The following is a 72,089-nucleotide window of genomic DNA, read 5'->3' as shown; positions in this document are numbered from 1 at the left end:
AAGTTGTGGAGATAGCCCCAACCTTGTTTGTAAAGGTCCGGTCGCCGCCTTCAAGGGCACCAATAGTGGAATCACAACATCTCGCATTGTGTGAGGGCGTGAGGAGAATACGGTGGCCCTAGTGGCTTCTTGGGGAGCATCGTGCCTCCATACCGCTCCAACGGAGACGTACTTCCCCTCAAAGGGAAGGAACTTCGGTAACACATCCTCGTCTTCACCGGATCCACTCTTGGTTATCTCTTACCTTTACTTGTGCAAGCTCTTTAGTGTTACTTCTCTTGCTTGCTTGTTTGCTTGTTGGTATTGCATCATATAGGTTGCTCACCTAGTTGCACATCTAGACAACCTACTTTGATGCAAAGTTTAATTTGATAAAGAAAAGTTAAAAATTGGTAGTTGCCTATTCACCCCCCCTCTAGTCAACCATATCGATCCTTTCAGCTGTAAAGGGTGCAGGAAAACCTAGATACTAAAAATAACAATGGGGACATTAATGCTGATAATGAGGATGATATCTTAGTAACCAATGGGTTAGGCAAATATGTTCCTGTTAACCTGACTTGGCTTGACCAAGATGAAATTGCATATGAACAAATATCCTCTGGTAAACAGAAGAAAAAGAGAGCCAAGAAGAAATCTGCTGTAAAGCTCCCTAGTCCTGTGACTAGGAGCCAGAAAAAGCAGTATCTCTAGAGGGTTTATGTTGTAGCCCTGCATTGCCTCCTAGCAGGGCTACTAGATCCCAGTTTCATAAGAAATGTTCCAAATGAGAGGCCTCATTTGGAACTGTAGAGGGGTAGGCAAGAAAGGAATGGCCACCTGCCTCTCAGACATGATTAGTGACCATTCCCTTGACTTCATTGGTCTGCAAGAAACTATGAAGAAAAACTTTACTCCTAAATGCATTAGCAGAATTGATCCCTTTGGCTTATTCCATTGGGAGTGGATACCATCTATAGGGAAATCTGGTGGCATATTCAGGGGTGTGAGACAGGATACGATGGATGTCATCTCCTGCACCAAAGGGAAATATGTTCTGCAGTTAACCTTGCATGACAAGAAGAAGAAAACCGACCAGGGCTTGCTGGTGGTATATGGAGCATCCCATGAAGAGTCTAAGGAGGAATTTTTGATAGAGCTCGCTGCTAGCTGTAGTAGCATGAATATTCCCTACATTTTAGGGGGTGACTTCAATATCTTGCGACATGGAGATGAGAAAAATAAGAAGATGCAAAATAATAGAGCAACTGATGTCTTTAATTCCATTATCAATGCTTTTGCCCTTAGAGAGATTTACACTAGTGGGGGGAAATACACCTGGACCAATAATCAAGCCCATCCTACCCTAGAAAAATTAGATCGCATCCTAATGTCTGAAGGGTGGGAGGACATTTTTCCTATGGTGTCTGTCAGAAAGTTGGTACATGAAATCTCAGACCACAACCCCTTGCTTCTCTCTGGAGGGGAAGAGGGGCGCGAAGCTCCTAAACCTCATGAGATTTGTTTCAATTTACCCTGGATTAAGGATCAATACTTTATTCCTATGATCAGTAGGAGCTGGTCGAGGAAGGTTCACTCCTCTGACCCTATTGACATCCTAAATATCAAACTAAAAAGATTCAAGAATTATTTCAAAGGGTGGGGGTGAATAAATATGGTCATGACAAGAGAAGGAAAGAAGAGCTCAGATTAGAGGTAGCTATGTTGGAGGAACTAGAAGAGAGTGGCCCCCTGTCCCCTAAGTTGTATAGTATCAAAATTGATGTAAGTGTGGAGCTGCATGAACTCCTGGTAAATGAGGAGATTTTTTGGTTACAACAATCCCATGAAAGATGGCTGCTGAAAGGTGATCTTAATACAGACTACTATCATAAGATTGCAAACGGGCGCAAGAGGAAGAGAACACAATTCGTTCCCTTAAGGTTGGTGATGTGGAGATTGAAGGTACTGATAACCTGATTACACATGCAACAGATTTCTACAAAAACTTGTTTGGCCCCGCGCCCAGCAAACCTGATACATGGTCTACTTCTGAAAAACTTGATGAAAATGACAATGCTGATCTGTGCCGGGCTTTTACGGAGGCAGAAGTCAAAGAAGCGCTGTTTGCTATGGAACATAATAGAGCCCCAGGTCCGGACAACATTCCTATAGATTTTTATCAGGTGTGTTGGGATATTGTGAAAGATGATATTATGTCACTCTTTGAACATTTTCATAAAGGGGATCTAGATGTTCAGCGGCTTAATTACGGTGTGATTACCCTTCTCTTTAAGACCGCGGGGGCAAACAAGATCCAACAATTCCGACCCATTTGCCTTTTGAGATGTCCTTACAAGCTAATCACAAAGGTGCTTGATAGGTGTAGCGACCTGACCCGAATGGATCAAGTATCTGTGCTTAAGTGTCATCCCTAGATCGGTATATTGACACACACAGTACTCGAGGATTTATAACAGAGGTAAATCACATGTATAAGTAATGTAAGATACTATTACCTCAATCCAAAATAGCGGAAGTAACAAGGTTGTGGATTCCCATCAACACCAACGGCAAAGTTGAGTGTAGAAATCGTAACCCTAACGTATCACTTACTCGTCGTAAGATAAACCTGCAACATGAGACGTTGCAGCCACAAAGGGTCAGTACATTGAATGTACTGGCAAATTCACACCATAGAGAATGATGAACAAAGGCTATCACTACATGCATATTTGGCTAGTGGGAAAGCTCTATGGTTATAGTTTTTGCGAAAAGCCAATTTTTCCCTACTGCAAAGAAATAAATTTTATTTAACTATCATGGTGGTTGTTGAACATTGAGAATGGTTGACAGCATTCTTAATCCCAATTAAGTAACATCATTAAAACCCAACAATATTAATTAAAGTAACATGATGAGATCAACAGGATAATCCAAGAACTAGATACTCAAGATGTCCATAACCCGGGACACAGCTAATCATGATTAGTTTATACACTCTGCAGAGGTTTGGGCACTTTTCCCCACAAGACTCGATCGCCTCCGTTTGGTTTCTCGCACTACATGGTGTTTGAGAAGATGGATGACCGAGACATAGTCTTTCAGAAGCGTTTGCACCTTACGATGGGTAGACCGTACCACCTACAACCCCTACATCTGCTAGTCTACCACTGTAAGAGTTCACACGACTTAATCAACTATGCTAGAGCCCATAATAGCTTGTGGCTGCACAAGGAAGTTTCTAGCATGAATAATCGTATGATCCCTTTGAGCCTGGGTGGCGGACCGTAGGATGATCTCACGGTATATCCCCGGGATCTCCTAGGACAACACTGGTATTTCCCCTGGTGTCCGGGCAAGTCCACTGGTATATCCCCAGGGTGCCCCTAGCAATCCACCCAGATGTGTATTAAAGTTGCCACCTTAAGTTGAACCATTAATTAACAATCTCACATCTGTCATGAAATACTCTCAAACCCAATCCACGTCTACGAGCATAGCATGGAAACGTAAGCATAACGTAATAGTAACTCCCAAGGTTTGAATGCAGGGCAATAGGTTCCTACCTCATCAACTACTTCCCAATACCCACATGTTATCAATCCTACTCATGCAATGTTTGGGGGTGAAGCTAATGCATAAAAACTGGGTATGAAAGGGGATATGATCAAAGTGCAAACTTGCTTGCAATGTTGATGAAGATGATTCGCACTCAAAACTCTTGATAGTTCTACTCATCACACTTCAGTCAATCTATCGTAAGCAAGCAGTAGTAACCACACATAAGCAATGACTCAAAAGATCAGAAAGAACAGAGAAGACAATTCGGAGAACACCAAAACCAAGCAAATAACTCTTGTAACATAAAATGATTTCTAATAGTACCAAAATTATATGAATTTGGCCTTATCAGAAGGTTTAGGTCAAGAGCTTCGATTTGCAACAAGAATCAACTGAAACGGAGCTACGAAACTCAAGTTATGATCAAACAAAGTTTGAATTCAAATCTGATCTAATTCAAATTTTAAAATTTTCAAAAACATGTTTAAGTTGTTTATCCGGATAGAGGGGATCATAACGAAGACGTGGGCATTGGTTTCGTTGGATTTGGACTAACAAGCAAAAAGATGTGGTCATTTGAAGTACAGGGACTAATCTGTAAATAAACTATTCACAAATGGGTCCCTAGCCGAAAAATAAAAAGAAAAAGAAAAAAAACTAAATAACAAACGTTTGCTACCGAACGCTAATGAACGGACCTGTTCACTGCAGAAGCTAACATAGCGAACGTTTACTAATTAAAGAAAACGTTTCGTGGAAAAAACAAAGCAATCTGGATCGTTGGATCCAGATCCGACGACGAGGGAGGCAGCGGTTACCGCGGCGATCGCCGGAGTTCGGGAAGACGGTGGCGGCGGCTTCGGATGGGGACGGGGCGGTGGCTTTGGGGCTCGGTGGCAACGGCGGAGTAGCGGGGAAGGGGCAGCGCACCGAGGCGAGTCCAACAACGGCGTCGACGTCGGTCGAGGGCGGCGGTGGAGCACGGGACGAGGCGACGGATCTCCGGCGAAACTCGCAACTCCGGCGGCGGAGTGCGGCCGCTAGGGAGAAGGAGAGAAAAGGGGGTTAGGGTCCCGGGGCTCCGGATTTATAGGGGGGGAGGGGCAGCGAGAAGCTTGGAGGAGGGGGCAGGAGGAGGCCGGGCGAAGCACGGCGGCGGCGATGCGTGCTCGCTCGGGACTGTGTCCCGAGCTGGAAGACAGGCGAGGCGCGGCGTCGGGCCGGCTGGGCCGGCCCGGTCCGGTCGGTCCAGAAGTCTTTTTTTTAAACATTTTTTTGACGCAAAAAAACAAAAATAAAGACAACATAAATATTAATATTATATAGGCATATAATATATCAAAATTTTCAGAAAAAGATTTTCTACAAGTTGAACATTTTTATAATGCCAAATAAAATCCACACAAATTTAGATAATTCAAAGAGTGCTACTGGTCTAATAAAATCCAATAAAAATCATTTTAAAAAAATCAAAATGATTTCAAATTTATTTCTCTCCAATTTTCTGTTGTAGGGAATCATGTTACCCTAATTTCCATATATTTTATTTTTGGAGAAAAATAATTTGAATAAAACTCAAATAACTCCAAATTGAAAATAAATTCAAAAGAACTTTGAATTTAATTCTTTGAAACTCCCAACTCATATTTCATATAATTTGAAGAAGTCATTTCATCTTCTCTCATGAAAATCATTGAGCTGCATGAAGTTTATGAATTGAAATATTTCCAAATGAAATTCAATTATTTTCAAATACCCTTTCATTTAATTTAAATGGAAGAAGTCATATCATCTTCGCTCAAGGGTTTTGTATTTGAAAAGAATTTGAATTCATGGAGATCAGAAAGCAAATATGAAAGTTTGGGAAAGTCCTTTTATTCCCTCTCATTTAACTTTCAAAAAGTTTCGAATTCACTCACTTTCAGTCAATCAATCAAACAATCAATCAAATCTATCTATTTAATATAACATTCCAAAATTTAGAATTTTGGGATGTTACAATAGGCGAGCTAAAAAATATGCTGATAAGCTTATCTGCAGAACCCATAATGCCTTTGTGAAGGGGAGGAACATCATGGACGGTGTGGTGTCTCTGCATGAGATTCTTAATTACACCCATGTGAAAAAGAGGGTGGGGGTAGTTCTGAAACTTGACTTTGAAAAGGCTTACAATAAAGTGAATTGGGACTTTCTTCTAGAATGCCACAAGTTACGAGGCTTTAATGATACCTGGTGTGGGTGGATTAAAAATATTCTGCATAATGGGACTGTGAGCATCAAGTTAAACAATCAGGTGGGCCCATACTTTCAAAGTGCGAAAGGGGTCCGCCAAGGCGATCCCCATTCTCCATTCCTTTTCAATTTAGTTGTGGATTGCCTGGCAAAAATGATCAATGATGCCCAAAAGTGTGGAATGATAGTAGGCTTGGCTACTGATCTGATACCTAATGGGGTAGCTTTGCTCTAGTATGCTGACGATACTATTATCTTCCTTGAACATGACTATGACAAAGCAGTTAACTTGAAAATGTTGTTGTACATCATTGAGCTTATGTCAAGGCTTAAGGTGAATTTCCAAAAGAGTGAGATTCTTATTGGGGGGATGAAAATGTGGCGAGCATGTATACGGACTTCTTTAACTATGATGTAGGCAGCTTCCCTATTAAATATCTAGGGATGCGTGTCAGCTACACCACCCTCAGGAACTCAGATTGGGAATTCATTGTGAGCAAGTATCTGAAAAGATTTGAAGCCTGGATTGGTAATGCAGCCTCAATGGGAGGGAGAGTGACTTTGTTGGATTCGGTGGTCACCCAAATTTCTTTATACCATATGTCCATCTGGCTTATGAATAAAACCTTCATTGAGCGCCTTGACAAACACAGAAGAAAGTTTTTTTGGCAAGGGTGCAATACGAAGAGGAGGTATCATCTTGTCAGATGGAATAGAATCTGCAGATCCAAAGACCGAGGTGGTTTGGGGGTTAAAGACCTTCGCAAACAGAACATCAGTTTAATGGTCAAGTGGTGGTGGAAACTCAAGACCCAAACTGGTATGTGGCAAGACATTGTTCGTGCGCGCTACCTGACAAACAAAACTGTGGTTGTGGTTAAACCCAGGTTCTCTGATTCCGCCTGTTGGAAGGCTTTGTTGAAAGTCAAAGATCTTTATATGGCTGGTGGGAAAATTCATCTGGAATCTGGAGATCTTGTCAGAATCTGGAAAGACTCCATCAATGGGCTGAGTCCTTTCCAGACTTAGTATCCCTTGCTGTTTGACATATGTAATGAGCAGGATTGCACTGTTGATAAATTCAAATACATTGACATCCACACCTTCTTCAGAAGGAGGCTCACTACTGTGCTATCTAGTTAGTGGGGGGAAATGAGCAAAACTATCAATAGCATTCACCTAAGCCAGGAGGGAGATCGGGTTTATTGGGGACGCAACAGTGGTGGGAAATTCTCTACTAAATCCGTGTATAAGTGGTTAGAGAGTCCTCTTAGTGGATGCCACTACAAGTGGGTTTGGAAAGCTAAAATCCCACTCAAAATAAAGATCTTGTGGCAGTTATCCCAGGATGCAGTGCTTACTAGACAGGTCGTGAGAACAAGGAAGTGGCCTGGGAATCCCACCTGCTCTTTCTGTAATGAGTTGGAAACCTCCCAACATCTGTTCTTCACCTGTCCTGTGGCCATGGTGATCTAGAGATGTGTTGGGGTGGTACTAGGTACGAAGATGTGTCCGAATAGCTACTGGCAGTATTTTGCATGGTGTCATGCGTTTTTTCCTGCTGGACAAAGTATTATACTGTTGGCTTGGCTGCTGCCTGCTGGGCCATTTGGCTTGCCAGGAATCGTGCTACTTTTGAAAAGAAGCATATCAAAACTCCCTTTGAGATAGTTTTCTCCATGTGTTCTATTTTGCTATATTGGGCAGGTCTACAGCAGGAGGAAGGCCCCAAGGAGCTGCGAAGCGGTGCTGAGATGATTAGGTCGTGCACGATGCGTTTGATGGGGATGTGCAATGCTGCGAGGGTGCCGATCGGAGGAGACTGAGGCTACCCAAGCATACTCTGATGGTGCTGGGGAGTTTCTACGATGGTGGCATGTTCCAGTGTGTGGGATGGGATTGTGTTGTCTTATTCTGTAATGCTTTTGGTGTACGTTGTGAATTAGGTGTTGTCAGGTTTTCGCCCCATCGCGTTCGTTTCGATTGCGGGCGCATGCAATGGGTTTCCTGGCAGTGCCCGGACTCGCTCTACCTCTTTCCCCTTCTCCTGACATGTTTCTAGAACTCTGTATTTTCGTTCATTTGCAATGGAAAGGGGTATAGCCCAGTTCAAAAAAAAGATATGCAAGAGGCAAAGAAATCTATGAAAGAAAAAAGGTATTAAAGTTGAAGATGTTAAGAATTTACCGCCTATTGAAGAAATACATGGTCTTGATAACCCGACACATGTAGTAGAGGTAAACTCTCTCCATAGATTTGATGAAGGTGATATTCCTCATAATAAGTCTGCTAGTTAGTGCTTGGATGAGTTTGATAATTTTATTGTTAAACAAGAAAACTTCAATGCTTATGTTAGTTGACAATTGAAACATAATGCTTACATGCTTGACCACTTGGGTGATTATATGAGTAGAACTGTTAATGATCTTAAGCTTATTAGTAAACATGCTTCCATGGTTACAAATCAAGTAGAACAAGTACTTAAGGCACATGATGATTTTCTTAATGAGTTGAATAGTAAGAACAATGATAATGCTGTTAGGGTTATGACTAGAGGTGGTAAGATGACCCATGAACCTCTGTATCCTGAGGGTCATCCTAAGAGAGTGGAGCAAGATTCTCAGAGAGTTAATACTGATGCACCTAGTCCTTCTAATAAAAAGAGAAGGAAAACTGATAGGACTTTGCATGCTTCTAGTGAACCTGTTATAGATACAACTGAGAATCCTAATGATATTTCTATTTCTAATGCTGAGACACAATCTGGTGGTGAACAAGAATCTAGTGATAATGTTAATAATGGTGTTCATGTTGATGCTCAACCTAGTAATGATAATCATGTAGAGATTGAACCTGCTGTTGATCTTGATAACCCACAATCAAAGAATCAACGTTATGATAGGATAGACTTTGTTGCTAGAAAACATGGTAAAGAAAGAGAACCATGGGTTTAGAAACCCATGCCCTTTCCTCCTAAGCCATCCAAGAAAAAGGATGATGAGGATTTTGAGTGCTTTGCTGAAATGATTAGACCTATCTTTTTGCGTATGCGTTTGACTGATATGCTTAAAATGCCTCCTTATGCTAAGTATATGAAATATATTGTTACTAATAAAAGAAAGATACCGAAGGCTGAAATTTCCACCATGGTTGCTAATTATACTTTTAAGGGTGGAATACCAAAGAAACTAGGAGATCCAGGAGTACCAACTATACCATGCTCCATTAAAAGAAACTATGTTAAAACTGCTTTATGTGATCTTGGAGCCGGTGTTAGTGTTATGCTTTTCTCTTTATATCATAGACTTGATTTGAATAAGTTGACACCTACTAAAATCTCTTTGCAAATGGCTGATAAATCAACTGTTATACCCATCGGTATTTGTGAGGATGTGCCTGTTGTGGTTGCAAACATTACTATCTTAACTAACTTCATTATTCTTGATATTCCAGAGGACGACGGTATGTTGATCATCCTTGGTAGACCCTTTTTGAATACTGTAGGGGCTGTTATTGATTGCAACAAAGGCAATGTCACTTTTCATGTTAATGGTAATGAGCATATGGTACACTTTCCGAACAAACAACCTCAAGTTCATAGTATCAATTCTATAAAAAAAATCAACTATTACTATTGGAGGTTTTAATTTCCTCTTCCTACTATCAAAAAGAAATATGATATTCTTATTATTGGGGACATGCATATCCCCATTGAGGTAACCTAGTGTTATTCGAAAGTTCTTCGGTTTCATGTCATTCGAAAGAAGTTTGTTAACAAGACTTGATCAACCTTGTTAATGGATTCCTTTTGATGAGCATGAGATGGATGAATTTAGAAGAAACAACTCTCTGTACCTACCTTTTTACTTTCTTTTATTTAGATTAAATAAAGCAAAAATAGTATTTTCTGTCTATTTTCTGAATTATCCGTGCAATAAAAAATTTCTCGAAAATAAAAGTTCTCCAAATGCTCTGAAAATTTAGTATGATTTTTTATAGAATATTTGAGAATTTCTGGCACTGAACATGCACCAGGGGGGTGCACTAGTGGTCCACAAGGGTGGAGGGCGCGCCCTACCCCCTGGGCGCACCCCCTATCTTGTGGGTCCCACGTGGGTCCCCTCCACTTATTCCAGCACCCATCCACTTCATCTTCCTCCAGAAAAAATCATCACGTAGCTCAAACCCGTGTTCTTGCTCATTTTGCTACCATTTTTTATCTCCTTGCTCAAAGCTCCATTTGCAAAACTACTTTGGGGGATTGTTCTTTGGTATGTGACTCTTCCAATGGTCCAATTAGTTTTTGTTATAATGCTTCATTTATTGCAATTTTTGCTGCTATGGTGACCCTGTTCTTGAGCTAGCATGTCAAATTTTTATGGTCCAAAGTAGTTTTGATGCATGATTTAGCCTCTAGACACTTGTAGGAGTAGTTGCTGTCAATATTGTTGAGTTTGGTTCACTTTTATTTTGAGTCACTAAAAATTTCAGAAATTTTCAGAGGAGGAAAATGTCGGATTTCGGGTTCCGGCAGACCCTTGAGGTTTGAACACTGGGGTGCGCGCGGAGATTTCGCCTCCTACCTACCTGCACTCCTCCGCCTTGTTAGGATCTAAACTAAGGAAAGAACAGCACAAGAGGCGCAAGGTTTATACTGGTTCGGGCCACCGTTGTGGTGTAATACCCTACTCCAGTGTGTGGTGTGGTGGATTGCCTCTTGGGCTGATGATGATGAACAATACAAGGAAGAACAGCCTCGCGAGGGTCTGTTCTTGGCTGGGGCGGTGAACTGCTGGGAGGAGTTCGGCCGCCTTTCTCTCTCTCTCTCTCTCTCTCTCTCTCTTTCTGATCGAAACCCCTCTCTTCCCCTCTCTTTCCTTCCAACCTCTCAGCACCCTTTGCTCTGTGGGTGGCTGGTCCTATTTATAGAGGCCCTGGTCCTCTTCCCAAATATCGAGCGGGAAGGGAGCCAACAATGGCGGGCTAATGTGAAGGGGGACAGCTAGTATCAGCTATCCTGACAAAAGTAGTCTTCGCCTGCGCAAAGCTCTGGTGATGACGTCGTCTTGGGCTCCACAGTGACCTCCATCTCGTAGTCCTCCTGGTCTTGGTCTCGTTGCACCGAAACGGCAACCTTTGCCTGATGCCTCGGTACTCCGCGGCTGCGCTTTCCCCCTTTGCACCAAAGAGGAAGGGAGGACACTGTGCGGGCTGGCACCCGCCTGGCGCCCCCGGTCGTCATGGCTTGCATCACGGGCACCTCGTGAGGTACCCCGCCTTGATCTCTCCGCCTCCTTGTGAGCCAGCCTAATGAGGCCGCGCCTGAGGAAGCTCCGCGTCATCCGCCCCGCGAGGCTTGGCCTCTCGCGAGGGTCTTGGGTTTGTGTTGGTGAATATGGGCCGCACTGGGCCCCCCTTTGAGCCACGCCGCAGGCCACAGGCCGCAGGCAGGCAGGTCTGGGGACCCCCGTTCCCAGAACGCCGACAGTAGCCCCCGGGCCCAAGGCGCGCCCGGACTTGGCCGTGCAGGGAGGCGGAAGGGCAAGAGCGAAGCACCGCGGGCCCTAACAGCCTGCGGCCTTGGGCGCCGCGTGGCGGTTGATTGGACGTGGGCGCCTCCACTTCCCCATGGTGCCTCCGCAACTGCATGGATTGGACAAGTCCCTGCATGCAAAGTGGGTCATGATTACCTGCAATCGTGGAGGTAGGCGGTTGGCCTTCGCCGGCCATAAGTACGGAACAGCGCGCGCCCTTCCAGTCCATCCCTCCTTGCTTCTCCTTCTTCCTGATCCTTGCTCTGTCTTGCCGCGATGGCTCCGATCCGCCGGTTCTCGACGGCAGAGAAGGGAAAGGCTCCCCAAGGGGAACCAGACCCACTCCCGCCGAAGAAACGGCTCGCCCCCCCGTGGCCCGGACGAGGGGGCCCTTCAGGTGGTATCGAGGCCTTGGTGCGAGCGGGTGCCGCCGGGATTCCCGCTTCCATTTTATGCCCACGTCGAGGGCCCCGAAGGAGCTGATGCTGACCGCCATGGGCGGCGCCGCCGTCGGCGCCGACGGGTCACGAAGGTGTGGGTCGTCCCCCCTGGGGTCCACACCGAGGGCTCCTCCCAAGAGTTCGTGCTCCATGTCGCCATTCCTATTCAGTCTTGGATCCGCCTTCCTCCCGTCTTCGCCTCCATCATCCCGCAGGGGGAGCCCCTGGAGCTCTGGCTGCAGCACCCTCGCGACCGAGGCAGAGGTCGCGGTCGTTTCCCCGGGCGAGGTCTTCATGACTCGGGGCTGGAGAGAGATCGCCCGGGTTTGCAGGGTAAGGGGCGTCTTCGCGGTCCACTTGGATTACGACGGTGCTTCGGTGATGCTCTTCAAGCTCTTCGATGCGAGCGGGCGCCGACTGGAGTGCTGCCCCGGGGAAGGTGGCCAGGACCATGCCGCGACGAGGACTGGGCCCGCCAACCGCTCCCTTGGCGGCTCCTCAGGCGGTGGAGGCGTCGGAGGCTCCAGAGACTCCGGCGAGCTCTTCGCGACTCCGGAGACGAGCGACGACAGCTACGAGCCCCCGAGCCGGCGCCGCTCTTGGAGCAGGGCGGGCTCGTCAGGCCGCCACCGACTCTGATCTGGATGGGGTTGGCGTCGGTGCTTGACGGCCCACTGTTGATGATGGCGTCTTTTGCAGGGTCGCGCGTAGTTTGTGTCCCTTTAGGATCTGTTCCCTGCGAGGAATCAAAAACGCGCCCCATGGGGGCTTGTAAGGTGCCTGTGATCCTGTTTGTTAATATAACCCTTGTCGTAGAATTGCGCGAGTTGTTCATTCCGTCTTAGCTCAGTCCTCCCTTTCGAGCCTCACGAGGGCTTGGTGCTCTGCGCCGACAGGTCCCAGTCCCAAGGCGGCTTCTGCTGTCGCTGGTATGCCAGGTCATGATGCCGTGGTCAAGGCCAGGAGGTGAGTGACCCGGAGTCCGGTAAGAGCCCCTGAGTCGCGATGCTCAGGAGGTCCCCTTTGGCGCCCAAGCATCCGTCGTTCGGTGAGAAAGGAGAGCGGCGTCGCTAACACGGGATAGCATTAGGTGCAGGGATGGTGCCACGGCAGCTGGTGCTTCCGGGTGATGACTTATCTCGAGGATCAGGGGCCGCTCTCTGGTGTGTCGCCGGGTCCTTGCATCAGCACGCGCGAGGTTGCTCGGCGAGGTCCTCGTGTGTCTCTCCCCTCTTGCCTTTGCTCCCCTTTCTGCTCTACGTCCTCGGGTCCCGGCCCTCGAGTGAGTCTCAACCGTCGCTGGTATGCCAGGTCGCGATGCCGTGGTCAAGGCCAGAGGGTGAGGGCTGGAGAGCCAGTAGGAGCCCTGAGTTGCGATGCTCAGGCACCCCCCCTTTAACGTGCAAGCGGTTCGCGCGGACGAGAGCGAAGGAGACACCGCAAGGGCCTCGCCTAACGCAGCTCCTTCAGGAGGTCCTGCAGGTCCATCATAGAAAAAACAAGGGGTTGCCATGACAATTGACAGTCAGTCGTTGGTTGCTTCCAAGGGGTAGTGAGGCACTGAAGGCTTGACGAGGTGATGCTATGTGGGGCTGCCGCGGCCAGAGCTCAACCATCCAGGTTTGTCGGCGTTGCAGGGACGGACCCATGCGCAAGTGTCGTGCCGTTTGGGAGCAGCTCCGTTAGTTGGCGTCAGCTGAGCAGGCAACTAGGTAAAACACATTAGCCGCGAGGGAGTGGATTCGTTCAAATAGATGCTGGGAATGCGGACATCACTGGGTCAGGCCCGAGCGACTTGGGGGGTCATGCAGCCCGAGGGGCGCCCCCAACAAGGTGAGCTAACAACATGGAATAAAAAGGGGATACACGCCGCAGGGATGGACCCACGCGGCCTGGGAATAATGCAGCCCTGGGGGGGCGCTCCCAGCTGGAAATAAAACTTGAAAGATGTCACCTGATGATGTTGAGGACGAAGGAGCGTTGATGTAGCAAGCTCGGTGGGCTGCGGGAGCCGATCCTCATGAGCCCCCAGGCCCAGGGGCCTCGGGAGGCTCCGGAGGCGCTGACGGCTCCTCACGGGCCATCTCCATCCCTGCCAGGGCTGCAGAACGCCTGGCCTCTCGTGCCTCCGTGATGCCCCTCATGAGGCGCCGGTACGTGTCAGCCGCGTTCGGCAAGCCGTAAGGCATGCAAACGTAGCTGTGGGGTGGGCCTCCGCAGCGCCCCACTCGCGAGGGCCAGAAGCGCTCCAGAGAGGCGACTCGGATGAGCCCTGGTATGTCGATGCAGACGCGCAGCCCACCATCCTCGCCTGGATGGGGAGCCACTGCTGGTAGGCAGCGGCCGCCTTTCATGACTCTTGACTCCTGTAGCTCCTGAATGGCCTTGCTGACGAACTCCTGAGGGTCTGGGTCTCCTTGCCTTGCTCCTTCTTGAGGGAAACGTGCTTCGAAACACGCCTCCATGTGGTGCCCAAGCGCCTCCCTCGTGACCCTGGCTAGGTCGGTGGCCCTCCAGGGGAGAGCCCCCGAGCCCTGCCTGAGGAGGGCGCTGGGCGCGCTTTCCTATGCGATGGAAGGAGGTTCCCCCTGGGCAAGCGTGGGCCCAGAGGGGCCTGCCTCCTGAGTGGTCGGGACGGACAATGTCTTCTTCTTCTTAGGGGCGGTCTCGGGAGGCCTCCTGCTTCCACGATCCGGGTCTTCCAGTGACCCGGCCTGAAAGGCTCGTTCCAGGGAACACACCACGTCCTTCTCTTCACATGGCACCGTGATGACTCCGCCGCTTCCTGGCATCTTGTGGACGTTGTAGCCGTGGTGAGTTGCGGCCATGAACTTGGCCAGCGCTGGGTACCCAAGGATGGCGTTGTACGGCAGGCGAATATGAGCGACGTCGAAGTCGATGAGCTTGGTGCGGTAGTTGTCGCGTGCCCCGAAGGTGACAGAGAGGCGGACCTGCCCAATCGGGACCGTGGAGCCGTCGGTGACACCGGAGAAAGGCTTGGTTGGCTGAAGCTGGCTGTAGGGCACTTGGAGGTCGTTGAATGTTTCCATGGATAGGACGTTGAGCCCTGCACCGCCATCGATGAGGGTTTTGGTGACCACCATGTTGCTGATGATTGGGGAACAAAGCATCGGGAGAACTCCGACTGTAGCCGTACACTTGAGCTGATCTGCTGAGCTGAACATGATGGCACACGCCGACCACCTGAGAGGGTGCGTGGCTTCGAGCCTGGGGAGGACTGCGTTCACTTCGCGGGCGAACTGCTTGAAGATGCGCTGAGAGGCTGGGGCTTGTGCCCCGCCCAGGATGCAGGCGATCGCACGCGGCTCCTGGAAGCCCCCAGCCCCCTTGTCCTGGTGGCGGTCCTCGTTTCTCCTTGGTTGCGGCGGCAGCGGTGGGAGGCCTGCGTTGCCTTGCGGGCGATCCTCGCGAGGCTGATCCCTCCAGTCTCCCTCGCGAGGCTGATCCCTCCAGCCTCCCTCGCGAGGTGGGTCTTGCCAGCGATCCTCGCGAGGTTGATTTCGCCACCCTTGGCGCGGGCCACGGTCTTCCCAGCGTCCTGCGTTCCTTCCTCCAACTCGGCCGTAGCCCCGGTCACTACGGTCAGGGCGACGGACGATCCTTCCTTCTCGCACGGCTCGGAGCTCTTGACATTCGTTGGTGTTGTGGGTGTGGAGGTCGTGGTACACACAGTACCGGCTGCCCTTGGAAGGTTCGGGCTGATCTCTGCCCCGCTTGGTGTCTAGTTCTGCCACGAGCACGGCAGCCCCCTTGCGCTTCACATCCTTGGCCTTGGGCTTCTTCTCTTCTGGGTCTGCGGCACGCAGCTCGAGGAGGGAGAGACGCCCTTCCTCGGCCCTGGCGCACTTGGTTGCCAGGTTGAACAGTTCCAAGGAAGTGCATAGGTCTTCATGCATCGCCAGCTCCTCCTTCATCTTGACGTCGTGCACGCCGTCGGAGAAGGCCGAGATGATGGCCTCCTCAGTCACCTTGGGAATCTTGAGGCGCGCGTTGTTGAAGCGCTGGATGTACTTCTGCAAGGTCTCCCCGGGCTGTTGCTTGATGCGGCGCATGTCGCTCACGGCGGGTGGCCGGTCGCGAGTGCCTTGGAAGTTGGCGATGAAGCGGGTGCGCATCTCGTCCCAGGAGGAGATTGTGCCTGTAGCCAGGTTCAGGAGCCAGGTGCGGGCCCCGTCCTTGAGTGTCATGGGGAACCAGTTCGCCATGACCTTCTCGTCTCCGTTGGCAGCTTCGATGCCCAGCTCGTAGAGCTAGAGGAAATCCGCAGGGTCAGCTGTGCCGTCGTAGCAAGGAGGCAAGTCTGGCTTGAACTTGCCGGGCCACGTGACGTTGCGCAGCTCGGCGGTGAAGGCGTGGCAGCCTGCTGTGGCCACGGGAGGCCTTGGATGACGGGGAACTTGGTCTTGCATGTCCCCACGTGCTGCAGCTGGGAGCAGCGCGGGGTCTTGACGCGCGGGAGCAGGAGCATGGTCGCGACGTGCTGGAGCAGGGAGCGCCCGGGCAGCTTCCAGCGGGCGAGGGACTTCTTGACAGCTCTGCTCTTGTTGCGCTGGCGCCTGACGGAGCGGGTTCCGCCCAGGGGCCACGCGCCTTGGAGCCATGGCGCCTTCCTAAGGAGGAGGCGGCCGGGGCGCCGCCGGAGCTTCATTGCCCGCGCGGGGCGAGGTGCGGTGCAGCGGAACGGATGGCGCAGGAGAGCCCCCTGTGGCACGGACGAGCTCGGCGACGCGGTCGAGCCATTCTTCGTAGACGTCGTCGACGGGACAGTAGCGCAGGAGCTCGTTCGCCGCGATGAGTGCAGCCCGAGCCTCCATGGGCGCACGGAGCGCGCGGGACGAAGAACCAGCTGGGGTGGGCGAGGGAGTTGCGGTGAGGCCGTCTTGCCGCATGGACGGATGCTGGGACGATGCTTGCTGCTCGTCCCCCGCCGGGCCGGTGGCGGCGTTGACGGCAGGTGACGGGGAACGGTGAGGACGCACGCCGATAGGGGCCGTCTGGGCGACGCGAGAAGCGAGCGCGGCCCGGCGCTCAGCGAGGGCCCGACGAGCGTCAGACATGGGCGTGATGGTCGGAGGAGAACGGGGTGGTGGAAGACGAATCCCGGCGCACCCCTACCCGGCGCGCCAAATGTCGGATTTCGGGTTCCGGCATACCCTTGAGGTTCGAACACTGGGGTGCATGCAGAGATTTCGCCTCCTACCTACCTGCACTCCTCCGCCTTGTTAGGATCTAAACTAAGGAAAGAACAGCACAAGAGGCGCAAGGTTTATACTGGTTCGGGCCACCGTTGTGGTGTAATACCCTACTCCAGTGTGTGGTGTGGTGGATTGCCTCTTGGGCTGATGATGATGAACAATACAAGGAAGAACAGCCTCGCGAGGGTCTGTTCTTGGCTGGGGCGGTGAACTGCTGGGAGGAGTTCGTCCGCCTTTCTCTCTCTCTTTCTGATCGAAACCCCTCTCTTCCCCTCTCTTTCCTTCCAACCTCTCAGCCCCCTTTGCTCTGTGGGTGGCTGGTCCTATTTGTAGAGGCCCTGATCCTCTTCCCAAATATCGAGCGGGAAGGGAGCCAACAATGGCGGGCTAATTTGAAGGGGGACAGCTAGTATCAGCTATCCTGACAAAAGTAGTCTTCGCCTGCGCAAAGCTCTGGTGATGACGCCGTCTTGGGCTCCACGGTGACCTCCGTCTCGTAGTCCTCCTGGTCTTGGTCTCGTTGCACTGAAACGGCAACCTTTGCCTGATGCCTCGGTACTCCGCGGCTCCGCTTGCCCCCTTTGCACCACAGAGGAAGGGAGGACACTGCGCGGGCTGGCACCCGCCTGGCGCCCCCGGTCGTCATGGCTTGCGTCACGGGCACCTCATGAGGTACCCCACCTTGATCTCTCCGCCTCCTCGTGAGCCAGCCTGACGAGGCCGCGCCTGAGGAAGCTCCACGTTGTCCGCCCCGCGAGGCTTGGCCCCTCGCGAGGGTCTTGGGTTTGTGTTGGTGAAGATGGGCCGCGCTGGGCCCCCCTTTGAGCCATGCCGCAGGCCGCAGGCAGGCAAGTCTGGGGACCCCCGTTCCCAGAACACCGACAGAAAATGATAAGGATATTGTTGGGAGGCTCTTCGAGCCAGGGTTCAAAGGAAAAAGAAAATGAGGAGAAGGAGAAGCCCAACTACAATCTTCCTCGCACCGCGGAGGTTCGGCCGTGTGAATGGCCATGTGATGCATTCTTGGAGGCGGCCGGAATTTATGAGGATTTCTATTATTTGGCAGGGAATGCGGGCATCACCGACTTTCTCCATGATAAGTGTGATCAGTACCTCCTACTCACTAATACTTTCATGCAAAATTTTCACTTTGATGTTAGGAGATCACCACCCACGATGGAGTTTCACTTATATGATGAGCATAAAGAGATGACGCTTTATGACTTTTGTGAGGTTCGTAGATTACCTTTTGAGGGTAGTGTCGAGGAACCACGTCCTAGAGATGTGGAAGATTTTATTGACGAAGTTACCGTAGGGGAAGGGAGAGAGGTGTCGAAAGCGAGAGTGTCTTGTTTACATTTTCCTATTCTACACTACTACTCATTATTTGCTGGGAGATGTTGAATTGGTCGTGGGGACAGTGGAGGCCTTAGTGCTCCCGGCCTTGCCATTTTGTGCCATGCTTTATTTCGTGATAGAACTTTTAGTTTAGGCGTTATGGTTGCTAGACAGTTCAGTTTAAAACATACAAAGGGTTCTATTTTCGGAGGTATCTTTGCCTCTCGTCTTGCTAGACGCTTTGAGATAACCATTAGGCATGATGAAAAGGAGGAGAAGCTGCTACCCACTATATACTTAGATTATGAAAGCATGGTAGCACATAATTTTATTCGCTGTGCTAAGGAAAAGAGACTCATTTATAACTTGGTATTTAGCGAGGATACTTTTCAGATTATTACCTTGCCTTCACCTACTTTGTTCGATATTCATTCAGGAAGGTACTTCATTTTGCCTGCGGACATTCATGCATACTGGGAAGGGACGCGATCCCCAGTTCCTGAGCCAGAACCATCACCTGATCCATATCAACAGTCTATTTATCAGTGGGAGCCACAGGAGCTCACGAACCAGTGGAACCCCCAGGATCCTCCTCAGTACACCGGAGAGGGCTACTTTGATCCATGGGCGTAGACCAACTTAGTTCAAAAGCCTAAGCTTGGGGGAGTATATATTTCTCACCGATATTACATTCATGTTCACACACTCATTCCAGTTGTCGGTGTTCATACTTTTTCACTGTATTATCCATGCTAGTTTATTTCTTTTTCCCGCTTTCTTCTTGCGTGTTTGAAAAACCCTTAGAGCATCTCCAACAGCCGTGCTAAAAGACACGTGCGTGCAGTAAAACACCCATTTAGCGTGCGGGGGAAGTTTTCGCGCGCTCCAGCGGAGGCGGGAAACAAGCGCACGTGGTAAACATTTGCGTGCAGGGGGGGAGAGAAAGTTGTCGGTCGCGCGGTAGATTTGGCGCCCCGCTTTCGGCGCGCCTATAAATTGCGGTGCTTGCCACATGGCGCTCCACACTGCCACACACGCATTTCCCATGCCTCCTCGCCGCTTCCATTGCTTTCTCGCCGCTTCTGCTGCTTCCTCACCGCTTCAGCGCCCCGCCACCACGATGCCGCCGCGCCGCCGAGCAACTTCGGGCTACTGCGGCATCTGCGAGCGCCCCTCCGGCGCGTACCATGCCGAGATCCGGCCTGGCAATGTTCGGCTCGGCCTCGGCACATTCGAGACCGCGCACGAGGCCGCCCACGCGTATGGCGCAGCGGCGTGGCGCCTAGAGAGGCCTCCCTCACAGATGAACTTACACGACGTCTACATGCGCGAGCAGGCACAGGCCGTCGCTGTCGGAGTCAAAACCGGCCGATCTCGGGTAGCGGGTCCTGAACAGTGCGTCTGAGGATCGAGGATAACAAGAGACGAAGGGGACATGATGTTTACCCAGGTTCGGGCCCTCTTAATGGAGGTAAAACCCTACTTCTTGCTTGATTGACTTTGATGAGTATAGGGGTTACAAGAGTTGATCTACCTCGAGATCGTAATAGCTAAACCTAGCTGTCTAGCCTATATGAATTCTGATTGCCTCTATGGACTAAACCCTCCGGTTTATATAGACACCGGAGGGGACTAAGGTTGTACAAAGTTGGCTTACAGAGAAAGGAAGCTATACATCCGGATACCAAACTTTCCATCCACGCAAAGGAGAGTCCCATCCGGACACGGGGGAAGGCCTTCTGCCTTATATCTTCACGACCCATTATCCGACCCATATCACACAACCCGGACACCCGAGGACACCATAATCTAGGACTCCCTCAGTAGCCCCTGAACTGGCCTTCAATGACGACGTAGTATCCGGATTATGTCTTCAGCTTTGCAAGGTGGGTTCTTCCTTATACCTCGGACTAATGATAGTGCGGCCGTGACCTTGATGTTTTTCCTCTTACGCTCCCTCCCTGTTGCCGCTTCAATTTCCACGCGCCAAGTGAATACGAACGGTCCATGCTTTTTTTTGCAAATAAGCCCTTCACCACGCTCGGATGGCATATATATATATATATAAGGAGATGTAGATCTCCAAATGCCATCTCACATCGCGAAGAAGGAAAACTGCCAAGTTTAGCCACGAGCAAAGCCTTCCATCGTGGCCAGTGCCCCAGGCTCCTCTTCGCGCCCTCATCGCCCTCAAGAAGGCGATTGGCAGAGTTGCTCCGAGCCTCATCTCCAGCTGAGCCGACTCCAGATGCAGGGTTATCTTCCCCTCGCGGATCTAGTCTCCGTTCGAGCGGGTTTGGCCTCAATCGACAGTGATGTGATGGCTAAGAACTTCCCTAGTCCCAATAAGGATGAGAGGGTGTGCTTTGTCCCATTCCTGTTGCGGGGTCTAGGATTTCCAATCCATCCCTTTCTCAGGGGGTTATTGGAATTTTACAGCAACCAACTACACAACCTCACCCCAGGTTCGATTCTGCACATCTCGGTTTAGTTGCCCTCTGTGAGCTATTCTTAGGCATCGAGGCCCATTCTGAATCATGGAGGAAGTTCTTTTGCCTCGTTCCCCGCCACCGAGGAGGTTCCATATTTGAAGTGGGCGGTGTCGAAGTATGGCGTATAGCTGGATCCGGATACCTCGTAGGAACACCTAAAGAGGTATACCCACAGTGGTCTTCAGAATGGTTCTATATGGATGATGTTCCGCTGCCGGATCCAGTTCGGAGTGGCCTCCCTGAATTTTCCAGTGCTCCTTTAAAGAAGCGCCTCAACTGGCGTCCCCCGAAGCCCCAAGGAAGAGGACAGTGCGGAGATAAAGAGGTTGATTAGCAAGGTCAGGTTGCTAGCCCATACCGAACTCTCTCTAGTTGAGGTCATGGCGATTGCAATAAAGAGGTGCGTTCAGCCTCTCCAATCCAGAGCTACTCCCCTATGGTGTTACAATGGAGAAGACGACGCTCCCCGTTACAGACGGAAGGGCCCAGATACCCCTGCCGAACTGGCCACAATGTTGGCCGAGCTGTACAAGGGCGAGAAAGAAGATTCTCTCTGGTTAAACTGTCGGGAGGGTTATTCCATGTACACTCCTATCGAATGGGTAATATTTAAATCGCCCGTGTTTATTTTATTTCCATTACAGACACTAACCAAACTTGCCCTTTGTTGCCACAAACAGTCATGGAGGAAGATGACCAAGGACGTCCACTGTCCTGCTCCCCAACCAGAGGATTATAACCGTGAAAAAGACCCCGGCTTTTGCGAGGACCTAGACATATATATATATATATAGAGAGAGAGAGTTCGACGACGGGGTATTTTATCAAGCGAGCCTTGATGGCTCAGAAGTGGCTACCACCGCCGACTACACCCGCCTCTATCCCTTCTGTATCGTGAGTATTTGGAGGGTCTTAAAAGGAAATCCTTATATGCATTTTTATCTGTTTATACTGATCCTGATTTAATAGGATCGGCGCTCTAGGGACCGTACCTCCTCAAGGGCAGCCCCTACGCAAGGTCGTCGTTCAAAATGGAAAGGGTCCGGGAGTGCCGCAGAGGCCTCACAGACTTCCAGGAGGTAAGCTCGTTTAAGACATGCCTAGGCGTAAGTCTGGATTGTTAAAAGTATCCTTCCATCCTTGATGTCAGGAGGAGTACGCGGCAGATGGTGGGAAAATGCCCAGTTAGCCGAATGTCCACTAATCCGGTGCCAGACTCGCCAACTAGGACGAGAGCCGATGCAACGCCAGTTCCGCCTCCTCAAGAGGATTCGAACGATGTATCAGTCATGAATTCCAAAGTGGAGAGCGTGATGAATCACCGTCGATTAAAGGAGGCTATGCGCACTCCGGCCTTTTCCGAGCAAGAGTTTACCGCACTTAGCTCGGTGGATGCACATATCCGAGCCGCTCGAGGCGGACTCGCCGGAGTCATTCATCTGTTCTCGAAGGATATACAGGTAAAGTTACGCAATTTTTAATAGCCACGTGCCAGTAGCCCCCGAGACTTGAAGTGGTAAGCCAAACCGATTTAAGGATCGATATGACCCACAGGTTCTTAAAGAGAAGAATACCGCGCTATCTCAGGAGCTAGAAGAGAATCAAGCACAACTTAATGATGTCACCGCCGAATTGGCGGAAACGAAAAAGGCCGCAACAAGTGCATCCGGGAAGAATGAACATGAGGGGGAAAAGACAAACAATCCGAAGAGATAGAGAGCTTAAGGGCTCAGTTATCGGCCGCTCAGAAGGAAAATGAGAAGCTGAAAGGCGGCATGTTCAGTATGTCTTCCTCTCTTATTGAAAACCACCCTACGTACCCATATGTAGTCCATAGTTCGGAATGTCATGACTTTGTTGCTGCAGGTCTGTTAACTGGCCGGCCGGAATAGGAAGTATCTGGATTTCAAGGTGATGTGCTGAAGGAACTGTCCGTGGTACATGCTCGGGCCCGGAAAGCCATGAAGAGTATGGTGAAGGCATTATGGCCCTCTGATACCCCTCCAGAAAGTATGGAGGGCTTGGCAAACTTATTCAAGGGTGCCCAGTACCGGTTTGAGCTATGGAAGACATCTGTCGTGGATTTGTCACGGCAGATGTTCTTAGTGTCAGGACTTAGTCGCGAGGCCAACGCATCTATGTGGTAGCTTGAGAGGGGTTGAGTGGGATGAGAGACGCATGGCGGATCAACACGCAAGACAAGGATTTAGACAGCTTCGGGCCCCGGGAAACATCATCCGGTAATAGCCCTACATGCTGTTTGAGGCTAGGTCTCATTATCATCACGAGGGAGTCGCCGTAAACCGGCTCTCCTCTCTGTGTCTAGTCCTAAGATTGTTTCTTCTTTTTTCCTCCCTCTTTGGGGAGCCCTGCCCCTCCTTATATATGTTGAAGGGGCGGTTTACATGTGGAGTCCTATTAGGATTAGGACTAGTCTATCTCTAATACAAACCGGATACAAGTCCTGGTCTTAACTCCTTGTAAGGTAAATATTCCTCATGCCTTTCCTCTTAAACCGGCCCACCATAGTATGAACCGGCCTTCTGGGCCATGGGCCTCGTCATCCATCTGACCTGCCCGCCGGGTTACTAATGAACCGCCAAGACCGAGCGGGTAGCCGGTGAACCGCCAAGACCGGGCGGGTAGCCGGTGAACCGCCAAGCTCCGGGCGGGTTACCAGTGAGTCATCCAGTCCGGCCGGTTTATACTTCCAGCCGGTTTACGCCACGGGGTATATCCCCGACATTAGCCCCCAGTTTAATTTGGATTTATCTATGTTAAACTGATCCTGTAAAACAAATACAAGAACAAATTTGATAGATTATGCTCCGGGTTAAGAATTCTTGTAAACCGGCATCTGATTATCCTTAATTCCTTGCCATTTCCTTCTTCTAGAAAATCCAGGTCAATAAGCCAACTTCATAATCAATTTTGCCGACATTGGTTTGTCACCGATAAATATTGTGAAGAATAACTCCTTTGACTCAGCTCCCAAAGCGCCGATTTAAGAAATATGGGTCTGAAAATACTTATCTGATATTCAGCCGGTTTGAAGATGTAAAACTTGCCGGTTTAATATTACCAAAAATGGCCGGTTTATAAATATTGATGGTGCCGGGTCATAATTGTTGTCGACACCGGGTCATGTAATTGATCTTCCTGATTTGCTCAAAACTAATAAAATGAAGATATTCCTCCTTTATACGCATAATACCTGTAGCCCCCAAGTCTTAAGAGGAGAACATAGTGATAACTTAAGACTTGCTCCAATAAGTGTTTCAACCTTGAAGAAATCCGGTTTGTTCATCTCAATCATATAAACTGAATACTCCATATATGTAGCCCCCAAGTGTCGGGTTGTCATGCTTGCAGCAACCTGGGACTTGTAATTGCTTATAAAAACTTCCATCAGTGTAGCCCCCAAGGGTCGGGTCATTATGCAATAATGAGCAGGGACTTTGTAAATATAATCTTGTAAACTTTGAACAGCAACGTGTAGCCCCCAAGGGTCGGCTTAGTAAGATACTACTGAACCGGGACTTGATATATACTTCAATGAAAATAACATATTATAATGTAGCTTCCATCGCAGGGCTTGAACCCACGTCCACAAGGTTAAGAGCTTTGTGCTTTACCAACTGAGCAATGGATCCTTCAATATTATGGACGAAAACTTGTGTACCTTGAATTGTTGACAGGAGCAATTGGTAGCCCCCAAGGGCCGGCTCATTATAATATGATGAGTCGGGTCTTCAATAAGACTAAAAATGACTTGGCATTAGCCCCCAAATGTCATGATGCATGCTTGCAGCAACATGAGACTTGCATGTAATCTCGATTTGAATAATGTAGCCCCCAAGTTCCGAGTCGTAAGCCTGCAGCGACTCGGGACTATTCCTTCCATTGTAGAATAAATCATATCCTTTGATAAAATAATAGCCATTGCGCTAAAGCGACTTTGAAGACCTCAATAATACCGGTTATTAATAACCATAATAATATCCAGCCATGTTGGCTATTCAAGATAATATAATCCGGTGAAAACCTTATTCATTCAATATCATAATGAAAATTCAGCCAAGTTTGGCTATTTGAATAATATAACCCAATGATTTATAAGCGCATGATTCCAATGGCGCAATCCAAATATATATACTGGCGACTTATAGTCCAAAAAACCAGGCCGGTTTAACAAACCTGTTTCTGCATACAACAAGTTTAAAGTGTCCTGGCGGTTTACCGCCGGACGGGTCATAATGCTCAACATATAACCCGGGTTTATAACCAAGGCTGCCCTTAAGAATAATCAAATATGAAATATATCATACCTGTGACATTGAATCACATTGTTGGTTTTACCAACTTTTTGTAGTAAGGGTGATAACCCAAATCTTGAGTACTGATAACTCCTTCCATATTGTGCCGGTTTATGATAAAACCGTGCCGGGTTGTGAAATACACCGGATTAACATATATAATACTGGCGACTTGTAGTCAAACCAGACCGGGCTGATAGTCTCCTGATTATAACTTGATCATGTACTGACAACTTGTAGTTGAAAGCCGAGCCGGGTTGATAAACACCGGTTTACTCCATAATAGGATGGTAACAGAAAATCAAACCGGGCAGATAGTCTCCGGATTAAGATTTGACCGTGTCCCGTCCATTTGTAATTGACAGTCGAACCGGTTTAAGAAATGTCAGTTTAAAAACACAACAAAAAGAAAGAAATATCTATCAAAGAAAATTGTGAAGCAAAGGCAATGATAAAACCGTTTGCCAAAAAGTAGCTTATTTGAGCTGATCAGATGGCGTTACCATGGTCGGACACGACCAAGCTCCCGATAGGTGTAGCTATGGTTCAAGTCAGCTAGGTCCCCAAATGAAACCGTGGCATTTATGCCGATCAAGTGGCATGGCGATGGTTCGGGTTCGACCAAGCCCCCAAGTGATTTTGTGGCCTTAGGCCGATCAAGAGGCATGACTGGTTCAGACGTGACCAAGTCCCCAAGTGATCTGGTGGCTCTCGCCGATCAAGAGGCGTGGCAATGGTTCGGGTTCGACCAATCCCCCAAGTGATTTTGTGGCCTTAGGCCGATCAAGAGGCATGACTGGTTCAGACGTGACCAAGTCCCCAAGTGATCTGCTGGCTCTCGCCGATCAAGAGGCGTGGCAATGGTTCGGGTTCGACCAATCCCCCTAGTGATTCTATGGCCTTAGGCCGATCAAGAGGCGTGACTATGGTTCAGACGTGACCACAAGTCCCCAAGTGATGCATTGGCATTACGCCGATCAAGAGGTGTAGCGATGGTTCGGGTTCGACCAAAGCCCCCAAGTGATGCTGTGGCACTAGGCCGATCAAGAGGCGTGACTATGGTTCAGACATGACCACAAGTCCCCAAGTGATGTTGTGGCTTTCCGCCTACCAAGTGGCGTTGCTATGGTTCGGACGCGACCAAGCCCCCAAGTGATATTGTGGCATTGCGCCGATCAAGAGGTGTGACTATGGTTCGAAAACGACCAAAGCCCCCAAGTGATCAAGAATATGATAAGCCAATAAGGCATGATACCCATGTTTGAACCGCGCATCATGGCAGCAGGTCCTCTTTCGCACCCTTTAACTTTTTGCAAGAGATAAATCCTTCTTGAACCGGATGTTAAACCGGATATTGAGAGCTTCAAAGCTTCGTGGAAGACATCTTTCCCTTGAACCGGATTGTAAACCAGAATACTTTCTGATGACCCGGAAATTTTCTGACGGCTTCTTAAACTCGAACTTGCGAGAAGTTAATTCCTTTTTGAACCAGAAATTCTTAAACCGGATTTGAGAGCTTCAGAGCTTTGTGATTTAATTTGTCCTACATTGAAGAACTTTGCAAGACAAAGTAATGGCTCCTCTTTTTTAAAAGCAAGCAATATATAATATAAAAATATACCGGATGGATTTCACCTGATGCGTCAGGTTAGAGATTATCACCACGGAGTTGATGATCACCGTGGTGAAACTGAAAACAATCGCGTCCGAGTCGGCCGCGGGTGCTGACAGATTTTTCGGCCACGACGTTTTTTAAACCGGTGTGGACGGGAGAGTCGACCGCGACGTTGTAAACTGACGTGGATGGTTGAGTCGGCCACAGTGCTGTAAACCGGCGTGGACGGTTGAGTCGGCCACGGGTGTTATAAACCGGCGCAGACGGTTGAGTTAATCGCGGGCGCGGTCCCGGCAAGCTGATGTAAACCGGACCACAGGGACGGTGACTTGCTCACGCTCATTCATCAGGTGGCATGACACGGACGAAACCCGTGGTATAAACACAGTTATCCTGTCATACAAAACATACAACAGGGCAAAGTAGTTGTTTGACCAAAAAAATCAACATGTACTTAGCAATAAATATATAGGACAAATATCACCTGATTTATTTAGACGAAAGCTTCGTACGCAGACCCTCTTTCCAAGTTCCCTTGGCCAGTTAAAATATTCGGCCCTTGTTTTTAAAACACTGGCAAAGCGCAGCAGCAGTAGAAGCGCTCGTGGCAAAGGTGGAGGCCACAGCAGCGGCTCTGCCACGGCTGAGACGGAGCAAGGCCACGGCTGTGGAGGTGAAGGCGAAGGCAGCGATGAGGCGGGGCCCGGGCGGCGGTCCACAGGCTGCCCTCGGCCGGGGCGGCGGTCCACAGGCTGCCCTCGGCCGGGGTGGCTCGCAGCAGCAAGGAGGAGGCGAACTCGGAGGCGACTCGGGAACGGGCGGTTTTAGCGCGAGGTCAAGCACCCGTCGATCGAAACGGCGCGAAGCGAGCCATGGCGCAGGGGCGCGGTGATTCCAGCGAGGCCCGAGTTCGCGCACATATCTCCCTTTGGGTCGTTGTTTGTTTGACTATCCCCGATCCGTGTCCGCCAGGTCGTGGCCCTCCGCCGACTGATTTGCTGGCTTCACGTGCATGTACGCGGTAGTACTACTTAAACTCCAGAGCAAGTAGACCTCAATCCTTGTGCAAACATTAGTGGCCCTCTGGGATTTCACGTGGAGTAGTCTTCAAATAGCATTATGGAGTGCTAGTGAATCGTACCAAAAAGCAACCAGACTGGATAAGTTGCGTTGCAGTTTGTCGTACAACTCCGATTTGATGTCTGACGTCAATAGTTCCAGCGGCCCTGCCTCAGGATTTGCTTGATATATACGGCGGTTTGCACGATCCGTGCGTACGGCGGCTGCAGCACAACTCTTGTCAGTCTCAGCGACACGCGATTGCAGCCAAAAATCTTGATCTTTGATTCGGTTTAGACGGATCGTTGTTGCCTCCGCGATACATAGAAGAACGCAAAAGCCCTAAATTCCCTTGAACTCAATATCCATCGCCACTGAATACTTTTTCAATCTCCCTTGATGAACTCATACTTGATCAACTGCGAGCTTCTCGATCCCTGAGAGATATCCCTTCAAGAACCCAACACCACTGTGCGCGAGCCCCACGGTGGGCGCCAACTGTCGTGGATTTGTCACGGCAGATGTCCTTAGTGCCAGGACTTAGTCGCGAGGCCAACGCATCTATGTGGTAGCTTGAGAGGGGTTGAGTGGGATGAGAGACGCAGGGCGGATCAACAAGCAAGACAAGGATTTAGACAGCTTCGGACCCCGGGAAACATCATCCGGTAATAGCCCTACATGCTGTTTGAGGCTAGGTCTCATTATCATCACGAGGGAGTCGCCGTAAACCGGCTCTCCTCTTTGTGTCTAGTCCTAAGATTGTTTCTTATTTTTTCCTCCCTCTTTGGGGAGCCCTGCCCCTCCTTATATATGTTGAAGGGGCGGTTTACATGTGGAGTCCTATTAGGATTAGGACTAGTCTATCTCTAATACAAACCGGATACAAGTCCTGGTCTTAACTCCTTGTAAGGTAAATATTCCTAATGCCTTTCCTCTTAAACCGGCCCACCATAGTATGAACCGGCCTTCTGGGCCATGGGCCTCGTCATCCATCTGACCCGCCCGCCGGGTTACTAATCAACCGCCAAGACCGCGCGGGTAGCCGGTGAACCGCCAAGACCGGGCGGGTAGCCGGTGAACCGCCAAGCTCCGGGCGGGTTACCAGTGAGTCATCCAGTCCGGCCGGTTTATACTTCCGGCCGGTTTACGCCACGGGGTATATCCCCGACAACATCCGTCTGTCAGGAAGGCGCACGAGAAGCTTGGGCCATGGTAAAAAACACGCTTCACCAAGCAAGATCCGAATCACATGGCCCGAGTGGGACCACGGGCACCAGACGGGGAAGAAATTCCAGTGAAGTTGGTTTATGACCAAGTAATGGTAGCTGCGAAGTACTCGCAGGAGGGCTGTAAGTTAGACAGTCTTATAGATGGAGTAGATAAGGAATAGGTGTTTGTATTAGTCAACATGTACCTTTATCTGAACATGTGAAAATTTTGTCTTCAAATGCCTTTGGATTTTAACCTCCAAACAAAAAATTGGTGGAGTGTTTCCGAATATTTTTCAAAATGAAAGAAGTATGTATTATGTCCGAAACCAAGCAACCCGGTCATTGTGCTCGAACAGACAAAAAATTTAGTTCATAATGTATGTTATATTACATATGTAAGAAACATCTTCCAAGGAAAATAGGTTTGTTAAGGGTCCCTTTCCTTAGGTTGGCATGCTAGAATTATGCATGGCGCGGCATTGGTCCGTAGTACGGGAGAGAAGTGTCCCACCATGTTAGAGGGGTCACCATAATGTAACAATATGTCGCTTGATTGCCGACCACTTATTTTCTTAAGAACGCTAGCTTTCGGCTTCACCCGTCTGACGTACATATCCGGAGGACCCGGTTGTAACAATCGTAGAGGTGATCCCTTTACGCCCTAGCCGAACAATCGGGAACGTAGGGCATAAACACAGGAGCAAGGCAACCCAGCTTGGCAAAAACTTAAGTCATAGAGGTGCATATGATGGCAAAAAAGGATGTATATCAGCAAACGACACTTATATTGTGAGCTCCAGGCTCGAAATAATAGTAAGCTTTGGTTAAGAAGCCCCCAGTCATGGTGGGATATATACATTTAAGGATGTGTACCCCTCAACTGTTCGGCTTATCCGAACACATCATGGAAATCGTGCCGAAACGAGAAAACGAAGAATAGATGAAGAGGAGAAAAATGAACAAAAAAGAAGTATAGCCGAACTTCTGCGTAGAATCTTCGGAGCCGAGCAGCGTTCCATGGATTTCGCTGGAGGCGATTATCCGATGCATTACGAAGGCGGTAGGCTCCTCCTGTGAGAATGATAACCCACAAGTATGGGGGATCGCAACAGTTTTCGAGGGTAGAGTATTCAACCCAAATTTATTGATTCGACACAAGGGGAGTCAAAGAATATTCTCAAGTATTAGCAGCTGAGTTGTCAATTCAACCACACCTAGGAAACTTAATATTTGCAGCAAAGTATTTAGTAACAAAGTAATATGATAGTAGCGGTAACGGTAGCAAAAGTAATAGTTTTGGTTTTGTAGTGATTGTAACAGTAGCAACAGAAAAGTAAATAAGCGAAGATAAATATATGAAAGCTCGTAGGCAATGGATCAGTGATGGATAATTATGTCGGATGCGATTCCTCATGCAATAGTTATAACATAGGGTGACACAGAACTAGCTCCATTTCATCAATGTAATGTAGGCATGTATTCCGAATATAGTCACACGTGCTTATGGAAAAGAACTCGCATGCCATCTTTTGTCCTACCCTCCCGTGGCAGCGGGGTCCTATTGGAAACTAAGGGATATTGAGGCCTCCTTTTAATAGAGTACTGGACCAAAGCATTAACATATAGTGAATACATGAACTCCTCAAACTACGGTCAGCACCGGTAAGTATCCCGATTATTGTCACTTCGAGGTTAACGGATCATAACACATAATAGGTGACTATAGACTTGTAAGATAGGATCAAGAACTCACATATATTCATAAAAACATAATAGGTTTAGATCTGAAATCATGGCACTCGGGCCCTAGTGACAAGCATTAAGCATAACAAAGTCATAGCAACATCAATCTCAGAACATAGTGGATACTAGGGATCAAACCCTAACAAAACTAACTCGATTACATGATAAATCTCATCCAATCCATCACCGTCCAGCAAGCCTACGATGGAATTACTCACGCACGGTGGTGAGCATCATGAAATTGGTGATGGAGGAAGATTGATGATGACGATGGCGACGGATTCCCCTCTCCGGAGCCCCGAACGGACTCCAGATCAGCCCTCCCAACAAAGATTAGGGCTCGGCAGTGGCTCCGTATCGTAAAATGGGATGAATCCTTCTCTCTGATTTTTTTTCTCCCCGAACGTGAATATATAGAGTTGGAGTTGAGGTCGGTGGAGCACCAGGGGGCCCATGAGGCAGGGGGCGCTCCAAGGGGGTAGGCGCGCCCCCACCCTCGTGGACATGGTGTCGCCCCCTGGCCTTGATTCTTTTGCTAGTATTTTTTATATATTCCAAAAATATTCTCCGTTGATTTTCAGGTCATTCCGAGAACTTTTATTTCTGCACAAAAATAACACCATGGCAATTCTGCTGAAAACTGCGTCAGTCCAGGTTAGTTCCATTCAAATCATGCAAGTTAGAGTCCAAAACAAGGGGAAAAGTGTTTGGAAAAGTAGATATGATGGAGACATATCAGAGAACTTTATCGATAATGAAGGGACCCTCCATTTTGGTTTGAGTTTGTCCTTTTTCTTCTCCGGAGACGTAAAACGAGTTCAGCGACATTATAAGTCTTGGCCTGCACTTCTCTGCTTTGGTATCTCCGAGCCTGTTGTTGATAGAATGCGGAATGGGCTTTTGCAACATCGCGCTCCTCCTCCAGGCCATCTAGGTCGTCCTGCCAATCAAGCTCAGCTTCTCTCTCTTCATACATGCGCACTCGAGGTGAGTCATGAATAATGTCACAGGGCAAGACAACCTCTGCGCCGTACACCATGAAGAAGGGTGTGTATCCGGTCGTGCGATTGGGCATTGTCCGCAGTCCCCAGAGTATAGAATCAAGTTCCTCGACCCAGTGTTTATCTGACTCCCGTAGGGATCGCACTAGTCTAGGTTTAATGCCGCTCATTATCAGACCATTAGCCCGTTTAACCTGACCATTTGTTTGAGGGTGATATACGGAGGCGTAATCAAGCTTAATGCCCAGGTTAGCACACCAGTTTTTCACCTCATCGGCTGTGAAGTTGGAGCCATTATCAGTAATAATGTTGTGCAGGACACCGTAACAGTGTACAACACCAGATATAAAGTCGATCATCAGCCCATCTTCAGCTATTTTGACTGGTTTGGCCTCTATCCACTTAGTGAATTTATCCACCATAACCAGCAAATATTTCTTCTTGTGGCTTCCCCCTTTAAGGGGTCCGACCATATCGAGCCCCCAGGCCGTGAAAGGCCAAGTAATGGGGATTTTTTTAGGGCAGTGGGTGGCATATGACTTTGATTGGCGAACAACTGGTACCCGACATAGCGTTGTATAAGGGCATGTGCATCTGCTCGGGCCGTGGGCCAAAAGAAACATGTACGGAAGGCCTTACTTACGAGGGCCCAAGCTGCAGCGTGGTGTCCACCGAGACCAGCATGTATTTCGGCCAAGAGCTACCGCCCCTCCTCTTCAGAGATACATCTTTGAAGAATTCCAATAGTACTTTTCTTGTAGAGTTCTCCTTCATGAACTTTGTAGGCTTTCGGGCGTGGGACTATGCGACGGACCTCATTCTGGTCATCAGGGAGCTCCCGCCTATTAAGGTAGGCTAGGAAGGGTTCGGTCCATGGAGAAATGACAGCCATGATTTCATGGGTGGAAGGTGTCATTTCAGTGTCCGACCCCCCAATGATATCAGGATTGTGTTCGGCATCTGAGGGTATGATCGGCTCCGGACTGGTATTACCGCTCCCGTCCTGCCATACCACTGATGGCTTGAAGAGCCTTTCCACGAAGGTGTTAGGTGGGACGGGGTCGCGTTTAGCACACATTCGAGCAAGGATGTCCACTGCCTGATTATTGTCTCGAGTAACATGATGAAACTCGAGTCCCTCGAACCGAGCTGATATTTTGAGTACGACGTAGCAGTATGCTGCCATCTTTGGATCTTTTGCATCGAAATCTCCATCTATTTGGGATATTGCGAGGTTTGAGTCCCCACGCACCTCGAGGCGTTTTATACCCATAGAAACAACCATTCAGAGACCATGCAATAGTGCCTCATATCCGGCTACATTGTTGGAGTCCGTATACATGATTTGTAACACATAACAGATTGTGTCCCCTGTAGGGAATGTTAGGATGATACCCAATCCAGCGAACATTTTAGAGCCATCGAAGTACATCATTGATGACCCACAAGTATAGGGGATCAATTGTAGCTCTTTTCGATAAGTAAGAGTGTCGAACCCAACGAGGAGCAGAAGGAAATGACAAGTAGTTTTCGGTAAGGTATTGTCTGCAAGTGCTGAAATTGTAAGCAGCGAGTAGTTTGATAGCAAGAAAACATGTAACGAGCAAGTAACGATAATAGTAACAAGTATGCAGCAAGGTATCCCAATCCTTTTGAGGCAAAGGACAGGCCAAAATGGTCTCTTATAATAAGCAAAGCGCTCTTGAGGGTACATGGGAATTTCATCTAGTCACTTTCATCATGTTGGTTTGATTTGTGTTCGCTACTTTGATAATTTGATATGTGGGTGGACCGGTGCTTAGGTTCTGCTCTTACTTGAACAAACCCCCTACTTATGATTAACCGTCCCGCAAGCATCCACAACTACGAGAGAAGTATTAAGAATAAATTCTAACCATAGCATTAAACTATTGGATCCAATCGGTCCCTTACGGAATAGCGCATAAACTGGGGTTTAAGCTTCTGTCACTCTCACAACCCACCATCTAATTGCTACTCCACAATGCATTCCCTTAGGCACAAATATGGTGAAGTGTCATGTAGTCGACGTTCACATGACACCACTAAGGGAATAAAAACATACATACTATCAAAATATCAAACACATATCAAGTTCACATGATTACTTGCAACACGTTTTCTCCCGTGACCTCAAGAACAAAAGTAACTACTCACAAATGATAAACATGTTCATGATCAGAGGAGTATTAAATATCATAATGGATCTCAACATATAATCTTCCACCAAATAAACCATATAGTAATCAACTACAAGATGTAATCGACACTACTAGTCACCCACAAGTACCAATCTATAGTTCCGGTAACAAGATTGAACACAGGAGATGAACTAGGGTTTGAGAGGAGATGGTGCTGTTGAAGATGTTGATGGAGATTGCCCTCCCCAAGATGGGAGAGTTGTTGGTGATGATGATGACGATGATTTCCCCCTCCGAGAGGGAAGTTCCCCTGGCGGAATCACTCCACCGAAGGGCTCCTGCCCAAGTTCCGCCTCGAGGTGGCGACGCTTCGTCCCGAAAGTCCTGTCCTGATTTTTTTGTAGGTAAAAATGACTTATATACCAGAAGATGGGTGTCGGTGTCAAAACCGGCGGATCTTGGGTAGGGGGTCCCGAACTGTGCGTCTAAGGCGGATGGTAACAAGAGGCAGGGGACATGATGTTTACCCAGGTTCGGGCCCTCTTGATGGAGGTAATACCCTACGTCCTGCTTGATTGTTCTTGATGATATGAGTATTACAAGAGTTGATCTACCACGAGATCAGAGAGGCTAAACCCTAAAAGCTAGCCTATGGTATGATTGTTTGTTGTCCTACAGACTAAAACCCTCCGGTTTATATAGACACCGGAGGGGGCTAGGGTTACACAAGGTCGGTTACAAAGGAGGAGATATACATATCCGTATTGCCTAGCTTGCCTTCCACACCAAGTAGAGTCCCATCCGGACACGGGACAAAGTCTTCAATCTCGTATCTTCATAGTCCAACAATCCGGCTAAAGGATATAGTCCGGCTGTCCGGAGACCCCCTAATCCAGGACTCCCTCAGTAGACCCTGAACCAGGCTTCAATGACGATGAGTCCGGCGCGCAGTATTGTCTTCAGCATTGCAAGGCGGGTTCCTCCTCCAAATACACCATGGAAGAGTTTGAATATGAGGATAGTGTACGACCCTGCAAAATAAGTTCCACATACCACCGTGGAGAGAATAATATTTCCACAAATCTAACCTGCTGACACGTTTTGACAGCATGACATCACACCATGGCCTAGTTATTATTCGAACCACTTTTCTCAACCAGCTCTGCACATATCGCGAGGCGGTTTTCTTGATACGTCTTGTCAAAGCAGAGATCGTGTTCCCCTTATCATGGGATTCTCATCAATACGGGCATGGGTAACCCAACCGCGCCATCAATTACGGCGCCTGGGGAATAAGCGGTTTTTGCCACGCAAGTGGGGAGACTCATCGCCTCCTCCGCCCTTATAAAGGGACAAATATTTACTTTTTTCACCCACGCCTTCTTCCTTCTCGCTTACCCATTCCCGCACACTCGAGCTCTAGCGCCCAAGCTCGCGTTCTTCTTCTCGAACCACTCCAATATGTCCAGAGTAGGAGGCAAGTGGATGGTCTCCCCCGTCATGGAGGAGAACATCAAAAAGTTACGGGAAGCTGGATATTTGGTCGCGGATATCGCGCACCGGCTGCCAAATGCGGGGCAGATCGTCCCCACGCCCGAACCCCATGAGAGGGTAGTTTTTCTTACCCATTTCGTCCATGGACTGGGATTTCCTCTCCACCCATTTGTCCGCGGGCTCATGTTCTACTACGGGCTGGATCTTCATGATCTAGCCCCCAATTTCATCCTCAACATCTCGGTGTTTATCGTCGTGTGCAAGGCCTTTCTCCGCATCAGGCCCCACTTCGGCCTATGGCTGAAAACCTTCAATGTCAAACCGAAGGTGGTGGGTGGCCAGCAAGCAGAGTGCAGAGGCGCTATGGTGGGCAAGATGCCTAATGTCACCTGGCTCGAGGGCACCTACGTGGATACCATAAAGGGGTGGAAATCGGGGTGGTCCTACATCACCGAGCCGCGCGACTCCAATTGGGTGGCGGCCCCCAAATTTCGATCCGGAATCCCCACGCGGCTCACCTCCTGGAAAAAGAAGGGCCTGTCCTGGGGTTCTACGGTAGAGCTGACCAGACTCCATACCTGCATCCAGAACATGACGAACAAGAAAATCAAGCTCGTCAACAAGGTCCAGGTTATGCTCTTCCGCCGGATCCTTCCGTGCCAACGACGGGCATTTGTTTTGTGGGAGTTCGACTCGGCCAAGCACCAGATGCTGCGAGAGCTCTACGAGATGCACGAGGACGTCTAGAGGGTCCTGTTCAAGGGCGCCGAGATGCCTCCCTCCCTTACCGAGGACCGAGGACTCAGCACAAAGCGCCGTGCCCATCCGGTAGGCTTTTATATCTCTCAGGGTATTTATTCCCCCTGGTTTAGTTACATGCTGGATCTAAGCTTTCATGTCATTAATAGGACTGGATAGAGACATCGGAGCAGCTTGATTGCCCAGCCCCCTTGCCCGAAGATCCTGCAGACGCTCTTCTAACGAAGATGCTGACTCTGGCACCTTACGAGGTGCCGGAAAAGAAGGCCACGGGGACCCAAAAGGGTCTCCGGCGCAAGGTTACATCGGGCTCATCGTCCGATGACTCCGATGCGCACTCCTCCCACGGAAACGAGGAGGAGGAGAAAAGCCCCCCCCCCCCCGCCGGGGGAGACAAGAAAAGGAAGGCCGACCCATCCGGGGAGGCCGAAGGGTCCAAGAAGGGAAAGACCCTCCCTCTGGACTGTGCCACGACGGCCGCCGACAGCGGTGACGAGTGGCTACCAAGGGACAAGCCCCTGGCGAAGTCGTAAGTGTCCGGACACCATAGTGCTTCATGGTATGTTTTATTGTACTGCCTTTCCTCATGTCGAACATGATTATGCAGTCCGTCCCGAGCTCATCTCGACGTACCCTCATCAAGCGGCTCTTTGGACTCGTCTGATATGAACAACGATTCTCCTCCGACGGCTTCCACCCCTCGCCCTACGGACAAAGCCGAGGTGTTGTCTCAAAAGGCACCGAGCCAAGGGGAGGTGATCCTGGGGGTGCCTCACGGCGACCTCCTGGACCCTGGGTACCAAGGGAGCGAGGCTCCTACGGGCTTCGAGTTCGGGCCCCAGCCGGACACTGCGCCGGAACCTTCGGTGGTTCCGGACTCCGGCAGGTGGTCCCCCATTAAGGAGGTACAACCATCCGTGCCGGTGTCCTCTGTCCAACCAGAGGCACCGGACACCCTGCTGGAAGCGCATCGCAGCGCTTCCATCGCAGAAGAGCACCGCACTATCATGAGTGCGGTGGTTGAGAAGGTTCAGTCCGCCAAAAACAGACTAACCGAAGCTTGCGCCAGCCTCCTAATAGGCTTTGAGGTAAGCATTCAAAATATAAGAAAATGTTACCGCATAGATAGTAGCCCCTGATGCTCTGTTCGGAGTTCGTGAAGAAAAAGCCGAATAGAGGATCAAATGATAACTCAGGAGTCTAATTAGAGTATGTCTATGTGTATGTGCAGGCTTCACTGCTGGCCGCTGCCGCACATACTGCGGAGGTCTCTGCACTGAAGCAGGCCCTGAAGTGGTCCGAGGACGAGCTCAGCCTCACCAAGGGGCAGCTCGAAGAGAGCAAAGGTAAGATATACCCCCGTCTATATAGTTAAAAAGAAGTTCGGGTATAAAGTAATAGGATCATCATGAATTTTTCAGGGGCCACGACCGAGGTGGAGACCCTGAGGAAGGCGGTGTCCGAGGCCGAAGACAAAGCGGCCAAAGAACGCCTGGAACGGGAGAAACAAGAAGCCCGAGTAGGCGAGGTGCAGCAAGAGCTTGAGGCTCTCGCCAAAAAGCACGAGTCCTTGGAGCTTGACTCCAAGACGCGAGAGTCCGAGCTCGCGCAGGAGCTTGAAAGCGTCCGGAGTGCCAAGGCCGAAGCCCACAAGGCCCTCCAGGAGATTGACACGGTGAAGAAGATAGCAGCGGGTAAGGCATTCAATATGCAAAGCAAGCATGTGAAGGAGACTTTCCTTTTTCTTACCCGAGTTCGGAGATCTCCAGGAGCATTTGCAGATCTTCCCCGCAGTGTACTGGATGCCGCGGAGTTTTACCGGGCTGAGGAAGGGAGCTCAATGGAGAAGTTGTTCTGGTCTCAGTATACTGGGACCGAACACCCCGTGTCCTTGAGCGACCAGCTGAAGCAGTTGGTCGAACTTCACAAGGAGGCCGAACAGGCCATGAGGGGCCTTATAGTCCGGATGTGGCCTGGCGAGCCCCTGTCCGGCAGCTACTTCGGTCTGGTGAGGCGGCTTGTGGAAGCCTGCCCACAGCTTGAAGTCATCAAGCGGTCCATCTGCATCGAAGGTGCACGCAGGGCTTTTGCCTGGGCGAAGGTGCACTGGGCGAAGCTAAACACCGTGAAGCTGGTGAAGGAGGGGCCACCGGAGGGCAAGGAGCATCGCTGCCTCGAGAATTACTATGAGAGCGTCTTGAAGGGTTCCCGCTTAGTGGCATATGAGTGTGCCAAGGATGTAATTTTTGAATGAACATGCCCATGTGATCCTGTAATATGAAACGAGTTCTTTTGCGCCATGCGACACTTTCTTAATTTAAAATATTACCTTCTGGGTGGCCGTTTTTATAAAATCTGAGAGTTGGCTAGTCGTCGGCTTCTACCCCCATGTAACTAGTACTGGGGTGTTTGGCGTAAATCTGAACACTCTTTACCCCAATTTTGGGTCCTTCAAGGGAGGTGTTCAGCGCAACGAACTAGGCAATCGGACTATAATGCTTTATCACTCTCACTTAGCCATAGAAATCTATGATTTTAAATTTTTGGCGAAGCCCCTGGTATTCGGAGGGCCGAATTTGGGGCGCTATACACGCCTAAGCCGGACAAGGCCGACTCCTCGCCCGAAGCGGAAAAAGTCTTTAAGGACTTGAGACCTCTCGAACAGCGACCAGTCTCTCGCCTTATCATGACAGTCAGTTTTTGGCTTTCTGTACCGAGGTGCTCGTCCAGAAGAACCGAGACACAATCGCAGTAGTTATCCCACCGCTACCTTAGCCGATATAGCGGAACGTAAGGTACCAAAGCATGGGAGCCGGGCAACCCAACATTTGACCAAAGACATGATTCGGAGCTGATGCATATAATGTTATAAGTTCGGGGTGCCGCACTGTCGAAAGTGTTCGGACTTCCTACGCCGTATTTTGGGGTAAACGAGAGCCCCTGGCGTACTGACCGTACCCGAACGTGCGGGTGCGGATTGTCGTAAATGGACGTATAGGAGAAAAGAGAAAAACTTAAATAATGCAATGACAGATTAATGATATGCATTGTTATTTGAATAATATGTTGAAGCGTACTGGTACAAGTAGTGCAATAAGCATAAAGTAGGACAATTCGAAATGTCCTATCCCAGGGCAAGCTATGCATAAATAGCGAAAAACGGGTATATCAAGTATTACTAGAGACCACCTGGCGGTTCCCGTTTTCATCTTAGCTTCTTGCCGCCTTGGTTGTTGCTTTCGGAATGTGTCCGGCAATCGTACTGCCGGAAAGGGCTTCCGAAGAGTTAGGCCCTGAAAGAGAAAAGGAATATCACAAGTGTACAGCCCCTAGTGTGGTTAAGCCACAATGCGGGGCGTGTCCTGATTGTGCCCCCGCCTATGTCCATGGTATTTTCAATGCGTAGTTATGTACGCGCGGCGCGGATTTCGTCGCTTCATTGGGACTGGGACGGGGGCCGGATTGCTAGGCGAGCTCTGATCGTGCCAGGCGATCCTGTTGCAGCTTGTTCCGGACTCGCTTGAAGGTGTCCGGGGGCTGTGACACTGAATGAGTGGTCTTCCTGAATAGGCTGCTTTGTGCCTCTGCTGCAAGGGCCGCACTGTGCTCTTCCGTACGGAGCGAGCGTTCTATGTTTCCATTTACTGTTATAACCCCGCGAGGTCCTGGCATCTTGAGCTTGAGGTATGCGTAATGCGGCACTGCATTGAATTTTGCAAATGTTGTCCGTCCGAGCAGTGCATGATAGCCACTGCGATACGGGACGATGTCGAAGATTAACTCTTCGCTTCGGAAGTTATCCGGTGATCTGAAGACCACTTCCAGTGTGATCGAGCATGTGCAATGGGCCTCTACAACTGGGATGACGCCTTTAAAGGTGGTTTTGCTGGGTTTGATTCTCGAGGGATCGATACCCATTTTTTGCACTGTATCCTGATAAAGCAGGTTTAGGCTGCTGCCGCCATCCATAAGGACTCGAGTGAGGTGAAATCCGTCAATGATGGGGTCTAGGACCAGTGCGGCGGATCTGCCATGACGGATGGTAGTGGGGTGGTCCCTGCGATCGAAGGTGATCAGACAGGCAGACCATGGGTTGAACTTTGGGGCGACGGGCTCCATCATGTAGACGTCCCTTAGTGCACGCTTCCGCTCCCTCTTGGGAATGTGGGTTGCGTATATCATGTTCACCGTCTTCACTTGTGGGGGAAACCCCTTATGTCCTCCTGTGTTCGGCGGCTGGGGCTCCTCCTCGTCATCGCTGTGCGGCCCCTTGTCCTTATTCTCGCCATTTAACTTGCCGACCTGCTTGAACACCCAACATTCTCTGTTGGTGTGATTGGCTGGCTTGTCGAGGGTGCCGTGGATTTGACACGAGGGATCCAGTATGCGATCCAGACTGGACGAAGCCGGAGTATTTCTTTTAAATGGCTTTTTCCACTGACCGGATCTAGAGCCTCTGAATCCGGCATTAACTGCCGTATCTTCGATGTTATCGCCGTTATTGCGATGCTTTGGTCTATTACGATGCTGCCTACCGTTAGCATCTTTGGTATCCGAGGTATCCGGATTCCTCGATGTGTTGTTTCTGCGAGCCAGCCAGCTGTCCTCGCTCGCGCAAAAGCGGGTCATGAGTGTCGTGAGGGCTGCCATAGATTTCAGTTTCTCCTGGCCGAGGTGGCGGGCGAGCCACTCGTCGTGGATGTTATGCTTGAAGCCGCTAGGTCCTCTGCATCCGAACAGTCTACAATTTGATTTTTCTTAGTTAGGAACCGTGTCCAGAATTGTCTGGCCGATTCCCCTGGCTGCTGGGTTATGTGGCTCAAGTCATCAGCATCCGGCGGCCGCACATAAGTGCCTTGGAAGTTGTCAAGAAATGCATCTTCCAGATCATCCCAACTTCCAACGGAATCTGCTGGCAAGCTATTCAGCCAATGCTGAGCTGGTCCTTTGAGTTTTAGTGGGAGGTACTTGATGGCATGTAGATCATCACCGCGAGCCATGTGGATGTGAAGGAGGAAATCTTCAATCCATACAGCGGGATCTTTTGTGCCATCGTATGATTCGATATTTACGGGTTTGAAACCCTCCGGGAATTCATGATTCATAACTTCATCAGTGAAGCATAGGGGGTGTGCAGCACCTCTGTGCCGGGCTATATCCCGACGTAGTTCGTATGAGTCTTGTCTGATGTATTCGGCCCGGCCGGATTTACTCTTGGTGTATCCGACGCGACGATCATCGTCCCGTGTGGGTGCACGTGCCCGTGTCCCTTATATTGACCTTGTGATTTTTGCCTTACTGTCCAAGATGTCTCGCAGGTCCTCTGTGTTGCCCCGGGCCTTAGTATTTTTGATTGAGTGGCGACGGGGTGCGGTCTGATGTTTAGGCTGAAACGCCTCCCTGGCTCGGCTGCGTAGTGTCCGGTCAGCGGCATCGTACACTGGTGAATGAGGTTTCAATGCTTCCTCCTCGAGGTGAGGTAGTAACATGCGTTTTGGGTAACTCTTGGACGGGCGCTCGAGTTCATGCTCCTTGGCCGCAAGGACTTCGGTCCACCTGTCTGCTAGCAAGTCTTGATCAGCTTGAAGCTGTTGTTGTTTCTTCTTTAGGCTATTTGCCGTGGCCATAAGCCGGCGTTTGAAGCGCTCTTGCTCGACGGGGTCATCAGGCATGATAAACTCGTCATCACCGAGGCTCGCCTCATCTTCGGAGAGAGGCATGTAATTGTCCTCCTCCGGTTCTCCATCTTCTGCCTGCTCTGGAGGGATAGTTTGTTCGTCCTCTAGCTCTGCACCGTGCTGGAGGGGATTGTTGTTGTTGTCTTCGGCGCTATCCGGAGTGTTATTATATCCTATGTCGGTATCACTGCTCTTGCTGTGGCGGGACTTAGAGCGGCGCCGTTGACGTCAGCGCTTGGGTTGCTTCTTGGAGGGGTCATCCTCCGTTGTATCGTCGCCATTGGCTTCTTTGGGGGTGTCCACCATGTATATATCATATGATGAGGTGGCGGTCCAGTGCCATGAGGGCGGTGGATCCTGTTCGTCTCCGGCTTCATCGTCCATACCGTCGAAGTCTTCGGAGCCGAAGTCGAGCATGTCGGTTAAGTCGTCGACAGTGGCTACTAAGTGGGTGGTGGGTGGGCAGTGAATTTCTTCGTCGTCCGCATCCCATTCTAGCCGGACATAGTTCGGCCAAGGTTCTCCTGACAGGGAGAGAGACCTTAATGAATTTAGCACATCTCCGAAAGGTGAGTGCTGAAAGATATCCGCGGAGGTGAACTCCATGATCGGCGCCCACTCGGATTCGACGGGCACGGATATGAGCGGCTCGGAATCCGTGGCCGGAGATGAATCCAGTGGTTCGGCGACACGGCTCTCGTAAGGAGTGAAGTCAGTATCCGGCTCTAACGCCACTGAGAGTGCGGCCTCCATGGCGGGGTCCATCCCTCCGCTCTCGGATGGAGCGACTTGCTCCGGATTGATGGATGGAGTAGTTGCGGATGCGATCTCCCGAACATTGTCCGACGGCAGAGTTATGTCATGCTCGTCACGACTGTACGGCACGTCCGACATGGGCCCGAATCCGTCGAAGATCAAGTCTCCGCGGATGCCGGCCGTGTAGTTCAAGTTTCCGAATCTGACCTGATGGTCAGGGGCGTAGCTCTCAATCTGCTCCAGAAGGCCAAGAGAATTGGCCCGCAGTGCAAAGCCGCCGAATATGAAGATCTGTCCGGGGAGGAAAGCCTCGCCCTGGACCGCATCGCTAGCGATGATCGAAGGAGCCATCAAGCCTTATGGTGACGACAAAGTGGAACTCTCAATGAAAGCACCAATGTCGACGTCAAAACCGGCGGATCTCGGGTAGGGGGTCCTGAACTGTGCGTCTAAGGCGGATGGTAACAGGAGGCAGGGGACATGATGTTTACCCAGGTTCGGGCCCTCTTGATGGAGGTAATACCCTACGTCCTGCTTGATTGTTCTTGATGATATGAGTATTACAAGAGTTGATCTACCATGAGATTAGAGAGGCTAAACCCTAAAAGCTAGCCTATGGTATGATTGTCTATTGTCCTATGGACTAAAACCCTCCGGTTTATATAGACACTGGAGTGGGCTAGGGTTACACAAGGTCGGTTACAAAGGAGGAGATATACATATCCGTATTGCCTAGCTTGCCTTCCACGCCAAGTAGAGTCCCCTCCGGACACGGGACGAAGTCTTCAATCTCGTATCTTCATAGTCCAACAGTCCGGCCAAAGGATATAGTCCGGCTATCCGGAGACCCCCTAATCCAGGACTCCCTCAATGGGCACCGGAGGTGGGCTGAGGAGGCCACAACCAACCAGGGCGCGCCAGGCGGGCCTGGCGTGCCCAGGTGGGTTGTGCCCACCTGGTGGCCCCCTCTGGTGTTTATTGGCTCTAGTATTTCTTAAATAATCCATAAAAATTCTCCGTAAAGTTTTAGCTCATTTGGAGTTGTGCAGAATAGGTGGCTTGATGTAGCTTTTCCAGGTCCAGATTTCCAGCTGTCGGAATTCTCCCTCTTGGTGTGTTCCTTCCAAATTATGAGAGAAAAGGCATTATTACTCCAAAAAGCATTATTATGGATAAAAACATTATAAATAACAGTAAGAAAACATGATGCAAAATGGACGTATGAACTCCCCCAAGCTTAGACCTCGCTTGTCCTCAAGCGAAAACCGAAATCGAAAAACATGTCCACATGCTTTTAGAGAGAAGTGTCGATAAAAACAAAATACAGACATAGAAGCATCATGTTGACTATTATAACAACAACAAAATTAAACATAGGACTTTTATCATAGAACTTTTATCATATACTTCTCATGAATAAGTAATAGTTCATCACACAATCGAAGTATAAAGCAAAAACTCTATTAGAAACCGAAAAACTATGTTCTCAGTCAACTTTGCAACTACAATTCATCATCTTTTCAGGAAGGGTCACATGTCGGAGCCTTTAGGCAAGTCCACATACTCAACCATCATATAGTCTTCTATGATTGCTAACACTCACCTCGTACCCATGAACAAAATGTCTCAATCGAACACATAGAAAGATAGGGGCTTATTGTTTCACCTCCCAACATACTCACCTCAAGGGTGATGTCAACAATAATAACTCATGCTATCTATATTCAACTGGACATATGTGCCTAGATCTTTCCTCACCACATGATGCTTGCCAAAAGAGAAAAATAAAAGGAATAGAGAGAGAAAAATCGACTCTTTGCATAAAAGTAAAACATAGGCCCTTCGCAGAGGGAAGCAGAGGTTGCCATGCGCTTATTTGTTTGTATGCTCAATCCCTTAGTGCAAGAGAACGTCACATTGTATTGCCCCTTAAGATGACAGCCTTTATTATCCAGTCTGTCGCTTTTATTATTTGTCATCCAAGTTCGTACAACGCTCAATCTTCTCTTACACTAAATGATCTCACACTTTTAGAAGAAATTTTTATTGCCTTTTTGCATCGATGACAACTTACTTGAGGGATCTTGCTCAATCCCTAGGTAGGTATGGTGGACACTTGAAAAACATTTGGGTTTATGGGTTTTTGGATGCACAAGTAGTATCTCTACTTAGTACGGAATTTTTGGCTAGCAAAGATAGGGGCAAATACCACATGTTAAAGGATCTATGACAATATGACTTCTATGTAAATATACACAAACATAAATCATTAAGTTGTCTTTCTTGTCTAGCGTCAACAATTTTGGCATATAATATTTTGATGAGGGCTCACAAGCACAAAATATTTCTAGGATAGTATATCTATATGTGAATCTTCTCTTCCCTTATTAATTCTTTCATGAGTTGCATCATTTACTAATGCTATGTTTGTCAATCTCTAATAAAATTTTCTACTTATACTTTTCCTTATGTGGTGTCATCACCTACCATAGGATTAGTATATAATCTTTTCATTATTTATGTCCTTTCTCTATTTCTTTATTTCTTTTCTTTATTTGCAACATGAAAGTAGAGAAAGCAAAAACTCAAACTAACATTATTATATAACTTGCACACGATTACAAGGATAGATCACTAAGCAAACTCTTAAAGAAGAAAGGATCGAACTAAACTTTATTTCATCTAAAAGCAAATGATCAAACTAAAATAAGTAAAAGCAAAAGGATAGTGGGATGATACGATACCTGGGCACCTCCCCCAAGCTTAGCGGGAGCCAAGGGGAGTGACCATACCCGATACTCAATTCTCCTTTGGTAGTGGAGAAGATGGTGGTGGTAATGAAGGAGAGATTTTGTCCTCGGATTTCCATGGCAGTGGCCCACCATCATAAGAGGAGGAGTGAGTCTCACAAGTCCTGCAACCAGCAGCCAAACTCATACCTTTAAACCTCGCCTCATATTCAAAGACTTGGTTTTGAAGATCATAGATCTGGCTTTGGAGAAAGTTGATTTGCTCATTGAGGGTGAAGATGATGTCCTTCATGGGCTTGCCATCCACCTTGAGATCACGGGAAAGGTCCGTGATCATGAGGTGATTGGCATTGAGCCCACACTCCACCATCCCCTTGCACCGAAAGACATCTTGCTCCACAGCTTCAAGCCTGGCCTCCACGGTTCCCGTCCCCTTGGGGCAGGACACATCGCAGAGGTGAAGCACCCCCTCATGCATCTGGATGACCTGAGGGTGTTGCACTACTTCCCGCAAATATGGGTTGATGACGTTCTTGAAGAACTTGTCCTTCGAGGAGCTTTAAGAGGCCATGATAGATGGGATCTGACAGAAAACAGCAAGCAAAAAGAGAACACATGATTTCTCCGCGATACGGTGATCAAAAGGTTCGGGAAGTATATATAGATTTTTTATCTTGGAGGACAAGCATACAGTAGAAAAACGGAGTACGAAAGGTGTCCCAGGTGGGCACAATCCACCTAGGCGCCAGGCTTGTCTTGTGCCCACCAGGAGATGCTTTCTTGAAGTCTCTTTATTTCCAAAATTTTGAAATATTTCAAAACTGATAAAAAAATATTTTTGCGGATTTTTCGGAGTCTGTTTACATACCGTTTCACGTACCTCTTTATTTTCACAATTCTAGAGTGTTTCATAAGGACACTTTTATGTGCTCTTCCGATGTCAAAGTTTGGATAATATTACTTTCAACATTAATAGGCATACCTGAGATATAATGCTTTATTCATTGTCCATTGACAACCTTCGGGTTAGTACCTTTGGAATTATTTATTTTGATGGCACCAGACCGGTAAACCTCCTCAATGACATATGGGCCTTCCCATTTTGAGAGGAGCTTTCCTGCAAAAAATCTAAGACGAGAGTTGTACAAAAGAACATATTCTTCGACTTTAAACTCACGCTTTTGGATTCTTTTGTCATGCCATCTTTTAACTTTCTCTTTGAATAACTTTGCATTTTCCTAAGCTTGGGTTCTCCATTCATCTAAGGAGCTTATATCAAATAACCTATTTTCACCAGCATGTTTGAAATCATAGTTGATTTCTTTAACTGCCCAATATGCTTTATGTTCTAACTCAAGAGGCAAATGACAAGCTTTTCCATAAACCATTTTATAAGGAGACATACCCATAGGATTTTTATAAGCTCTTCTATAAGCCCAAAGTGCATCATCTAATTTCTTAGACCAATTCTTCCTGGACCTATTGACAGTCTTTTGCAAAACTAATTTTATTTCTCTATTGCTAAGCTCAACTTGACCACTAGACTGAGGATGATAGGGTGATGCAATTCTATGGTTAACATCATACTTAGCAAGCATCTTACTGAAAGCACCATGAATAAAGTGTGAACCACCATCAATCATTAAATATCTAGGGACTCCAAACCTTGGGAAAATAACTTCCTTAAGCATTTTAATAGAGGTGGTGTCATCAACACTACTGGTTGGAATGGCTTCTACCCATTTAGTAACATATATCCCTAATAATAAAGCACGGATTGACTCCGTGGGTTCACCGTCACAATACGCTTTCTTTCTGTGAATTTACATTTTCAGTTTAAATTTAAAACATATATCCAAGGTGGTACTAATCTATCGCGGGAGCCAAGGATCGATCGCTAGCTCCCCACGCATGATTGACAACCAGATGGGCCTTTGCTACTAGATGGGCCGGCCATACTGTGTCCAACTTTACGTTTCACTTGTGTCCATGCCCAAAATATGCCGCCGGCCCCGACTCCTCCAACGCTCTCCGCCATGGCCGAGGATACCGTACACGAGCAAGGAGGCGGGTGTGATAGTGCGGTAATTGGCGCCTCCCAGCAGCAGAGAGCGAGAGAGATTTAGTAGCTGACCATCACGCTGAGGGATGCAAGCAGCAACGGCACCCAGGTGCCCATGATGGTGAGTGGGATGAGAAAGGGGCTACAAAAGCGTCGGAGTTGGAGGCGCGGTGGCTAGGAAAAGAGCCAGCAGGAGACGGCGAGGCTCGCCGGAGGACGTGCGCGGCGGCGCGGTCGCGTGTGAGGCGGCCGGCTGCAGGGGCGTGCAGGCGGCGCTCGGGCACTGGCGACGCCATGGTCTACTGGCGAGGCAGGCCGCGGGCGAGCACATACATGAAGGCCGCGGGGGCACGCTGTCCGGGCTAGAGGGGAGGCGCGAAGGAGGCGGTCGTCGCCGGTGGCGGGGCCGGATGCATCAGGTGCGCCCGCTTGCCTGCAGTCAACGCAGATAGACATAGCGGCCATCCATGGCAACGAGCGGCTCCGGGGGCGGCGACGGGGTTGGGTGGTTCAAGCGGCCGCTTCTACAACTACATGGGAGACGTCCAGGAGTGATTTAGTAGGATGTGGACCCTAAACTATGGAAAACAAGCATCCGATGGAGAAGTGTTGTTCTGAAAAATGGGTTCATAACTTCATATGCTAAACTGAAACCATGCATATTTGAATAGCAGGATTAGAGGTTTTTTTATTCAGAATCTAGAGTTTGTCCGACATTGCATCATCAAGTAAAAGATTGTAGTTTGTATCCCTCATGTCTGCTGCACTTGCAGGGTCAGAGTTGGTAGCCATCCCCTGGACAAGGCGCTTTAGGGCGTGTTGGCGTGCTTGAGTAGACGAAACACTGATGTTAGCTGCAAGGTGGAGAAGGAATACGCCATGGATGGATTTTGGTAGCTCTGATGACAACAGTTTCAACTTAGTAAGTCATATGCTGATATTCATATGACTGTGATCTCGGAAATAAAAGTTCACAGGAAAGGAACAGAAACCTTCACTGAACATAGAGCTGCGTTGTATCTGTACCGAGAAAAGTTTGTAGAGTATGAAAATATGTTTTGAGACAAAAGAAAATTATGATTATTAGTCATAGCAGTTGTAGGAACAGATGAAAATTGTATTGCCGGTTTTAGCAGGCATCCTAGTGCTCACATGCTTATCCATTGTGATATGGGTTCGCAGGTCCAAAGGCACAACATACTATGATCATGCATATGTGACATAAACCAATTCTACATTATGCAGCTCACAAACACTGCAAAATTACTAGGGCCAGGAGATTTGTGCACTTATGAAGGTTTTTGGACACGAAGCCCCACTCAAGGTTTTGAATTTTCACTATTAAGCTTCAAAGATGGTACATCTATTAACCTGTACTCATATTAGGCCAACGTTATCCAATATTGCTCGGGGATTTGCCCTTTTTTTACAAATCATAATCAGTCTGTAACCTGGGCGTGTACGAAATTTGTCTGCAGTTTTTTCTGTTTAATTTGGGCGTCCAATCTTTGTAAGCTGGGTGTTAGTTGTACTTTATATTAGGCATTACCTGTACTTTATCATACGGAAACCAATATTAAATGAAAACTATTTGATTCAATGTTTGCCAGTCCGTGTTTAATTCTCTGTTTGCTCCGTTTGATTCAAATCCATGAATAAGTAAGTTCTTTTTCTCCCTGTTTGATTCAAGTATGAAATATTCATAGATGCTACACTTCAGTCAGTAAATGAACAAAAAACTAGGACTGATCTTTTAGTTGGTTTTGTGTCAACGAGTAAATCTGTGCTCGAGATTACAATTACTTTGAATAGAGAAATTAAGAAAAACATGTGGAATCATCACCACCCCTTAACCGATCTGGTGGCGGGATGTAGAAATTCAATCTACTTGGTGGAGAGGTTCTGGCATGTGATGTCGTCCAACTAATAGCCGTTATATGCCTTCCATTGTGTTTTAATTTTTTCTCTTGCATTGCCTGGACTACCTGATAGAAGCTCCTATCAGCTAATATTACAACCAGAGCGGCAGACATGTCCATGTTCGGTGCTGCCAGCAGCAAGAAATACAGGGTACGTTTTGTAAGTGCTAACATAGTAAATTAATAGGATTTATTAAAAAAAATTGTATTAAGGAGTTCTATTCTTTTGCTTCATGCAAAGATTATTGTACTATTAATTAGTCTATAGTGGAAAAGTCAAAGAGTATCATACTCAGGGTCAGTTAAGTAGTTGAAATATTTGTAACCACACACTAACCTGAAAGTTAGGCATACTGATTAAGCTTGATTGGTTTTTAAGGCAGTTCAAAGGGATATCTTCCTAGGTAGTCAAATGTACAATGCACAATATAAAAATGTTGTTATGTTTCTCATCTCCTCCCAATTGCACAATCATTCTTTGTTATTAATTTCACCACAACAGAATTATTATAATAGTTTGCATCTTCATGATTTTATATATTTACTTGTGTGGTTACTATGGTTAACAAAGTAATTTGCTAGATGCGCTTAGAAATATTAGTGTTATATATGGTGTGTGACTTGCATGGTTTAATTTGCTACATTTTCGTTACTACCAAACTTAGACATATGTACATGTTCATTGAGGTATGGTCATTATCGAATTTGAAATTATCAAATACGCGGAAGGTATGGTTCAACCGCTGAGGTGTATCCCTAGCAGGATCTTCCTAGGTAGTCAAATGTACAACGTATAAAAAATTGAAGGGCGAAATTAAAGGAAAGTGGCATGAACCACAAACCTTGGTAAGATCGGAAGGTGAAGATTTTGTTGGAGAAACGAAAGGGAGGGGCTGAAATTAAAGGACTATGGCATATTAAACCACAAACCTCGATAAGATTGGAAGGAGAAGATGGAAGATGGAAGTGGCAACATGAATGAGTCGCTTGATGCATAAGAAGATTTTGTTCTCCCGTTGCAACGCACGGGCTTTTTTGCTAGTAATAAAAACAACCAAAATATGTGTATACCCATTAGAGGAAGGAGAAGGTCCCATGTAATCAAATCCCCAAACATCAAATGGTTCAACAGCAAGTGAATAATTCATAGACATTTCTTGACGCTTATCGATATTACCAATTCTTTGACATTCATCAAAAGATAAGACGAACTTACAGGCATCCTTGAAGAGAGTAGGCCAATAAAATCCAGATTGCAATACCTTATGAGCAGTTCTATCTCCAGCATGATACCCTCCGTAAGCCTCGGAGTGACATTTCCATAGGATTTTTCCCTATTCATGCTCAGGTAAATAACGTTTAATAATACCATCTACTCCTTCTTTATAAAGATGTGGGTCATCCCAAAAGTAATGTCTTAAATCATAGAAGAATTTTTTCTTTTGCTGGTATGTAAAGCTAGGTGGTAAATATTTTGCAACAATGTAATTAGCATAGTCAGCATACCAAGGAGTACCATTAGCAACATTTATTGCAGCTCACTGCTCATCAGGAAAACCATCATCAATACGTAGTGGGTCATCAAGCACATTTTCAAGCCTAGACAAATTATCAGCTACGGGGTTCTCAGCTCCTTTTCTATCAATGATATGTAAATCAAATTCTTGTAACAAGAGAACCCAATGAATAAGTCTAGGTTTAGCATCTTTCTTTTCCATAAAATATTTAATAGCAGCATGGTCTGTGTGAACAGTTACTTTGGAATCAACAATATAAGGTCTAAATTTATCACAAGCAAACACTACTACTAAGAATTCTTTTTCAGTAGTAGCATAATTTCTTCGAGCACTGTCTAGATTTTTACTAGCATAATGAATAACATTCAATTTCTTATCAACTCTTTGTCCTAGAACAACACAAACAGCATAATCACTAGCATCACACATAATTTCAAAAGGCAAGTTCCAATCAGGTGGTTGAACAATAGGTGCAGATATTAAGGCTTTCTTGATTGTTTCAAAGCCTTCTAAACAATCATCATAAAAACAAAAGGAATATCCTTTTGCAAAAGATTAGTAAGATGCCTAGAAATTTTAGAAAAGTCTTCAATAAATCTCCTAAAGAAACCAGCATGACCTAGGAAACTACGAATACCTTTGATATCCTTAGGACATGCATTTTCTCAATTGCATCAGCCTTAGCTTGGTCCACTTCAATACCTCTTTCAGAAATTTTATGACCCAAGACAATGCCTTCATTAACCATAAAGTGGCACTTCTCCCAATTCAAGACAAGATTTGTTTGTTCACATCTCTGCAAAACTCATTCAAGATTGCTTAAACAATCATCAAAAGACTTCCCATAAACGGAAAAGTCATCCATGAAAACCTCAGAATTTTTTTTCACAAAAGTCGGAGAATATAGTAGTCATACATCTTTGAAAGGTAGCAGGTTGATACATCTCCAGCGTATCTATAATTTTATATTGTTCCATACTATTATATTATCCATCTAGGATGTTTTATATGCATTTATATGCTATTTTATATGATTATTGGGACTAACCTATTAACCTAGAGCCCAGTGTCAGTTTATGTTTTTTCCTTGTTTTTGAGTATTGCAAAAAAGGAAAACCAAACGGAGTCCAATTGACCTGAAAATTCACGGAGATAATTTTTGGACCAGAAGAAGCCCAGGGAGTACCGGAGATGGGCCAGAAGAGTCCTGAGGCACCCACGAGGGTGCGGGGTGCGCCCCCCTACCTCGTGGCTGCCTCGGGGACCCCCCCTCACTTGTTCCTGACTCCAACACCTCTTATATATACCCAAACTTCCAGAAAGAAACCTAGATCGGGAGTTCCGCCGCCGCAAGCCTGCTTAGCCACCGAAAACCAATCTAGACCCGTTCTGGCACCCAGCCGGAGGGGGAAATCCCTCTCCCATGGCCATCTTCGTCATCCCGGCGCTCTCCATGACGAGGAGGGAGTAGTTCACCCTCGGGGCTGAGGGTATGTACCAGTAGCTATGTGTTTGATCTCCCTCTCTCTCGTGTTCTTGATTCGCACGATCTTGATGTATCGCGAGCTTTGCTATTATAGTTGGATCATATGATGTTTCTCCCCCTCTACTCTCTTGTAATGGATTGAGTTTTCCCTTTGAACTTATCTTATTGGATTGAGTCTTTAAGGATTTGAGAACACTTGATGTATGTCTTGCATGTGCTTATATGTGGTGACAATGGGATATTCACGTGATCTACCTGATGTATGTTTTGGTGATCAACCCGCGGGTTCCGTGACCTCATGAACTTATGCATAGGGGTTGGCACACGTTTTCGTCTTGACTCTCCGGTAGAAACGTTGGGGCACTCTTTGAAGTTCTTTGTGTTGGTTGAATAGATGAATCTGAGATTGTGTGATACATATCGTATAATCATACCCACGGATACTTGAGGTGACATTGGAGTATCTAGGTGACATTAGGGTTTTGGTTAATTTGTATCTTAAGGTGTTATTCTAGTACGAACTCTAGGATAGATTGAACAGAAAGAATAGCTTCGTGTTATTTTACTACGGACTCTTGAATAGATCGATCAGAAAGGATAACTTTGAGGTGGTTTCATACCCTACAATAATCTCTTCGTTTGTTCTCTGTTATTAGTGACTTTGGAGTGACTCTTTGTTGCATGTTGAGGGATAGTTATATGATCCAATTATGTTATTATTGTTGAGAGAACTTGCACTAGTGAAAGTATGAATGCTAGGCCTTGTTTCCTAGCATTGCAATACCGTTTACGCTCACTTTTACCACTTGCTATCTTTCTGTTTTTATAATTTCAGATTACAAAAACTTTTATCTACTATCCATATTGCACTTGTATCACCATCTCTTCACCGAACTAGTGCACCTATACAATTTACCATTGTATTGGGTGTGTTGGGGATACAAGAGACTCTTTGTTATTTGGTTGCAGGGTTGTTTGAGAGAGAACATCTTCATCCTACGCCTCCCACGGATTGATAAACCTTAGGTCATCCACTTGAGGGAAATTTGCTACTGTCCTACAAACCTCTACACTTGGAGGCCCAACAATGTCTACAAGAAGATGGTTGTGTAGTAGAGTAGACATCACAAGTGCATTGCATAAACCAAAAGGCATACGTCTATAAGCATAAGTTCCAAAGGGACAAGTAAAAGTAGTCTTTTCCTGATCAGGTTGAGAAACAGGTATTTGTGAAAAGCTAGAATATCCATCTAGGAAACAAAAGTGTGTGTTCTTAGATAATCTTTCAAGCATTTGATCAATAAAAGGCAAAGGGTAATGATCTTTTCTAGTAGCTTTATTTAATTTTATAAAATTAATTACCATTCTATGGCCTGTAACAATTCTTTGTGGAGTGAGTTCATTATTATCATTAGGAACAATAGTAATACCTCCTTTCTTAGGGACACAATGAACATGACTTACCCATCTACTATCAGCTATAGGATAGATTATACCTGCTTCTAGAAGTTTTAATATTTCCGTTCTTACCACCTCTTTCATCTTTGGATTTAACCAACGTTGGTGATCAACAACAGGTTTAGCATCAGCCTCCATATTAATCTTGTGCTGACATATAGTGGGACTAATGCCCTTTAAATCATCAAGAGTATATCCAATAGCAGCTCAGTGCTTCCTTAGAACTTTCAATAATCTTTCTTCTTCATGTTCTGAAAGGTTAGCACTAACAATAACATGGTATATTTTCTTTTCATCAAGATAAGCATATTTCAAAGTGTCTGGCAATTGTTTTAATTCAAACACAGGATCACCTTTAGGTGGAGGAGGACCTCCCAGAGTTTCAATAGGCAAATTGTGTTTAAGCAGAGGACATTGTTCAAAGAAAACCTTATCTATTTCATTTCTTTCATGCATATGTAAATCATTTTCATGGTCTAGCAAATATTGTTCTAAAGGATCAGTAGGTGGAACAACAGTAGAAGCAAGACCCATTAATTCATCCTTACTAGGAAATTCTTTTTCATGATGATTTCTACTAAACTTGGAAAAATTAAACTCATGAGCCTCATCACCAAAGCTAACACCCACAGTCTATTTCTCGCAATCTATGTTAGCATTAACTGTGTTCAAAAAGGTCTACCAAAGATAATGGGACAGAAGTCATCTTGCGGGGTACCAAGAACAAGAAAATCAGTAGGATATTTTATTTTCCCACACAAGACTTCAAGATCTCTAATAATCCCACAAGGTGAGATGGTGTCTCTATTAGCAAGTTTAATAGTAACATCTATGTCTTCTAACTCAGTAGGTGCTATGTCTTTCATGATTTCTTCATATAAAGTGTTAGGAATAGCACTCACACTAGCACCCATGTCACATAAACCATGATAACAATGATCTCCTATTTTAACTGAAATAACAGGCATGCCAACAACATGTCTATGTTTATCTCTTTTATCAGGTTTAGCAATTCTAGCAGCTTCTTCACAGAAGTAAATAACATGCCCATCCATATATTCTTCCAAGAGATCTTTAACCATAGCAATGCTAGGTTCTACTTTAATTTGTTCATCAGGTTTAGGTGTTCTAACATAGCTTTTATTAACCACAGTTAAAACTTTAGCGTGCTCCTTTATTCTAACAGGAAAAGGAGGTTTCTCAATATAAGCAGAAGGAACAACTGGATCAACATTATAAAGTAGAGTTTCTTCTTTAACTGGTACTGGTTCTTTAATTTCTTCTTAAATAGGTGGGTGATATTTAAGCCACTTCTCCATGGGGAGTTCAACATGAGTAGCAAATGATTTACAAAAGGAGGCTACTATCTCAGAGTCAAGTCCATATTTAGTGCTAAACTTTTGAAAAGCATCGGTATCTATAAAAGATTTAACACAATCATACTTAAGTTTAATACCTAACTCTTTACATTCGTCGAGTTCCCAATCTTCAGACTTGGGTTTAATTCTTCCCAAAAGATCCCACCGGAATTCAATAGTCTTCTTCATAAATGAACCAGCACAAGAAGTATCAAGCATGGTTTGATCATTACGAGAAAGCCGAGCATAAAAATTCTGGATAATAATTTCTCTTTAGAGCTCATTATTGGGGCATGAATATAACATTTAATTAAGCCTCCCCCAAGCTAGAGCGATACTTTATCCTTCACGAGGCCAAAAATTTTATATATAATTCCGATCACGATGAACTAGATGCATAGGATAATTTTTTTGGTGAAACTCCAATTTCAAATGATTCCAAATCCATGATACAATATCATCACATAGCCTATACCATGCCAATGCTTTTCCCTTCAAAGAAAAAGGGAAAACATTTCTCATAACTTCATCCCTGGGTAAACATGCAAGCTTAAACAATCCACAAATTTGTTCCACATATATCAAGTGCATATCAGGATGTTCGGTTCCATCTCCCGCATAAGGATTAGCTAGCAGTTGTTTTATCATACCCGAAGGAATTTCATATTCAATATTTTCAATAGGTGCAGTAGGTTGAGGGGTAGCTAATTGTGGTTCCGGACGAGGTGAAGATACCCCGAGCAAACTCCTCAAAGGATTGTTTTCCATAGTAACAGGTGACGATAAATTTCAGCACACTATATAAATGTTTTCTTACCAAATTCCACTTACCAAAGGCGCTTCACTCCCCGGCAACGGCGCCAGGAAATAGCCTTGATGACCCACAAGTATAGGGGATCAATTGTAGCTCTTTTTGATAAGTAAGAGTGTCGAACCCAACAAGGAGCAGAAGGAAATGACAAGTAGTTTCCGGTAAGGTATTATCTGCAAGTGTTGAAATTGTAAGTAGTGAGTAGTTTGATAGCAAGATAATTTGTAACGAGCAAGAATGATAATAGTAACAAGTATGCAGCAAGGTAGCCCAATCCTTTTGAGGCAAAGGACAGCCAAAATGGTCTCTTATAATAAGCAAAGTGTTCTTGAGGGTACACGGGAATTTCATCTAGTCACTTTCATCATGTTGGTTTGATTTGTGTTCGCCACTTTGATAATTTGATATGTGGGTGGACCGGTGCTTAGGTGCCGCTCTTAATTGAACAAACCTCCTATTTATGATTAACCCTCCCACAAGCATCCGCAACTATGAGAAAAGTATTAAGAATAATTTCTAACCATAGCATTAAACTTTTGGATCCAATCGGTCCCTTACGGAATAGCGCATAAACTGGGGTTTAAGCTTCTGTCACTCTCGCAACCCACCATATAATTGCTACTCCACAATGCATTCCCTTAGGCCCAAATATGGTGAAGTGTCATGTAGTCGACGTTCACATGAGACCACTAAGGGAATAACAACATACATACTATCAAAATATCAAACACATATCAAGTTCACATGATTACTTGCAACATGATTTCTTCCGTGACCTCAAGAACAAAAGTAACTACTCACAAATGATAAACATGTTCATGATCAGAGGAGTATTAAATAGCATAATGGATCTGAACATATAATCTTCCACCAAATAAACCATATAGTAATCAACTAGAAGATGTAATCAACACTACTAGTCACCCACAAGTACCAATCTATAGTTCCGGTAACAAGATTGAACACAAGAGATGAACTAGGGTTTGAGAGGAGATGGTGCTGTTGAAGATGTTGATGGAGATTTCCCTCCCCAAGAAGGGAGAGTTGTTGGTGACGATGATGACGATGAGTTCCCCCTCCGGGAGGGAAGTTCCCCCGGCGGAATCGCTCCGCCGGAGGGCAAAAGTGCTCCTGCCCAAGTTCCACCTCGAGGCAGCGACGCTTTGTCCCGAAAGTCCTCTCCTGATTTTTTTCTAGGGCAAAATGACTTATATACTAGAAGATGGGCACCGGAGGTGGGTCGAGGAGGCCACAACCCACCAGGGCGCGCCTGGGGGGCCTGGCGCGCCCAGGTGGGTTGTGCCCACCTGGTGGCCCCCCTCTGGTGTTTATTGGCTCTGGTATTTCTTAAATAATCCATAAAAATTCTCCGTAAAGTTTCAACTCATTTGGAGTTGTGCAGAATAGGTGGCCTGGCATAGCTTTTCTAGGACCAGATTTCTTGCTGCCGGAATTCTCCCTCTTGGTGTTCCTTCCAAATTATGAGAGAAAAGGCATTAGAATTACTCCAAAAAGCATTATTATGGATAAAACATTATAAATAACAGCAAGAAAATATGATGCAAAATGGACGTATCAATTACCCAGTTAGAGTATGTGTTGTACTCTTTAGGGAGCTCAACTTCTATCCATTCGGCGATAAAGTCGGCCAACACCTGAGATTTAATTGATCGGCGTGGCTTGTGTGTTATTTCAAATGGCAAGAGCTCGATTGCCTATTTGGCAATGCGGCCGGTGGCATCCCGATTGTTTATGATGTCATTGAGTGGAACTTCGGAACCACCGTGATCGAACACTCTTGAAAGTAGGGCCGCAGCTTCCGGGATGCCATGAAGACCGCATACGCTATCTTTTGATAGTGTGGGTATCGAGATTTGCATGGTGTTAGAACCGTCGATACATAGTACACTAGTTTCTGGAGAGGGAATTTATGTCCCTCCTCCCATGGTTCGACGACGAGTACCGCACTTACTACCTGGTGAGTCATAGATATGTAGAGCAACATGGGTTCACCAACACTTAGTGCGGCGAGGATTGGGTTGCTTGCTAACAAAGCTTTTATTTCTTCCAATCCGTTTGTATCCGCGTTCGTCCACTCGAAGTGGCCGGTGTGTCGGAGTAGTCGATAAAGCGGTAGCGCCTTTTCTCCCAACCTGGAGATAAAGCGACTCAGGGGTGCCATGCACCCCGCTAATTTTTGGACTTGCTTTAAGTCTGTTGGCATTGCCAATTGTGACAAGGCTCAGATTTTTGTTGGTTCTCTTCAATTCCTCTATTGGAAACGATGAACCCAAGTAGTTTTCCGGCTAGGACGCCGAAGACATATTTTTTTGGATTGAGCCGTATGTCATATGTTCGGAGGTTGTCAAATGTGAGTCGTAGATTGTCCACCAATGATTCGACATGTTTAGTCTTGATTACAACATCATCTTCGTATGCCTCCGCTGTTTTGCCAATTTGCTTTTCCAGACATGTTTGAATCATGCATTGGTAAGTGGTACCAGCGTTTTTGAGCCCAAAAGGCATAGTGTTGAAGCAGAAAGGTCCATAGGGGGTAATGAATGCTATTGCAGCCTGGTCGGACTCCTTCGTTTTAATTTGATGGTATCTGGAGTATGCATCGAGGAAACACAATGAGTCGTGTCCTGCACTTGTGTCAATGATTTGGTCAATGCGGGGCAGTGGAAAGGGGTCCTTAGGGCAAGCCTTATTGAGGTCCTTGAAATCGACACAAAGGCGCCAGGATTTATCCTTCTTTGGCACCATGACCAAGTTTGCCAGCCAGTCCGGGTGTTTGATCTCTCTAATGAACCCAGCTTCAACTAGCTTGGCTAGCTCCTCCCCCATAGCTTGCCATTTGGGTTCGGAAAATCATCGTAGCATTTTCTTGACTGGTTTGAACCCCTTTATTATGTTGAGGTTGTGTTTGGTCAGTCTTCATGGGATTCCTGGCATATACAAAGGATGCCAGGCAAAGATGACCCAATTTTCACGTAGGAATGCTCGCAAGGTGGCGACGACCGTCAGATCCAGATGTGCTTTGATGGAGGCTGTTTTGTTAGGATCCGTCAGTTGCACTTGAAATTTAACTATTTCGTCTGTTGGTTTGAAAGAAGTGGACTTGGGCCTCTTATCGAGGATTACATCGTCCTTGTCCACTTTGGACCGCAGAGTGGTTAGCTCCTCGGCCGCGTGGGCCTTAGATAGTGCCTCGAGGGCCAAGGATGCAGTTTTGTTTTCGGCGCGAGTGCTATGTTCGAATCACTGGTAATGGTGATAACTCTGTTGGCCCCTAGCATTTTGAGCTTCATGTACCTGTAATGGGGTATTGCTTGAAAGCGTGTGAAGGCATCACGCCCCAACAGGGTTTGATATCCGCTGTTGAAAGGTGCTACATGGAAGAGTAACTCTTCGGACCTGTAGTTCCCCGGTGTGCCAAATACTACATCAAGTTTGATTTTCCCCGAGTATCGTGCTTCTCGACTGGGGATAATGCCTTGAAAGGTGGTACTGCATTGCTCGATGCAACTCTTGTCCATTTGCGTTTTATTGAGCGTGTCCTTGTATATGAGGTTTAGTCCGCTGCAGCTGTCCATGAGCACCTTAGTGAGCCTAAAACCATCCACAATTGGGTTTAAGACCAAGGCGGCAGGTGCTCGGACTGATCTGGCCCTTGGTTCGTCGTCAGCAGTAAAAGTTATTATCATATTGTTCCAAGGATTTATTGTGGCTACTTGGTTGACTTCGGCGAGGTCGCGGAGCGCCCTCTTGCACCGATTGTTTGAAGAAAATGTCTCGAAGACCATAAAGACATTGATATCGTCGTCTTCCGAAGAGTGCGTCTCCGGGGTGGTGTTGGTGTGGATGGCCTCGCTGCTCTTAGCCACTTGCCGGAGCACCCAACATGCCCGAAGGTCATGTATGGGTTCGGTATTCGGCGTAATGTGTATCTGATAGGGCTTGTCGAGCAGTTCGTCAAGGACAATTCTATGTCCTGTGAAGGATTTGATTCTCTTGTCAATGAGGTGATGATTGGGTTACCCGTAAGGGTGCATCCTTTTAGCCCGTCCGGTGGGCTGCATAAAGGCAGGAGGATCCCATCGGGTTGTCTGGGCTTTCCAAGCGCTTTCCATTACACGGTACTTCTGTACTATGTGTGCCAAATCTGCAAAGTACAGTATGCGGTGGGGGTTGAGGGCATTGAGGATTCCCTCGACCGTACAGTTGCGGCAAAAAACTGAAACTGCATTGTCGTCGTAGCAATCTTTAATCTTGTTTTTAACAAGAAGGAACCTGGCCCAGAAGTGATGGACCGTTTCCTGAGGCTGCTGTTGTACGTACATTAGGTCACATACGTCTGGAGGACCTTAATTGCTTGGGGAATATTTCTTGTAGTGGGCGGGCGGGTTAAAGTCCGAACCCTGACCCGCCATTGGATCTGGAGCTTGAAGAATCTCCGAGGTCACTAGTCCAGGATCCGGAGGGTCCTGGAGACTTTCGGGCTTGACATCTGATTCCATGTTCGGAGGACATACAATCTCTTCCCGAAGACGGGTATCCGACACATAGGGCTTGGAAATCCGAACATAGCTTGTTCTTAACTTGGGGGAGAAGTATCCTCGGCTTGCTCCTACACGACCGCTACCAGATGGGTGATCGGCGGGGACTTGATTTCCCTACGGCCTGGTTTAAGCCCAATCCGATCATAATCCGTTGCGACTCCCAGGGCAGCGATGCGATCTAGCAGTTCATTCAAGGATGAGACATCTGCCGGATCCATCTTCTCGGATTGTTCGAGGCTGATGCGGAGGTGATGGTTGGCAATCGCGGAGGCTTCCTTTGGCTTAACGTCCAAGCGGGCGCCACTGGTGAAGCCGCCAAGCTGGAGGACCTATCTTGGGCCAGGGCCCTTCCAGAGGTGATGTTGTCTGATAACCCACAAGTATAGGGGATCGTTTGTAGCCTTCTTCGATAAATAAGAGTGTCTAACCCAACAAGGAGCTAAAGGTAGAACAAATATTCCCTCAAGTTCTATCGACCACCGATACAACTCTAGGCACACTTGACATTTGCTTTACCTAAAACAAGTATGAAACTATTTTGTAGGAGTGATGCTAGAACTACTTTGCTAGAATAAAACTAGAAGTACTTTACAAGATAATAAAAGTTAGGTGTTTAGTAAAAGGGTTTGTGTCAACAAGAAAGTTATTTGTCCCTAGCAATCGATAACAAGTACCGGTAATCATTCTTGCAATTCTATATGAGGGAGAGGCATGAGCTAACATACTTTCTCTACTTGGATCATATGCACTTATGATTGGAACTCTAGCAAGCATCCGCGACTACTAAAGATCATTAAGGTCATGAAATCCAACCATAGCATTAAGTATCAAGTCCTCTTTATCCCATACGCCATAGCCCACCTACTCGGGTTTAAGCTTCTGTCACTATCGCAACCCACCATAAGTGAACCATGAACATATTGCAACACACTACAGCGGGGTCCCCTCACGTTTGCGCGAGAATGGAGGGCACCTAGGACAGCACCATAAATAAAATATACAATCATACCAACCAAGATCACGATTAACCCACAGGACAAAACGGATCTACTCAAACATCATTGGATAACCATAGATCATAGGGAAATAATATATGGAGTTGAGCACCATGTTTAAGTAGAGATTACAGTGGGGAGAAGAGGTGTTACACCGCTGCATGGAGGGCAAAGAGTTGGTGTTAACGGTAGCAATATTGTTGATGTAGATCGTCGTCCCGATCGTTGCCCCGGCGGCACTTCGGCGCCACCAAAAGCGAGGGGGAGAGAGCCCCCCTCGTTCTTCTTCTTCCTTGGCCTCCCCCTAGATGGGAGGAGAATTCCGCCTCTGGTCCATGGCCTCCATGGCGGCGGAGGGGTAGGAGCCCCTCCGAGACTGGATCTCCCTCTCTGTTCTCTTCTGTTTCGCGTTCCCCAGATCTGGCCAAAAACCGTTTCTTATATTTCGGGAGATCTGTAACTCCGATTGTGCTGAGATTTTAACATGATTTTTTCTGGATATAAGCTTCCTTGCGCCCGAAGTAGAGCTTCAACCAATGTTCAAGGAGGGCACAACCCACCACCACGCGCCAGGGGCCTCTGGCACGCCCCGGTGTCTTGTGGGCTGTGTGGGACTCCGTTTGCGGTGATTCCAACTCCCAAAAATCACATATATTCCAAAATAATTCTCCGTAAAATCTTATTGCATTTGGACTTCGTTTGATATGGATACTCTGCGATACAAAAAACATGCAGAAAACAGGAACTGGCACTGGGCACTGGATCAATAGGTTAGTCTAATAAATCATATAAAAAGTTGCCAAAAGTATGTAAAAGCTATATAATATTGGCATGAAACAATCAAAAATTATAGATACGACGGAGACGTATCACTGTCATTAATGACAAGGCGATCCATCAATCCTTCCATCGATGATACAGAGGAACTCTCAATGAAAGCACCAATGTCAGTGTCGAAACCGGCCGATCTTGGGTAGGGGGTCTGAACTGTGCGTCTGAGAATCGAGGATAACAGGAGACGAAGGAGACACAATGTTTACCCAGGTTCAGGCCCTCTTAATGGAGGTAAAACCCTACTTCCTGCTTGATTGACTTTGATGAGTATAGGGGTTACAAGAGTTGATCTACCTCGAGATCGTAATAGTTAAACCCTAGCTATCTAGCCTATATGAATTCTGATTGGCTCTATGGACTAAACCCTCCAGTTTATATAGACACCGGAGGGGACTAGGGTTGTACAAATTCGGCTTACAGATAAAGGAAGCTATACATCCGGACACCAAACTTGCCATCCACGCAAAGGAGAGTCCCATCCGGACATGGGGGAAGGCCTTCTACCTTATATATTCACGGCCCATCAGTCCGACCCATATCACACAACCCGGACACCCGAGGACCCCATAATCCAGAACTCCCTCAGTCGCCCCTCCCCCTTGTCTTATCACGGACCTGGACCATGCGGAGCACCGTTGGCGGCAGCGCCGCCTCCTCATCGCCAAGGAGGATGAGCGAGCCATGGCGGAGTGGCGCCGGCACCACCCGGAGGACGTCGCCAACGAGCGCGCCTTCTGGGCGGAGAGGAAGGCAAGGCGCCGCGCGGCGCGGGCGGACCGGCGTCGGCGGAAGGCACTAACCATATCGCAGTGCGATCTCGTCAACGCCGGTGGGAAGTCGTTCTTCACGCCCGACGATGAATGTTGGGAGGACGTGTGGATCTCTACCTCGAACAGCACTAGCGAGGGTGATGATGAGGACGACTCGGAGTAGTTCTAGTTGCACCGTAGTTTAATTTATGTAGTTGCACCGTAGTTCTTTTTATCTATCTATGCTATGAACTATGTAAATTATCTTTGTATCGTCTTTTATCTATGCTATGAACTTTGTAAAATATCTTTGTATCGTTTTTTATCTATGCTATGTGAACTATGTATGGTGAAATATCTATGCACGCGCGTTGCTGAAGCTATGAGCGCGCTGCATTTTACCGCGGCTGCTGGAGCCAGCGCTGCCCGCCGCGCCAAACCAGGCGATCGGCGCGCTGCAAACTAGTTTGTAGCGCGGCGCGCGTTGGGCGGTTGTTGGAGATGCTCTTAAGAAAAACCAAAAAAAATAGTTGTAGTTTAGTTTACTTACCATGTTTACTTAGTGGTACTATTAAAAGAAAACCCAAAAAGATTTATCATTCTTCTTTTGCTTATTGGGAGCTTTCCCGTGTAAATAGTTTTTCTCATTCTTGTTTTACTTTCTTCAGAAAAACAAAAACTCCAAAAACATTCAATGTGTTTCTTTGAAATTATTTTCTTTTGTTTGGGGGTCGAGAGGAGGAGAACATGATGAAAATGTTGAGTGGCTCTCATATGCATTATTGTTGATCTAACAAAGAGCCCATATTACCTTGTCTTCTCTTTTGAATGAATGTTTGCAGATTCCAGCTTAGTCAAATGCACGTGCACTATTATTATTATCCACACCGTTCAGTCATGCAAGTGAAAGGCAATAATGACGATATATGATGAAGTGATTGAGATGAGGAAAAGCTGGTATGAACTCGACCTATCTTGTTTTTGTAAATATGATTAGCTCATCATTCCTGATTTAGCCTATTATGAATGAAACATGTCTGCAATGACAATTAGAGATTATAGTTACTCGTGCCATGCTTAATTAGCTAGGAGTTTATAATGGTTTACCTTGCGTGCCAACATGCTTTTAAGATGGTTGTGATGTGGTATGATAGGATGGTATCCTCCTTTGAATGATTTAAGTGGCTTGACTTGGCACATGTTCATGCACGTAGTTGAAAAAAATCAACATAGCCTCCACGATATTTATGTTCATGGTGATTTTGTTGGGGAACATAGTAATTTCAAAAAAATCCTACGCACACGCAAGATCATGGTGATGCATAGCAACAAGAGGGGAGAGTATCGTCTACGTACCCTCGTAGACTGTAAGCAGAAGCATTATGACAACGCGGTTGATGTAGTCGTACGTCTTCACGATTGACCGATCCTAGTACCGAACATATGACACCTCCACGATCTGCACACGTTCAGCTCGGTGACATCCCACGAACTCACGATCCAGTAGAGCTTCGCGGGAGAGTTTCGTCAGCACGACGGCGTGCGGTGTTGATGAAGCTACTGACGCAGGGCTTCGTCTAAGCACCGCTACGATATGACCGAGGTGGATTATGGTGGAGGGGGGCACCGCACATGGCTAAAAGATCAATGATCAACTTGTGTGTCCATGGGGTGCCCCCTGCCCCCGTATATAAAGGATCAAGGGGGAGGCTGGCCGGCCCTAGGAGGGCGCGCCAAGAGGAGTCCTCCTCCTAGTGGGAGTAGGACTCCCCTTTCCTAGTCCCACTAGGAGGGGGAAGGAAGGAGTGGGAGAGGGGAAAGGCAAGGGGGGCGCCCCCCTTCCTTGTCCTATTCGGACTCAACGGGAGGGGGCGCGCTGCTTGCCCTGGCCGGCCCCTCTCTCTCTCCACTAGGGCCCATCAAGGCCCATTAATCCCCCGGGGTGTTCCGGTAACCCCTCCGGCACTCCGGTTTTCTCTGAGATCACCCGAAACCCTTCTGGTGTCCGAATATAGCCGTCCAATATATTAATCTTTATGTCTCGACCATTTCGAGACTTCTCGTCATGTCCGTGATCATATCCGAGACTCCGAACTACCTTCGGTACATCAAAACACATAAACTCATAATACCGATTGTCATCGAACGTTAAGCGTGCGGACCCTATGGGTTCGAGAACTATGTAGACATGATCGAGACTCATCTCTGGTCAATAACCAATAGCAGAACCTGGATGCTCATATTGGTTCCTACATATTCTATGAAGATCTTTATCGGTCAAACCGCATAACAACATACGTTGTTCCCTTTGTCATCGGTATGTTACTTGCCCGAGATTCGATCGTCGGTATCTCAATACCTAGTTCAATCTCGTTACCAGCAAGTCTCTTTACTCGTTCCGCAATACATCATCTCGCAACTAACTCATTAGTTGCATTGCTTGCAAGGCTTATAGTGATGTGTATTGCCGAGAGGGCCCAGAGATACCTCTCCGATAATCGGAGTGACAAATCCTAATCTCGATCTATGCCAACTCAACAAGTACCATAGGAGACACCTATAGAGCACCTTTATAATCACCCAGTTATGTTGTGACATTTGGTAGCACACAAAGTGTTCCTCCGGTATTCAGGAGTTGCATAATCTCATAGTCATAGGAACATGTATAAGTCATGAAGAAAGCAACAACAATATACTAAACGATCAAATGCTAAGCTAACAGAATGGGTCAAGTCAATCACATCATTCTCTAATGATGTGATCCCGTTAATCAAATGACAACTCATGTCTATGGTTAGGAAACTTAACCATCTTTGATTCAACGAGCTAGTCAAGTAGAGGCGTACTAGTGACACTTTGTTTGTCTATGTATTCACACATGTACTAAGTTTACGGTTAATACAATTCTAGCATGAATAATAAACATTTATCATGATATAAGGAAATATAAATAACAACTTTATTATTGCCTCTAGGGCATATTTCCTTCAGATTTATATACTACTCATGCTTGCACTCAATGTTGGTTAATCTCAATGCATGTTTATGACTGTTGCCGCTCTCTAGTTGGTCGCTTCCCAGTCTTTTTCTAGCCTGCACTTGTACTAAGCGGGAATACTACTTGTGCATCCACTTCCATAAACCCAAAGTTTTTCCATATGAGTCCACCATACCTTCATATATGCGGTATTTACCTGCCGTTCCAAGTAAATTTGCATGTACCAAACTCTAAACCTTCAAATGATAATTTGTTTTGTATGCCCGAATCGCTCATGTGGCGACTGGGGGCTATCCGTATCTTCCATGCTAGCTGGGTTATTCTCACGATGAGTGTACTCCGCTCATCATTCACGAGAAAATGGCTGGTAACCGGGATGCCCGTTCCCATGCTCAAATCAAATCAAAATTAATTGCAAACAAAACTCCCCTAGGACTATAGTTAGTTGGACGGTACTCGTTGTTTCGGACCAGCCGTGGAATGTGCTTGTTGGTGGTGGGGGAGTATAAACTTTACCATTCTGTTTGGGAGCCACCTATAATGAATCTAGTATGGGAGATACCGAGATCTCTTGGTTGTTATGTTGACAATGAAAGCATACCGCTCAAAATATTATTCATCTCTGTTTCAAAAACTCGATCTCTGGAACCTCTGCAAATCCCTGCTTCCCTCTGCGAAGGGCCCATCTATTTAGTTTTATTGCTGAGTCATCATCCTCTTATAAAAAGCACTAGTTAGAGAGCACCACTATCATTTGTATGCATTTTTATTAATTGATATTGAGTATGACTGTGACTGGATCTCTTTTACCATGAATTAAAATGTCTAGTTAGTCCTTGATCTTCAGGGGTGCTCTGCATTTATGTTTTGCAGTCTCAGAAGGGCTAGCGAGATACCATTTTGTTATATCATATCATGATTGTTTTGGAAAAGTGTTGTCATCCAAGATTTATTATTATTCCTCGCTAGTTGATTATACCATTGATGTGAGTAAATGTGAGACCTAAATGTTATTGTGAATATGGTTAGTTCATAACCTTTGCTAAAAACTTGAATGCTGGCTTTACATATTTGCAACAATAAGATCAAACAGAGTTTGTAAAAGTTTTTCTTTATCACTTCCAGTTTGTCAACTGAATTGCTTGTGGACAAGCAATGGGTTATGTCGGATTTCGGGTTCTGGCAGAACCTTGAGGTTCGAACACTGGGGTGCACGCGGAGATTTCGCCTCCTACCTACCTGCACCCCTCCGCCTTGCTAAGATCTAAACTAAGGAAAGAACAACACAAGAGACACATGGTTTATACTGGTTCGGGCCACCGTTGTGGTGTAATACCCTACTCTAGTGTGTGGTGTGGTGGATTGCCTCTTGGGCTGATGATGATGAACAATACAAGGAAGAATAGCCTCGCGAGGGTCTGTTCTTGGTCGAGGCGATGAACTGCTAGGAGGAGCTCAGTCACCTTTCTCTCTCTCTCTTTCCCTTTTCTCTCTGCCCGCTTGCTCTGTGGGTGGCTGGTCCTATTTATAGAGGCCCTGGTCCTCTTCCCAAATATCGAGCAGGAAGGGAGCCGACAATGGCGGGCTAATTTGAAGGGGGACAGCTAGTATCAACTATCCTGACAAAAGCAGTCTTCGCCTGCGCAAAGCTCTGGTGGTGACGCCGTCTTGGGCTCCACGGTGACCTCCGTCTCGTAGTCCTCCTGGTCTTGGTCTCGTTGCACCGAAATGACAACCTTTGCCTGATGCCTCGGTACTCCGCGGCTGCGCTTGCCCCCTTTGCACCAAAGAGGAAGGGAGGACACTGTGCGGGCTGGCACCCGCCCGGCGCCCCTGGTCGTCATGGCTTGCGTCACGGGCACCTCATGAGGTACCCTGCCTTGATCTCTCCGCCTCCTCGTGAGCCAGCCTGACGAGGCCGTGCCTGAGGAAGCTCTGCGTCGTCCGCCCCGCGAGGCTTGGCCCCTCGCGAGGGTCTTGGGTTTGTGTTGGTGAAGATGGGCCGCGCTGGGCCCCCTTTGAGCCACGCCGCAGGCCGCAGGCAGGCAAGTCTGGGGACCCCCGTTCCCAGAACGCCGACAGTAGCCCCCAGGCCCAAGGCGCGCCCTGACTTGGCCGTGCAGGGAGGCAGAAGGGCAAGAGCGAAGCGCCGCGGGCCCTAACAGCCTGCGGCCTTGGGCGTCGCGTGGCGGTTGATTGGACGTTGGCGTCTCCACTTCCCCATGGCGCCTCGGCAACTGCACGGATTGGACAAGTCCCTGCATGCAAAGCGGGTCATAATTACCTGCGATCGTGGGGGCCGTTGGTTGGCCATCGCCAGTTATAAGTATGGACCGGTGCGCGCCCTTCCAGTTCATCCCTCCTTGCTTCTCCTTTTCTTCATGGCCCCGTCAAGGAGGTTCTCGGCCGCAGAGAAGGGGAAGGCTCACCAGGTTGAGCCTGCCTCTACCCCACCCAAGCGCGGCCGAGGGCGCCCTCGTAAACATCCTGTGGCCACCACGGTGGCTCCCCGCGGCCGTGGAGGCGATCTTCAGCACAGCGACGGGCGGATTGCTGCGGCCGGGGGGCACGCTCCGGTTGCGCGTCCCCCTAGGCCGCGCTTTCGCGCTGCTGAAGTGCTGCCGGAGTTCGTCGTGTGGTCGGCGGGGCCGACCAGCACCCGGCTTCCACTTCCTCGCTTCCTCCTTGGCGAGCTCCCGGGCGGCCTCTGGCTCCAGGCCGACGGCTGCTGCAGCCGGGCCTCATGGGTCTCACTGGAGGTCTCCGCGGCCGGGAGCCTGTTCCTAGCCCGCGGTTGGCAGACGTTTGCCCGCGCGCGTGGCCTGAGCCGTCGGTGCACCCTACACTTCAAGTTCGATGGCAATGCCACCCTCTACGTGAGGGTATTTGGGGAAGATGGTCGCCGTGCAGGGTGTTGCCCCGAGGGTGACGACCGCGGCTGGGAACCTAGCTCCGGCGATGATGGAGAGGGCAGCGCTCGCGCAGCCGGCGGCGCTCAAGGTTCCTCAAGCTTCTCCGGTTCTTCTTCAGGCGGCGACTCTTCTAGCGGTGGCCACGGTCAGCCTCCACGTCGTCGTATCTGCTTGGCGGTGGCAACGTGTCCGCCTGCCGTTGCGCCCTGGTGAAGCGCGAGAGGGAGTCTGCTTGAGCTCCGGAAGCAGCTCGGGCCTTCCCTGCGGGCCGGTGTGAGGCGAGCCGCACCGGATTTGTTCTTTCTTTTCCTTTTTCCTGCGTAACAAAGACAATAGTGTGGAGCCCCGCGGGGGCGTGTTTGGGTTATTGCTGTTAATCATCGTTTTGCTTTCGTCACCGTACCTTCCGGCTACGTGCCCGAGCGTGGATAGTTCCCGGCCTCGGTCGTGGGGGGGGCGACCAACCCAGGCCCTTTGTTTGTGTCGCGGTGCCCGTGGGGCACAGACTGGAGGGGTGCTCCTGTAAGGGGCCCGGGTCGTGAACTCTTTGAATGACTAGGATAGGAACACTCATGAGGGCGCTCAGCTGCCCTCCTCGCGAGGCCTTGCACAAGAGAAGTCGAGGCAGGAGAGTGAAAAGTCGAAGAACCACAAGCCAAAGACGGCAACAACTTCAATAAAATTTTGAATGAGAAGGGACAAGCCAACTGCGGAAAGCAAATGAAAAGCCACGTCCGGCACCTAATCTAGTCTTCGACGTCTTCTCACCAGCACGGAGCTAAGTGCTGCCACTGGGCGTGGGAGGGAGCCCCAGGGCCTGAGGCCAGTGCTCCTGAGACTCCGAGGCGTGTACAGCACCAACTCATTATTACGTGAGAGTGTCACGGGCGGCGAGCTTCACAGGCATTGGCCTTCTTCACAGGCTCCGGGCCTTTTCCAAAACGCGATAGCTTCACAGGCTCCGGGCCTTTTCCAAAACGCGATAGCTTCACAGGCATTCGCCTTCTTCACAGGCTCCGGGCCTTTTCCAAAACGCGATAGCTTCACAGGCATTCGCCTTCTTCACAGGCTCCGGGCCTTTTTAGGGGTAGAACCTCCGGAGGTGCTGGATGTTCCATGCATTCTGGACTGGCACCCCCTCCTGAGTCGCCAAGCGCGCGGAGCCGGGCCTGGAAACATGAACAACTTTGAACGGCCCCTCCCACATCGGAGAGAGCTTGTGCAGCCCCTCCCTGGAGAGAACCCGCCTAAGCACGAGGTCTCCTACCTCGAGAGTTCTGGGGCGGATGTTGCGGCAATGATATCGCCGCAGTGCTTGTTGGTACCTCGCCGCTCGTAGCGCAGCTTGTCGGCGACGTTCCTCCCCCAGCACGAGGCCCATCCCCCGCATGGCGTCCTGCTGCGCCTCCTCAAACGCCAAGACCCACGCGGAGCGACGTCTGACCTCGTGAGGGAGGACCGCTTTGGCTCCGTAGACCAGGAAGAACGGGGTCTCTCCAGTCGGCTTGGTCGCGGTTGTGCGGATGGACCACAACACGGACTGAAGCTCGTCGTACCAACCTCTACCGCAGGCCTCCAGCTTCTTCTTGAACGTCCTGGTCTTGAGGCCCCTCAGGACCTCCGCGTTGGCTCGCTCGGCCTGGCCGTTGCTTCGGGGGTGCGCCACCGAAGCGTAGCATATCTGCGTTCCAAGGTTAGCACAGTATGTTTTGAAGAGGTTACTGGTGAACTGCGAACCGTTGTCCGTGATGATGCGATTCTGCACCCCGAACCGGCTCATGATGCCCTTGATGAACTTGACCGCGGAACCCGCGGGAATGGTGCGGACAGCCTCCACTTCAGCCCACTTGGTGAACTTGTCCACGGCGACATAGAGGTAGCGGTAGCCCCCAGGCGCCCGAGGAAACGGGCCCAAGATATCCAGCCCCCAGACTGCGAATGGCCACGAAAGGGGTATAGTCTGCAAGCCTCCTGCTGGCTGATGGATCTGCTTGGTGTGGAACTGGCAGGCCTCACAAGCTTTCACTAGTTCGACGGCGTCATTGAGCGCGGTGGGCCAATAAAACCCACTACGGAACGCCTTGCCGACGAGGGTCCGTGATGATGAATGATGTCCACAATCTCCGCCGTGTATATCTTCCAGCAGTTCCTTCCCTTGCTCCCTGGAGATGCAGCGCAGGGATACATCATTTGGCCACTTTCGGTAGAGCTCTCCATCCTTGATGCAGTATGCCGTGGCCTGGTGTGCCACTCGCTCCGCTTCCTCCTCCTTCTCCGGCAGGGTCCCTTGCATTAGGTAACTCCGGAGCTCCGTGATCCAACATCCCTCCTGAGGTTCCATCGTCAGGAGCAGACGTGCTCCTGAGGCCGGGCCACAGGCCGGAGCCCCTAAGGCAGGTGGCTGGGGGAGCTCCTCCCGGGGCTGAGCCATGTTCGATAATGACGGCAGGGCTGATGGCTTGAAGAGCCGCTCCTCGAAAACGCCAGGCTCCTGAGGTAACCGCCTGGACGCCCGTTTGGCGATGTCGTCGGCCTCCTGATTGGTGCCACGGGGCACATGCTGCAACTCCAACCCCCAGAACTGCTTCTCCATCTTGCGGACCTCCGCTAGGTAGGCTTCCATGTGCTCATCCTTTGGCTCGTACACCTTGTTGGAGAAATTGACAAGGAGCTGCGAATTGCCCTTGATGGTGAGGCGTTCACCCCCAGGGCAGCCGCGGCCTTCAAGCCCGCTATTAAACCTTCATACTCTGCTATGTTGTTGGAGACCTTTTCACCTTGCTGAAAACAGAGCTGCACGGCGTAATAGAGCTTGTCCTGAGCGGGCGATATAAGCACCGCCCCAGCCCCAGCGCCATGCCTAGAGAATGCCCCATCGAAGTACATGACCCAGCCTTCTGGCGCCTCGCTTCCCGGGGACAGGGACCGATCCTCGTCGGCCTTGAGGCCTGGCGCCTCCGTCCATTCTACCACAAAATCCGCCAACGCTGCTCCCTTGATGACTCTGGTCGTGCTGAATTCGAGCTGTTCTATGTTCTATGTTCCACTCAGCGACCCTTCCAACTGAATTAGGGCTCCTGAGTACTCTCTCC

General features: G+C 48.0%; 1 protein-coding gene across 1 annotated transcript; it reads left to right on the top strand.

Moving 5' to 3' along the window:
- The first annotated feature begins 19,423 nt into the window (after nt 1-19,423).
- On the top strand, nt 19,424-63,271 carry LOC125547031 (uncharacterized). Its single transcript, XM_087516954.1, has 3 exons — nt 19,424-19,648; nt 20,558; nt 62,925-63,271. The coding sequence occupies exons 1-3, from the start codon at nt 19,424-19,426 to the stop codon at nt 63,269-63,271; spliced, it is 573 nt and encodes a 190-aa protein (XP_087373080.1).
- Nucleotides 63,272-72,089: the final 8,818 nt, after the last annotated feature.

This window comes from Triticum urartu, chromosome 3A (genome assembly GCF_056163025.1).
Source record: "Triticum urartu cultivar PI428250 chromosome 3A, HENAU_Tu73, whole genome shotgun sequence".
NCBI classification, from domain to species: domain Eukaryota; kingdom Viridiplantae; phylum Streptophyta; class Magnoliopsida; order Poales; family Poaceae; genus Triticum; species Triticum urartu.
This window is presented reverse-complemented; position numbering and strand designations above follow the sequence as displayed.

Bases quoted from the DNA above. Each gene is read 5' to 3' on its own strand.
- LOC125547031 (XM_087516954.1), top strand. From the start codon at position 19,424: ATGCCGCCGCGCCGCCGAGCAACTTCGGGCTACTGCGGCATCTGCGAG.